Source organism: Setaria italica, chromosome V (genome assembly GCF_000263155.2).
Source record: "Setaria italica strain Yugu1 chromosome V, Setaria_italica_v2.0, whole genome shotgun sequence".
NCBI lineage: Eukaryota > Viridiplantae > Streptophyta > Magnoliopsida > Poales > Poaceae > Setaria > Setaria italica.
The window spans coordinates 3,421,087-3,474,528 of NC_028454.1; the positions used below are offsets into that span (position 1 = coordinate 3,421,087).

Genomic DNA, 53,442 nt, shown 5'->3' on the forward strand with positions numbered 1-53,442 from the left:
TAAATTGCGGAATGACTTGTTTTTAGGATGGAGGAAGTATATATGAAGACCCATCCATTCCCTTTGATAGCTAAGAAATGGTTGTTCAAGCTTTTTCCAGAATATAGAATATTATTAGAAAGAATGAACGGAAATGTGTAGTGTATTCCATAGAGTATACAGTAGAGAATTATTAGAACATTTAGGTCCACTTTAGATACTCTACAGAGTTATGGCCCAACAAGATGGGGCTTTACCCTACCCAAGACCAATATTTATGTACTGAATTCCTTGTTTATTATTGAGCCTGGGAGCAGCTAACGAGCATAGAGATGGAGAGTAGCGTGTACTATAATCTCCCATCAATACAAGTGGAGATTAGTAAATTACATAACAACTTTCATAACAAGGAATCTAAAGATGATTTCCAGATAGTCTCCGCCTCGCTTCAAAGTCCTATTTGACATATCACGTGGTTACCACCACAAACGCATGACAAGTTGGTCGCTCAGGGAAATGAAAACAACAGCTGAACAGCCGTGGAAGGAATCTTCGGTATGATGAGAACGTGTGGCGTGTAAATGTTCTCTTAGCATCTTCACTAGATCCAATTCGGTGCCTTGTACGTAGCAGTGTAGCTTGTTCATGGATGCATGGCTTCCTCCCTCAAGCTGGCCTATTCAAGTACACCGAAGCACCGTAAGCAATGTTGAAGCACCTGGCATTTTCCTCTTTTTCCAAGTTGATGAGTTCAGAAGTTCAGTCCGGCCTCAAAGATATTACCTTTGTTGTGCACATCTACGGTGGCATATAAATCTCAAACAACACAGTCTCAGCTACAAGCTCAAGATGAAGTTTCTTTGTGAGGGCTACAAGAAACTACATAACACAACAAGTTGTTGAACAGGACCAAATGTTGAGTCACTTGAAGATAAAGGCACAAGCTTCAAATGCAGCAATGAAAACCACTACAAGAAATGTGTTGATCTATGACGAAAATTCTATGACACATTTGTTTTCGTCATAGATTTATGACGTTTCTGACTGAAAACGTCATAAAGTTTCACATCCGAGCAAATTTAGTGACAAAGTTACGGAACATCATAAAAGTTACCACAGTAGCCAAAAACAAATCGTTATCGCTATTACACGGTGGTCTTGTGATGATATAAGGTCCGCGAAAATATCATAAACCAACTAGGATCCCACATATAAGCATTTGTTGAAAAATAAGGTGTGCAAAAATATCATAAACCGAGGGGGGTCCCAAGCAAGCATGAGTTGAGAAAATTAAAAGGTAAGAGTGTTCAGGTCCGCGTTCGAACATGTGACCTCTTGATTGTGAAGAGTCAGCACTACCACTGAGACATAATGTAGTTTATAGTTTTTGAACAAGGCAGCTTCTTTATATTACAATTCTAAAAAGTGTGGTCCACTTCCCAGTTGCAGGCCAGAGCAAAGGGTATATTTGTAATGACGTACACCGCAAGGGACTCACCGGCACGCTCTTATTGGTTGTGGCAAAGACTTGAGCCTAGAGGCGTCGGTGCGTAGATCTGCAACGGGCGGCGGGAATGGTGCATCCTAGCAGCAAAGGAAAGAGTAGGAGCTACGGTCAAGTCAGTCCCCTATTTTGTGCTGCTACTTTCCCCTTTCGTCAAAGGGAAGGGGATTTCTGGAATTGGGGATTTCGGTTGAAGGCAGTAGATTTTGATTTCGTCCTACCCTTCGGTTTGCATTTCGATTGGTGTTAGAAGTTGATAGGCTATAGTTTATAAAGTGCAAAACTAAACATTGATTTCCAAGTTACAATGACTTTTATGAAGCATCCAAGTATTCCATCATCTTCTTCCGTTGGTAGCTACTCCTCGAAGACATCTTCCTGCAACACTACCCATTGGCATCCTGAAAACAAGTGCAATCGTGGGTTGAGAGCTGTGGTGAAGTATTTTTGGACCTTTCTCAACCCTGGCCGCCGGTTTGCTTGCTGCCCAAAGGTAATGGCTACCTGCTTCACAAAGATTTTGGTTATGTGGTTTCATGTTACTGTCGTCAACGGCGATTTGTAAAGGGGCATTTAATTTGCAGGAAGAAAAAAAAAGCAATGCGGTTACATGATCTGGGTTGATCCAGAATGGGGTGATAGGGCCTTTGGTGTTCTGGTGAAGCTCATGAAGAAGAAGGTGCAAGCTGAAGAGGATGCAAAGAAGTGGGAGGAAGAATTAGGAAAAGCTAATTGCGAGCTTAGAGAGATTAGGAATGAGCTCATGATGGTGCGACAACAACTTCAGAAGGCTACTGCCGAGCTGAAGTCAATTGGGAATTATAGGCACAATGTCAAACTCGTGCATGTGTTGCTTGCTTTATTTGTTGTTGTCACGGGATTGATGCTTGGTGGCAAGGCTAATTAAGTAGATGGTTCAGAGGTGGGATGGTGCTCTTATATTTTGGTACTAATGGTACTTAGAGTGGAAGTACAGTAGGATTGCATTATGTTTCTGAACATTGTCCCAATGATGTATTCTACAAGTGTCACTTTGGTTATGTTGCTTTATGTTCTGAACATTATGCCGATGATGTACTGTCACTTTTGCCAATCTTATTCCATGATTTCATTTTGTTGTTTCAAGAGTGCGACATCAACAAATAAAAATGAAACCATGGATGAAACTCTAGGTCTTCTTGGTTGTCTTGCCCAAGCTTACCCACTAGCCTTGCTTGCTAAGACTTGGCAACGCAATCCTTGCTGTGCGGCAGTTGCTATCCACCACTGCGCTACTCAAATGTTTTTGACTAAAACTCCACACTCATAACATTTTAGTCCAGTCTAGTCATTTTTCCGACAATGGAATTTACGTCTAGCTTTGTCAAGAATCATAACCAATTGTATTCAGATTGAAAGGTGCCCATTGCCTAGCTTCCCAATGAAGCCGACGTAACTTCCCATGGAAGGCGAGGAACTCCTTATTTAATCGCCTTCTGAACCTCACTATTCCTTCTTTGCTATCACGCAGCTCCCGGTGCCTGTTCGTTGCCTCCACCAACATTTCCCCCAATGGACAGCACCGTTCCTCGTGTCCCTCGCATCCGAGCCGAAGCGACACAATGGCCATCCTTGATGCTCCCCCTCCCACCGTCCCCGCCAGCCACCATGACGGCGGGGAGATGCAGCGATTGCGGCGCGACGAAGGCGTTGCAGTGGAGGACTAGCCCGATGGGCCCCCGCACGCTCTATAGCACCTGCGGGGGTCGTCGATGGTCAGCCAGGGAGTAGTGTGGGAAGCTCCGACGTTGCTACCAGAATACCACGACCCCCGTCTCCCACTAGGTGCCATCACCACCTGGAGCTAGCGTGCAGTGGGTGGAGTGCCCTAGAGGCTGGGCTGGCTGGGCGTGGGTCCCATGGCCGGTCGTTTAGCCACTGATGTTAAGTGTGCCCACCGCATCGACTGTCCCAGTGAGCGAGGGGGTCCTGCTGGACCCGTTCCTGCTCAACGGGCCGGCGCCACCCATGATCATCGATGAACCGTACTGGATGGCTTATACACCTCACCAAGAATAGCAAGTTTCACTTTGGTTATGTTGCCTTATGTTTATCTTTGCTATGCTGTTAATTAGTAACATTATATTTCATTGGAACCCTAGCCATCTTTGCTATGCTATTATCTTTTGTTTGTAAGATCAATGGACTGTTTCCTTTGGATGGAAGATCAATCCACTATTTTCTTGCTCTATTTTATGTTTCATTTAATGTGAATGTATTTGGAATAGTGCATCGGTTTCATTTAATCAGGTTGTCGCACCGGTTCCAGTTCCTGCATGTTCTTCGAGGAGTCGGTTGCCATCCTTGAGAGGCGCCGGTTGCCTAGCTTCCCAAGGGAGCTAGCGCAACTTCCTATGGAAGGTGAGGAACTCCTTATTTAATAGCCATTTCCCCCACCATCGGTGTCGTTGCTAGCTCCACTACCATCCCATCCCCGACGTGTGCGCCTCACCCCAACAGCCCAGCCGACGCCATCAAGCGATCTGTCTCCCCCTCGGCCCCCGCCTGCTCTGGCCCCCCGTCGCGCCGCCTCTCCCCCCACCAGCTCCCCCTCACGCATCGAGCAATCCTTCGGCACCTCCTCCTCGTCGTCGCCCTACCCTGGCGGGTTGTCGCCACGCTACCACCGCGCTGCCGCCCGCAACTTAACGGTAGCGCTACGACGCTACGGCCACGTGGTAGGGTCGTCCCGCTACGGCGACGCTTCCGCGTCAGGACCCCGCTCCGACGCCGGTGACCTCGGGTGGCCATTGCGCTCGTCGTCGGGATTGTGCTCCAACGTTGCCGACCTCAACTCACATCGCTTATGGATGGTCGCCGCGGAGCCACTGGGTGCTCCCAGGCACGTTCCCAGCCTCCTCCGGCGGTGGTGGCAGCTTCCTCCACCCCCACGCCCTCACCGCCACCTCGAAAGTTTACCTTGACAGTAACCCTTCCAGCTGATGCGTTCAACTTCGACTCCAACTCCCAGAATGAGACGGACTCGTCTGAGGACCATCACCGCGGCTACCGCACTCCCTTCCCCCGAGGCGACACTCTGCGCGTCTTCCGCCACGCTGACAACACCTTCGTGTGCCCCATCTGCCCTGGCACAAGGCATCGATGGAGGATCTTGAATGAGGTCAAGGACCACATCCTTGGGATGGCAAAGTCCGCGCCCCTGCGGGGCGAGAACAAGGAGAAGTGGAGCCACCACTGCATCGTGGCTCGGAAGATCAATGCTGTTATCTTTGCTATGATATTAATTAGTAACTTTAGATCTCATTGGAACCCTAGCCATCTTTTCTATGCTATTATCTTTTGTTTCAAAGATGGAAAGATTGATCCCCTGTTTTCTAGTCCGAAGATCAATCCCCTTTTTTCCTACTCCATTTGCTCTGTGATGGGATATCGGCAAGAATCTGTTCATCTTCCATGGTGCTTTGGTTTTCCATGGTCATGATGCTGCGTCATAGCCTGCCATGCCATATCTTGTCATGTGATTATTTATTTTTATCCCACTGCACCGCAGCTGACTACAAGCAACGGCTATCCTATACTGTGTATTTAGAAACAAATGACTATCTTCCCGCATTGATTTTCTGAGTGGATGAAAACCAATATGTGATGAAAAGTTTAGTCCATCCTATTTACTTTTCTAATAACGGATCATACATCTGTACCTCACCAACAATTGCTATTTCTAATCATTGTGCCGGTGATGTATTGTCACTTTGGTTTTTTCTCTCGGAAGCAACGAAATCCTTGCTCACCTTGCCAAAATTCAAACTATTTTTCCAACAAAGGATCGAACATCATGGTCCGTCCCACTAACGGATCATATTTTTCGCAAAACTTGTAACGAATTCTAATTTGTACCTGAGGATTAACATGGCAACCGTCTACGTTCTAGCGCCGTGTAATGTTACATCCTCCACGTCCACGCAGCCGGTCTTCCTTTCTTCTCATGTAGGCATGGTTACTTGAAACCAATTTATGTTATTCCCTCATTTAATGCCCAATGGGTCGTTCTCCTACTCGCATGCCCCTAGAAACCAAGATGGATCGAATTTTATGTTTCATTTAATGAGAATGTAGTTGGAATAGTGCATCCTTTTTTGAGAGATTGAAATCAATATGGGACAATTATTAACAATGTGATCCTATTTGATTTTCTCTCAAAAGCAAGGAAATCCTTTCTGACCTTGCCAAAATTCAGACCAAGCATCTTTTTCCCAACAAAGGATCAAAAATATTAGTCCAGCCTATTCAATTTTATGATAACGGATCATAAGTCTACACATCGCCAAGAATCGAATTCTTTATTTTACCCGATTATTAACGTGGGAACCATCCACATTCTAGCAATGTGTAATGTCACATCGTCCATGTAGCCGGTTATTTTGGGAGGCTTGCCGGCGAAGGAGCGGTGGTTTTGTTATAAATGTGACACGCTTCAACTTCTTCTTCTTCTTCTTCTTCTTCATCCGACCTCAAGCGCAAGAAAACCCTTGGGCATCTCCTCTCAGCGCAAGAAAACTCTGTCGCATCTCCTCTCGGCTCAAGTACAGTACTCTCTCCCTAGTCTGTATCAATTTGTATGTGCATTTGACCTTGCCCCCTCTTTGATCAAACTAATTTCTATGCGCATTTCAGGATCGTGGACATGGTTGCTGCACCTCCGCAGTAGGAACTGACCGTCTCCTTGCCCGTGCTGCAACATCTTGGTCTCCAGGAGGGTGAGGTCGACCGGGTGGTGGCAGCTTGTGTTAGAGAGCAGCACCAGTACAATCCTTGGTACACCGCATCGGTCTGGATCAGCGCTGCGCTTGGCCACCACAACTTCAGGATGGCGGACAAAGACACCTCCCCCCTTGTCTTCGTCGTGCTTCCATCCACCCAGGATGTTGATCGCCTTCACGGTCACATCTAGTAGTTGTGGAACGAGGTCATCATCTTCCGCCGCATGAGCTGCTTCTACCTCTTCAGGACCCACTTCTAGGAGGGCCTGGGCGACCCTAAGGAAATTAATTAGATCATTTATCTTTGCTATGATGTTAATTAGTAACTTTAGGTTTCGTTGGAACCCTAGTCATCTTTGCTATGTTGTTATCTTTTGTTTGTAAGATCAATGGACTGTTTTCTTGGATGGAAGATCAATCCCCTATTTTCCTATTTTGTTTTATATTTCATTTAATGTGATTGTAGTTGGAATAGTGCATCGATTTTTTTAGAGGTTGAAAATCAATATGAGATGAACATTAACAAATAATGTAATCATATTTGGCTCTCTCTCAAAACAAAGGAAATCCTTACTCACCTTGCCAAAATTCAAACCATTTTTTCAACAAAGGATCGAACGTTTTGGTCCGGCCTAGTCACTTTTCCTATAATGGATCATATGTCTACGCAGTCGGTCTTCCTTGGTTCTCGTGTAGGCATGGTTACTTGAAACAAATTTCTGATCTTCCCTCATTTAATTCCCAAGGCAAGTGCAATCCTTTTAATGTGATTGTAGTTGGAATAGTGCATTGGATTTTGGAGAGGTTGAAAATCAATATGGGATGATTATTAACAAATACTCCCTCCATCTATCTTTATAAGGGATGGTATGACTTGGCACGATCTTCCAAATAACACTTTGGCCATTCATTTATCTTATATTATATTATTTATGGTTACAAACTTATAATCATTATATAGCATATTTGATTACGAATCCAACCATATAAAGTTTACATTATAAAAAAAATTAATAGTCAATTTATCGGTTAAAGATTGCAAAGTTTGAATCTTGATACGTGTGGGCGCCTTATAAATAAAAACGGAGGGATTAATGTGTTCCTATTTGGCTCTCTCTCAAAAGCTATGAAATCCTTACTCACCTTACCCAAATTCAAACCAAGCATCTTTTTGCCAACACTACAAGAAACTATTTAATCTGTAACGGATTTTTCATGACGTTTTTAGAGAACAAAAGCTATGAAATCCTTGCTCACCTTACCTAAATTCAAACCAAGCATCTTTTTACCAACACTACAAAAAACTATTTAATATGTAACGGATTTTTCATTCATGACGTTTTCAGAGAACAAAAGCTATGAAATCCTTGCTCACCTTACCCAAATTCAAACCAAGCATCTTTTTGCCAACACTATAAGAAACTCCTTGCTCACCTTACCCAAATTCAAACCAAGCATCTTTTTGCCAACACTATAAGAAACTATTTAATCTGATTTTTCATAATGAAAAATTCACTTACCCAAATTCAAACCAAGCATCTTTTTGCCAACACTATAAGAAACTCCTTGCTCACCTTACCCAAATTCAAACCAAGCATCTTTTTGCCAACACTATAAGAAACTATTTAATCTGATTTTTCATAATGAAAAATGAATTTTTCATGATGTTTTCATAGAACGTCACTAATCGTACATAATCTGTGATGATTACCAATTTTCTGTCATGGATATGCACACGGGAATTGCACAACACGGGCTTCGAACTTGGGTCTCAAGGACTAATTTGGTGAGCCTAACCACTGGGCTACGCATTCATTTGTGAAGTTATTTAGTATTTAACACTTTTATAAACGTATGCGCTCATGTTTTGCTACCGTGGCATGCTAGCCAAGCCACGTCACTAGTCCAGTCAGCTGCCACCTGTCCGGTACAGTCAGCATGGTACTACTAGTCAAGTCCTGACCACTGGGGTCCGTCTATCAGCAAGAGCAGCAGGAGTACCGTCAGCATGGTACTACTGGTCAAGTCCTGACCACTGGGGTCCGTCTGTCAGACGGAGCGGCAGCAGAATAAATTCTGCAAAAATAGTGTTGTGAGGGATAGTCGAACCCAGGTCAACGGGAACAATGTCTCGTGCCTTACCACTGAGCTGAGTGTTCAATTGCATATACGATTGGTATTATATAACCTCCCTCTCCCATATCCTTCCACACGACTGAGCAGGAGGAAGAATAATGGCATCCGCAAGAGGGAGATGTCGTGGAACTAGGGGAAGAGAAGGGGATGCTCCTATTCCTACCATCACTTAGCCATGTTCTTTTGACCCAACGGAGTATGAGGAACCCCTTGACGACTTCCCAGTATGATAGGGCTAACTACGTCCCTCCAAACTACCTTAGGCCTTATGACGACAGCCATAATGCATGGCCAATGTGTCACCATGGCGTGGCTTGCGTCGTGTAGCTATTTGATGGCTACGGTGATGGAACCTGGCATTTCTTTCGATGCCCGTATGGCTTGGTAAGTCATGTTATTACTTCCTTACTCTTGCTAAGATTTTTGTGCTACAAACTAACATCATGTTCAGTCCTATCTCGATGAAGGAAACTATCGCTATGCGAAGTGGGTCGATCCTCCACTTCCTGAGCCAATCCAAGAGTACATCCACTACCTCCAGTGCAAGATCTTTGACCTTGAGTGTAGGGTGGAGGATCTTCAATCCGAAGTTAATGCAAATCCTTGGGCGGTTAACATCACAGGTGACTTGATGTGTACCGATCCATGGTGCAAGTACCCCTACCACCACAATAAGGATCCCCCACTGTCACCGCCTTCCTCTAGTTCTACTAGAAAGTAGAGATGGCTCTATCCCTGGCTATTTCAATTAGCTAAGGCATGTCAGGTTTAGCAACGGCACATGTTTAGGATAGCATCCGTGGCACACATGCCACTGCAATATATAATTAATTGTTTAGTCTAGAGTCGTTGGTGTTCGTATGTTGTGCGCAAATTTCGTTTTTATATGTTGCAATTTCGTTGGAAATAGCTATGTTATGGCCGGGAATTAATTCAATTTCAATTATTTCCTCGAAGCGCTCTATCTCTCTCATATTTGGAAATTTCATATTGCAACCAATAATGACATATTCGAATATTTAGTGCTTCCAATCCAACTTCATATTTTTTTTAACTCAGAGAAAAAATTACATGAAATCAAAATAATAAAAAAAATTACTCAAACTTATAACCGTATCACACGGCTATAGCCGTTTCAAGCAGCTATAGATAGCAAGTGCCACTGGCAGAATGGTGGGGAGGGGTCGGTATGGTGGGGGGGGACTTACCACCGTTTCAAACGGCTATAGCCACTTCAACCAGCTATAGCCGTTTCAAACGATGGTAAGGGCCCCAGCCGCTGCCACATCACCACCACATAACCGACCGCCATTCCAACTGGTGGTAATTGTTCTTAATTTTTTTTTTAACCTACAGCCGTCTCCGGTGGGTATTTATTTCTACGAATTCATAAAAGAAAATAAAAAAAATAAAAAAAATTCCCGGCCACGAACTCGAGCCCAGCTCAGGAGCTCTGCTCGATCTACCTCCTATCCTCTTCTTCCTCCTCCCAAACATGTATCCAGAACATTCTGGTGGTTTCTAGACCTCGATTCGCTCCTCTCAGCTTGATCGAACCAAACAAGTGGGTTGCTAATGCGTTCTTATATTCAATCGATATCAACACACACGTATATTATAAATAATAATACAGCAGGCAGAGAAATATAAGGTTATGTTTGTTTGAGATTATAATCCACCGATATTATATAGATTGGATTATAGGTCATGGGTATTATGGTAAAAGTTCATTTTAAACCACTTTGGAATTATGGCTAGCTTATTTCAGATTACTTATGGTCCCAAAGTGGTCCTATCTTTGGATCATAATCCACCTAAAGCTTCGTGTAAATTCACCGAGTTATAGCTAGAACCCGCTTTTCCATCACTTCACTATATATCCTTCCTTCAACCATGTTTATAACGAATTTAGCATACAGGCAAGCAGGCGCGCCGATCAGTTGTCGTAGGTGCGGCACTCGTCGGTCTCCGGGTTCTCCTTGCAGTACTTCTCGAGCGGGTCGTTGTCCTCCTTGAGCTTGTCCCGGGCGTGGCTCGCCGCGGCGCTGAGCTCCTCCACCTCGTCCCACGCCGCCGCGCACTCGCCCGAGCCCTCCTCGCCCTCGCACGTCTGCTCCGCCTTCTTGATGCTCTCCGACACCTGGTCGGAGATCCCCGGCGGCGTGGCCGGCCCGCTCGACCTCACCGCGAAGCCGCGGCGCGCCGCGGCCGGGAACCAGACGCGCCCCGCGGCGGCCTTCCTCCTCATCGGGAGCACGTCGGCGGCGGCCGCGAAGGTCGCCGTGGTAGAAAGGCTCGCCACCGTCGACGCCATCTTTGCAGCTAGCTAGCTGTGTGTCTCGAAGTTTTTTCTGTGATCTGTTGTGGCTTTACTTGAAGAACTGTACGAGGCGTTGTTTTGGATGGATATGAGGTTTATTGTATATATAGCTTTGTTCGTCACAGGCTAAGCCATTTTACGTGCACTCGTTTCTTATCGGCTCTTGGCCACTCGTTGCGGTGCACGTCGCTGCGTTTAAGATACTTGAAGGACAAGTGTGACTTCGGAAGGAGATCTTTTGCTCTAGCAGACTCGCATTGTGCTTGCAAATTCGTGTAGAACACGATACTCGATGTGAGGTTCGTGTCGTGCCGCTTGTATGAAACGTGAATTCGAAAAACTTGTTTCAAAGCTGCATTTTAGTCAAAAGGCAGTAGGGCCTTTCTTATTGCCTACTATTGGGGCACTCGTACGTCGTGGTACGCGTCACTGCGGTAGAGATATTTGAAGGGCAAGTGTGACTTGGGAGGGAGATCTTTTGCGCTCATGCAGTAGTGCAGGTGTGCAAGCGTTTGTGCGGTTTTTGCGCTTGTAAAGTTCGTGTACAACACCATTTTCGACGTGAGGTTTGTGTTGTGCCGCCTGTAGGTGCGTGAATTCGACGAGTAAAATCTCGTTTTCAGCATGCACCAAATATCTAAGATATTGTGAGAGGTTAGGTGCAGCTTTTTGGACAACTTCTAGTGGAGCAAACAACATAACGTAGCTACATCTCCTTTTGAAACTTTTGAAAAAGTTGAAGTTGTTATCTCTGATGATGCTATTATACTCTCCATAAAGAATTGCAGAAATTTTACGACACTGAACGAAATCAGTTTCAATCGACATACCACAATATTTCTTGTCTGAAGGCCACCACGATAGATCACTTGTTGATGGTGCCATTTTGTTTTCCAGCAATTAAACCGCAACCGGTCGAAAAGGTCGGTGTACTCCAGCAGGAAATAGACGGTCATGGAGAAGTCAGCTGCTTGAAAACAGGTTCCCAATCAAAGGAATCAATTCCAATTTCCATCACATCTCATCCTAGCTGGATGTCTGTCCAACCATGTTCTTGTTGGTGCAAATTATAATTTTACAGGCAAGAGGCTCGCATTCCCTACCATCACAAGGTTGCGAGGCTCATCCGTACCAACAGAATTCCAATACTGGATTATGCCCCCACAATGACAATAGCTAATTCCGTTGGAAGCATGATGTTCCCACGAAATTCCTTCGGAACATTAGTTCTCGCAACTGTTACCGGTTGCAGTAATCCACTGGATACGCCCAATGTTCAACCAGTATCAATCAGTTCGTAAAGAAATCCTGCTCTATGGCTTATGAACGATGATTCATATGTGACAGAAACCATGAAAACTTAGTTGCAAACTTTATGGGTCCAATCAATGGTGCTGATTGCTGAAACCAGCCTTCAAAGGAAATGCACTACTCCTGGCCAACCACCGAAAGAATAATGTAATTCAGTATCCACGTCAAAACAATGCATGTCTGTCTATTTAGTGGGGTCTGTCTTTCCAGGGAGCACATCTTAAACATACTTGGATACAGAAACTTGAAGAAGTGCATGGCCAGCTTTATAACATTGCTCGACCCAAAGATTATTGGGGAGGAAAAAGTAGACATAAACCACCAGACTCATGGAACAGTGTCCCAATCAACGATCCAGCACTGTCCCAATAGAAGACGATAATGGCAGCAAAGAGAAAACAGGAAAAAAAACAGAGGTTTATTGGGCTGGAGTGGGAGGCGTCAGCTCTGGTGGGGCCTCTCGAGTGACACCGATCGTGGAATCATATTCTTCGTCCTGGTGAGCAAACTTCTTGGGCAGCACCTTCTCGAACTCAACCTTCTCAAGTGGCTTGGCATTCTCAGCAGCATGCTCCTTGGACAGACTAAAATAGTTGGCAGCCGATTCAGCAATAAAAGCTATTTCATCATCAGTGAGCTTCCTCAGAAATTTGGCAGGGTTTCCTCCCCATACCTAAATCCAACAGAGATTAGTCAAGAAAATATTTCAAGAAATAAGATACCAAACAAGACCCATGTAGCATATCCTTGTTCCAATTCCACCCATGGACACTAGAACTTAATATGCCACATGGATATTAGACACCAAAGGACACGTATAATAAAGTGGCCTGTGCAATCTAGCATAATCAATTGGGTTCCGTCATTGCATGTAAACCCTGCTTTGGGTATGTCTTGGTGGAACCAGTTGGATGAAATAAAAGAAAAAAAACAAAGGTGCTAGAGATGGCTTAAATAAGAACCAAAACTAAAGGACAGTTGAGGAAACGGTGTGCCACCTCTCCAGAAGGGATCCTTGTATTCTGTCTTACGAGGGCTCCGGCAGCAACCATTCCATGCTTTTCCACAATGACACCATCCAATAGGGTTGCCCCCATACCAACAAAAGCTTCATCCTCAATGGTGCATCCTTGTAAGACAGCGCTATGACCTGCCAAATGGGGTTTTCCAAATGATAATTTTTGTGTATTATTTCAGGATCAAGAGCTTTGAAGAGCTGAGACATACAGAGAGTTGTGCCAAATAGTATCTTATTGTGTTTGCTGTGCTAGATTCTGATGTAAGATCGTGACTCATCATTCATCAATAAAGTGTGGTGATATGGGACAAAAATGATTAAAGAAAAAATACATGTTGCTTGAGATAAGAACCAAAAGGTATATTTACCTACTGTGACATTTTCACCGATAATTGTTGGAAAGACTTTCCCACTTAGATTAGACTTCGCCACATGCACAAGAGAATTGTCTTGTATATTGGTCCCAGATCCAATCTGAATGTTGTTTGCATCCCCTGACATTGAGTTCACAAACTAGTTCAGGACCCAAAGAAACAACTTAGAAGAACAAAATGTAGCATGATAGACAGAGAAATTTTAAAAATTGTAAAAAGAAACAACTAAATAATACTAAGGATTGTCTATTTGTAGATCAAAACTCTGCAAACTAACTATCCCATAGTCTTAAATACCAAGCTATCCTTGCAAAGGGAGAAGGCTGACCTAGGCAAACATTCTAGCATCATGAAACCCATTAGATGAAATGAGCCACTAGTCCAAGGTTATTCCAGAAAACCCTGTTGGCAATGGCCAAGGTAAGCTCCCTGAGCTCACTCTCTAACACACGCACACTCTAGAGCTAGAGGTAGAAGAAGATGATAGGAGCACAGCACACACACACCCAAACTCTTTGGTGCTGCTGAACTGGGTAGAGCTGCAGCTGCTCTTCCTACTTTATAGACCCAAAGGTCAATGTAGAGTACACAAAACCATGAGTGAAACTACCAACTATCTATCTACTCTAGTACTACAAAGTGACTGGGCATACTGCCCTTCTACTGATGGTACTGATGCTGAGTACAGCAGGCAGGCATGGCCCAAATCGTGGAGCTTCAACTGCTCCATTGACTTTAGCAAAAGGAAGAGATAAGCAATGAGCTGAGCAATTAACTAACAAACCCGAGCTTAACACCTCCCTCCCTCCCTCTCATTTCCTATTTTCTGTAGAATAAGGAAAGTCCATCGCCCAAATCCCCTCCTACCCACAGTATCTCAGCAACCACCTTTCTCCAACCAAACATGCAAACCAGATGAAAAAGGTCAAATGAACACGGTGTATCAAGTTACAAACATTGAGAAGCACGAAAGCACACATGTCATGGAAAAACAGACTTATGAACCCACCTATTGTGGAGCCAAGATCCATGATAAGGGCAAGATTTAACCCAACCAAGCAGGCCCTAAAGGATATTTTATTTATCCACAAGTTGATTGTGTTTTGATATGTGCTCTTTTTGCACAAAAACAAACAGGGTGCATGTGCATCCCACAACTACAAACATATGTCAATCACTGAACCAATCCCTATATAAGTTGCAAGATTAAGAATGGTATACATAATCAAAACAGTTGCATTAGAAGCAAATCCCACTCAATAGAACACCAAATTGAAATTTCAACCCAACATTAACACTACATATTCATATGTCAGTTATGTAAAATAATGAAAAAAAATTATCACCAAAGTTATCCAGAAATATACCTTGACACAATTAAGTCACATAAGGAAAGACCTTCGAAGAGAGACAAACAGAAAGCAAATGACTATTCTTTTTTCCTTTTACATTTCAAGTATTGAATGATATGCATGAGCATATGAGCTTATAATATGGTTATAGAGACAACTTAGAAGTAACCACCACTTAGCTCTTCTTTTCTTTTTGTGTGTAAGATGATACAAATAATGCTCACTGGGATAGGAAGCACAAACCTCTTAGAACGCACCCGTACCAAATGGAAGCTCCTGGTCCAACTTGAACATCACCAATAAGTGATGCACTTGGAGCAACAAATGCATCTCTATGAACATGAGGGGTTTTGTCAAAGATGTTCATGAGTGTGCGATGCCTTGAAACTGAAATTGTCCAAAGAGCAATGATGTTAGCATTTGGTTATAAAAATGTTGCACAAACAACAGTTGTATAAGAATCATAATGCTGTTGAAATGAAATAAATCGTGGGTAATCTTACGGAGACAGCATCATGCATAGAAATACCGGATTGAACAAAAGAAAATATATAAGATTTCATCTGAACGCGGTAAACTAGGGGCCATGGACATTAGAAATTATCAGCAATCATGGTCCAAGAGAGAGAGAAAAAAGATGACAGAACTCGAAGGTGCCACATGACGGACGACCATTTTAGTTCACACAATCCAGATGATGACAGTCTAAAACCAGAAGGATAAATAATATCGTGCAGCTTACATGCATTCTTCAAACTTTCTCCAACATGAAATATAGCATAGAACAATTGTTAAATGCTTCCAAGCTGGAGTATAAATATATGTATGACTACTGCAAGATATATCTATTGTTTACACATTAAAAATAAATCACGAGATTTATCTTCCCACAAACAATTATTGTTGCATGCTAGCATGGCAGCTAACCCTATCATGTTCAGAACATTCAAAATGAATGAAAATTTTTAATATGCGCTTCTTTTTTTCTCATATCATTGCAATAAGAAGGAAAAAGGTTCAAATATAACACACCCTTACACTCTTAATGAATTACAGTATGCACCACCAGATAAAAAAGAACCCTCGGTAGCTACTCATAGCACTAAAATCAACTCACAGTTGTGACAACCCTTGACCCCTGCCATACACCAAGGCTAGAACCAAGTACACTTCTTATTTAAACCACAGATACTATGCATTCAGCACACCTAATGTACCTTTTAGCAATATGATTCTTAGCCACCTCAATGCGCTAACATAAACTGCAAATCTATGCTGTGTAAAACGCCATCACAGGAGCAGCTCATCTCTAGGAGAATGTAAGTATGCCATACATGAACACATAATTAACTATAGAAGTTACGATTTCTGTTCCATACATGTTGACCTAGACTTGGAAGTCGTTCTGATCCCATTAAGTCCTAATTTCAATGGCTTAAGCATTTTCAGTTTCCTCACCAAATGGTTCTCCCCTAATATGCTTCATTAATGATACAGTAATTACTTATTAGGTCCAAACTGCCCAATCAGTATACCTCCTATTCATTGGTTGACTGGTCAGATTATCATCCCACCGGTCTTCATAGGAAAGGTTAAAAAATACGTGTAAAGAAGGCGGTAAAATGCATCAGTTCTATGCCTGGCTTTCCTATGAAGAAAACAAGGCAGCAATGCCCCTTGGTTACTGGAATGTGGCTGCACGGTGCTCCTCACGGTTCATGTCAGGTCCTCGGCTCAAATCATGGGTTCTACAACACTTTTAGGTACAAACTACAAAGATGTTCCAAGGGTCCAGCTAGATGGCAGATTCTGCTGAAAGACATCTGGTTCCATAATATGTTCTCCTGTGCAAAGCAACTCACGTGTACATACAAGATTAGCTAAAGAAAATGTAGGAAAAAAACAAAAAGAACCCAACGGAGTTCTATTGCACTTGAATCATTCCCAAAAGTATCAGTTTAAAGATGAATAGGCTTAAGAATCCATATTTCTGGTCCCAACTATTACTCATTATATAAAACAATGACATACTCTAACAAAGTAAATCTTCATTGACATAAAAAAATGATCTAAATAGCAACACTCCTGGTCAATATAAACAGTGTACTCAGCAAAAGAAAATCAGCAAGTACAGTAGTTGCAAAGAAGAAATACAGTAGGGTGGCACCCTACAACGGTACCATACATGTCCAACTCAACACCATCATTAAAGTCATTAACACAACAATTTGACATCTCAGGAACTTCAAGTTCTACAGAATTTGCACCTTCTTGTAAAACCCAATACTGCAGAAAGCATGATCCACAATCCACAGGTAATAGTTGGCCTCCTTAATCGGCCAATCTTACCAATTCGTGAATTATAACACAATCAATTACAGAGAAACATCAATGAAACTATGCACACATTAAACAACACTAGATTTCACGAAAATGCATTGAGCTCACAAAAAGGTAGGTCCATTTCGAGTCGAATCAGGGCACAATAACCTAATAACCCAAAACCCTGGGCAGCTCGACCTAGCCGGGCGCAATAGTGCGACATTTCCCTAACCGCTCCTAACCCTATCCAACAATCCCGATTCGCTGACTCCTCTCGGGCCGCTCAGGACAGACGAAACCCGCTCCACTCGCGGAGTGCTTGGGCGAATCGACGGACACCGGAGGGTGATTCGGGGGGAGAAGGGGTGGGGCGGAGGGGCAGCGGCGCTTACTCTGCTCGTGGAAGAAGTAGTTGCCCTGCAGGCGGCAGCCGAGGCGGTCGAGGGCCTGGCCGGTCTCCCGGATCCAGAACCCCACCGCGTACATCGCCTTTCCCAGGCCTGCCATCTCCCCCGGCGGCGGCCAAAATCGCTAGCGGCGGGCGCGGCGGAGGCGGAGCGGTGCGGAAGCGCTCGTGGCCTTGGAGATCTCGAGGAGGAGGATCGGAGTAGGGGCGAGCCGAGGTGAGGGGAACGGGAGGGGGCGGAGAACAGAGGCTGGGGCCTGCTCCGCTGGGGTTTCCTCGGTGCTCGGAATTGACCGTTTTACCCCTGGGAAGAGAGTGAAATGCGAAAGGTGTGTGATGTCGAAATGAAGATGGAATCTAACGGGTTGACAAAGGAAAATAGGCCTAATAGCCCAGCAGCGACGGGCCATGGTCCATGGGCCTATACTTCCAAAATGCCAGATCAAAGTCATCAAACCCCCAGAGTACAGGCCCAAGACCATTAAGAAACGTTATGGGCCTCAAGCGGCCGGCCCATCGCCCCATGTCTTCCCCTCCAACTCCGTCGATCTCACCGTCGCACTTCCTTGATCTCCTCCTCCACTCTACCACTCCACTCCACCGCCACCGCCCAACCTCCAATGGCGTCGCCTCGCCGCCGCTTCCTCCCGCTCCGCTTCCTCCTCATCATCATCCCCGTCTCCCTCTTCCTCGTCCTCCTCCTCCTCCAACGCTCCACTCATCCCACCGCCGCGCTCCTCCGCCCCGCCGGCTCCGAACCCAGCCCCGACCCCCGCCGCTTCTCCCTCCTCATCAAGCTTCTCGCCTACGACCGCCCCGCCGCGCTCCGCCGCTGCCTCCACTCCCTCGCCGCCGCCGACTACGACGGGGACCGCGTCGCGCTCCACGTTCTCCTTGACCACCGCCCGCCCAACTCCTCGCTGTCCTCCCTCGCCGCCTCGCACGAGATCCTCGACTTCGTCGACGCGTTCCCGTGGCCGCACGGCGAGAAGCGCGTGCACTACCGCGCCGCCAACGTTGGGCTCCAGGCGCAGTGGATCGAGGCGTGGTGGCCCGGCTCGGACGACGAGTTCGCCTTCGTCGTCGAGGACGACCTCCAGGTCTCGCCGCTCTACTACAGATTCCTCAAGCGGGTCGTCATGAAGTACTACTACGACCGTGAGAACTACAGCCCCTACGTGTTTGGTGCGTCGCTGCAGCGACCTCGGTTCGTTGCAGGTGAGAGCTTATTTATCACTGAGTTGCGAATGCTTGTTTACTCTCTTGCCTTAGTTTGGAAGAAAGGATCCGGGAAAGCAGGCTGTTATTCACAAATGGGACCTGGCGTGGTAGATGATGTGTTTTCTGTAGTTCGGGGAGATGAAGCTGCTATATACACCGCGGTTTTTTTTTCCCTGCCCCATTTGTGCAGATGTGTCCCGTTCTTTGAGATTAGTTAGAAGACTGACTCTGTTTTGTGTTTTCATGCCTGATTACGAGGATTTTGTGCTTATAATGGATTTCTGCGCTTATGATTTATAAAGTTAATTGTCATCTTGTACAAGAGCTCCTGACACTGGAACTTTAACCACTGATGTGAAAAGAAACTAAGTAGGTTTTTGTCCAAGAGCTTCTGTCCCTAGAATTATGAACACTATCTGAAGCAACTAAGTAGGCTAAGTTAGAAATGATGATACCTTGCTATTGTGTTCTAATCTCTGGCATCATCTTGTGTATCGGTAGAAAGTTGGAGTCTAGCAACTTAAAGTTTTCTGCCAGCAGGAATAATGCCTCCACAAGTTCACCTTGAAGCATGCATTCATAGTTCGGAGGGCATTGATCTCATAGTCTCTCTCTGCCTGTAAAGTTGTTTGATTTTTTTGGTCTTTTAGTTGCCTGCAGCCATGTCATATTTGGTTAGTGGGGTGTGATCGTGGCCTATTTTGCTGACTTTTTTTTCAGGATAATGTGCTTTGTTTCTGATCTTCAAGATCCAGTAAGCTTTATTGACATGGTCTAGGACAAACAGAGGTGCTCATGGAAAATACTGGCTGCCTGGAACCTAGGAGTGACCATCTGGTTTCTTTAGTTAGATTGATTCTGAAAAATGCGACTGAGATACCCAAGCTGAAGATAAAAACTGAACTAATTAACCGATATAAATTGGTTTCTCACCTAATCCATTGACACTACCTTACACTAGGGTAACACAAACATACTGAAATTTTTACTTTGATTCAAGAAAACAGCAAAAGCACCTTCTCAGTGGCAAAACTGCCAAATTGAAATTAGCAAAATCACTTTCATGAAACCAATTTTAGATTTCACTAAGTACACAGCACCTTGGCAAGATGACGAATCCAAGAGGCATGAGCGGTGTTGAGATGCTGAGCTCATGCCCCTCTTTGTTTCTTCTGCATCCCTACCGGCTTGAGAACTCGGCGTTTGGTATTCTTAGTGGGCAGTGGCCGATGGGCCATTGGTTGGCTGCAGGTTATTAGGGATTGGAGGGGGATTAGGCACTGCTTTGGACAAGGACCAAAGGTTGTGGTGCAGCCAGGGCGAGGGACAACATCGGGCAGTGTGAGGTGAGGCTGTGATAGGTGAGTTAGGCGTGGCAGGTCTGTGAGAGAGGGGTTTCTGCAGTAGGGGTATTAGGGTGTTCATAGCCTTGCTCCATATGTGTTAATCGGACTGTTGGGCCAGTGGGTTGCTAGGATGGCCAGGTATGTTTAGAAATCTGAACTGATCAGTTTCTTTGACCTGTTTGGTTTCCAGCTGGTAAAATCCAAACCTAACGCCGAAAACTGAACAAAACACATTTTGAAACCACACCAAGCACCAAAGAAACAAACAAACCAAGAAATTTAGGTAGTTTCTCATCATTTTCTAGTGTTGAGGTAGCCTGTGCCTACTATAAGCTGTAATTTCGTGTTTTTACAGCGTAAGCTTCGTTTTGTTTCAAAGCTATGGGATTGCTGGAGAATGGTACAAGGAGGTGCTAAATTAATGTTTGTTTTGTGAACTGTCATAATGCAATATAATATAAATGCATATAATTCGATACTACAATTACATTAGTGTTGTTCTGTAATGATATGTTCCTTGCTAGATGAGGAAAGGCCGTAGCTACTGGTGGTATTTGTACAGGTTCATTAACCCCCAGTTGAATGCTCCTCATGTTGGAAAATTGTTTAAGCCAATTGTCCAGAGAAAATGAAAGAATGGCATTTGGGAAGTCTGTAAGAACTAAGAACCTAAAAAACTTTGCTTTATACTATATCAAACATGAATATGTTGCCAAGTATCTAAAATAAAGTGTATAAGAATGTACCTAGTGTCAAATCTGATCCGATGTTAACACCTAGCAGCGTATTTTTTAACATTCTAACTTGGACAGTAATCACAATGCTTTAGCTGCAGCATTTATCCATCACTCTAACATGTTAGCACCTATATTACTGTAGAGTTACTTTGTTCAGGTTTCAGCTTGTTCATTAGTTGTCACTACAGTTTTCTTCTTCTATTTGTACAAGATAAGAATGAAGACATCAGTAGCAAGTAGCCCTGGCTCCAACCTCCAAGTAGAAGCTTATTTACTTTATTATACAGGCAGTAGTCATCATGCACCAGCCACCAACCCAAACTGTTACTTGTTGATTATGTACTCCACTATTTGAGTTATTGGTAGTGTGAGTAGGTGGTGGTTTCTTAGGTGCCATATGTTTGGTCTAGGTAATAGCAATGTTTTCAGTTCCACTCAACTCCTCTGGATACCTTAGTTTGGATAATGGCAATTCAGTTTGTACTCTGCATTATAACATAATGTGTGAGTGGTCCAAATACTGAACCCCTGGGCTGATCATTGTACAATATAAGTTATTAATGTACAGGCCCAGGCTTTGACTAAAATGTAGGCCCACACCTGGAGACTGATATGTTATTCAGATTGTGCTCCCGGTTCAGAGCTGACTAACCCTGTTAAAATGGGGTTGGGCCGTTTCTAGTCTAGTCCAACATTCAATTTGATGATATCAGTCCATGATAACCTGCAATTTTATTGTATGCTGATATGGTGTACAAACTACCAAAATATACAAAAGGTTCTATTGCAAAAATTACGTGTATGTTATCAGTGTTGTTCAAGTATCTTTCTGGTATCTAATTAGGGAATCGCAACCGTGAATTTTGTTTGGTCATGTTTGCTTTATCTCTTTATTTTGTAAGCTAGACAATTAGAGGTTTGGTGTTGTGGTCGTGCAATGCCATATCATGAGGGCACAGATTTTGTTAGGTACAATACAACATAACAAAACAGTCACACTTGAACTTACAGGTGAATTTGTGGCGGCTATTCTTTTGTAGTAATTTGTATGCTTATTGTTTTTATAATCACATTACTAATAACTCTATAAATTTTCCTCTAGATGTGTCTTATGAAAGTTGGTTCTTTTGCATTCTTTGACCTGTAGGACTCTATTGATTTTTTGACTCCAAAGAAAACATTGTATGATACTTATATACACATTCCTTACTCCTTATATGATTACAGAAAGTGCTGGCAGTTTGGCAATAACTCTATGTTAACCAGTTTGGTCTTGAACTAAACCAGGTAAACATGGAAACAAGATACAGCTGGACAGTGAGACTCGGCTCTTCTTGTATCAGATGGTAGGCACATGGGGGCAACTTCTCTTTCCAAAACCATGGAAAGAATTTCGACTATGGTACGATGAACACAAAGCCAAAGGGCTCAAGCCTATTCTCCAAGGCATGGTAAACTTTCTTTTCCTTAATATCTATGTGCTTCTTTAGTTACTGTGGTAACAGAACGATTTATGTAACTCATGTCAAGTTTTTAGTGTGCCAAAGTATGAGATATTATCTTTAGCATGTTTCTCCCTAAGATAGTATATGAAGTTTATATTCTGTCAAATTTGTTAGCTTGACTGATGCTGTTATTCACCCCCAACCTTTGCAGAAAACTACAGGATGGTATAAAAAGATGGGCGAGAGAATATGGACTCCTTGGTTCATTAAATTTGTGCACTCACGTGGATACTTCAATATCTACACAAACTTCCTGAAGGAAAGGGCCCTCAGTGTATCTCATAGGGATGCAGGAGTGAACTATGGGAAAAGTGTTGGGCCGGATTCTACTTTGTTGGATGGGAAGAATCTTGATTTCAATTTATGGGAATTACAGCCTCTAAAGAAGCTAAAGTGGTATGATTTTTGCTTCGATGAAGTTCGACCAGGAAGAGTTGTTAGAAAATTTAGTGAACTTGTTTCTGTGCTCAAATCGGTGCAACTAAAAAGTACTGTTGTACTTGTAAGTTTGTACTCAATAGAAGAGAGATTTGCAAGAAACTTGATTTGCCATCTTGACAAGGCAGACATGCAGAACTACATTTTCCTTGGTGACAAATCAGAGTTTCTGGATGATATTGCTCATAGAGGATATCCTGTCATTGATGGTATTGGATTTCTTCAGAGCATCAAAATGAGTAGTTTTATGGGCTCTGATTATTTTGCTAAGGAAACATTGGTTAAATCATATGTGATAAAAGCTTGCTTGGACCTGGGCTACAATCTATGGCTACAAAATGGAAATATGATTTCACTTGGCGGTAAGTTGATTGAGCCATCAGATCAGTCAGTTGACTTCTTTAGCGCAGATGTAGGATTGATGTTTATAAGGAGCTCAGTAGAGTCGAAAAAAGCATGGAATGAGCATACTATATCAAGAGTTAAAGCGATGTGTACGTCTAGTGATTTTTCTGCTTCCCTCGACCAGAAGAATTTTGTTCCTATACTGACTGAAGTGTTGGCAAACGGTGCTGGTGCTAAGCTAGGAAAACTGGGTGAGGAGATGAGAGTTATCGAATTAGGGCCTAACACCTCAAACAAATCAACATCAGAAGGTCAAAGTAATGTGCTTTTCTGGTCTCACAGTATGGCTTCAGATTCAGTTCAAAAGCAACTTGAAAAGATGGATTTGTGGTTGATTGACTCAGATTCATCTTGTAGCGCTGTTGTTTGTCACCAGAAGCATTAGTAGCCTTTGTTGTTCTGCAAATTACTTTTTTGCCCCCAGAAAAGCATCGATTGTCATCAAAGGGGTCCAAGGAAACAGGCTGACTTGCTCCTACGTTCGAAACATGTGATGACATTTATGTTAGGATGCACCAGGATCAACCATTCTATGGTCTTTGTAAATTATGTGACCTTGAAGCTGTGCAATCAAATGTGTCTGTTGTTGATTACAGTTGGTTATGCCACCAAAGATGATCATTTTGGAGTTCTGCTTCTGCCATGAATTATGTGCTGAACAAGCTATGATTTTAAGGTCCTGAATACCTGGATCTTTTATTGGGTTGGTGAGGGAAAAGTATTTAGTTGGCTAAGCTGATAATTCAACTCACGGTGTTAGTTTTGGATATGATATTGATGCTATGGACCTCATTGATAGCAATGCCCCAACTAGAGTCCCTGCAGACACTAAATCATGGGAGGCTGAAACTGGTATGATTCTTTTTGTCCAAAGTACGAAGTACTCATTAGTCTGTACTCTAATTCTGTAGCGATTCAATATTGTCTGTACTCATTAGTCCAAGCCTCCAAGGCACAAAGGGATCATGAACAGCTGCAACAAGAAAAGTTGTCAGATATGCACATAGCTAACTAAAATGTGTGGTTTTTTCTTTTGGTCCGTGTGACTAGCGTTTCCCTGTATGCTTCAGAATTGAGATGCAGGCTTAACATCATCCTCTTTTTTTTTGTCTCTGTCCAGAGCAATGATATTGCAACCAGATCCGGGGCACGCGATCCCTCTCCTACACCTCTCTAATGGAACAGATGTAGAAAGTGTGTATCTGAAGAAAAATCGGAAGATGCGGTTGGTGGCTTGGTGCGTGCACATTTTCACTGGTAGAAGCAACGTCTGCAGGTTAAAGAAAAGAAAGAAAACCCAGCTGGAAAGTGGCTCGGCGATTTTGGCAGACTGATCATAGAAACCCAGAGACAATTATATGCAATAGCAAGTGTGCGCTTGAGGAGATTTCCCAACCAGAGTTGACGCTGGACGTTTCTTAGCATCACGATTTGCGCCCACTTTGAGCACAAGCAAGCTTGTAGTTGCGACAGAAACGGACGCCCCCGAAAATGACATGCAGATTGTCCTGGATGAGCCGTTGCACCTTTCGCATAATCGCATATGACGTAAAAATAGTATCGTATCAGGTTGGGATGCGGGCATTCTGAGCGTGGCGTGTGCTCTATGCCTCTACGGCTTGAAGCTGACATATCATGATGGAGCAACAGTTTGCAGCTCGATCATGTCAAGTGACCAATCCTTGGCCTGCTGCCTCGCTTCTTGCATAAGCTCGTGTTAGTTAGGTACTTAGGTGGCATCTCAAGTCTCAACCCACACACAATTGGCGAGCAGGCAACTAGGGACATGTGCTTCTTCAGCTCGATGCGTTCGGATCACGGATCTCCACTTGGAGCATCGGTGAGATATTACAAGATCACCTAGCAGGACCATCACAGAACCAACCAGCGATGCTTTTCCGATGCTCCTTTGATCTTTATGATGTTATTTTTAAACGGTTCTGGGTTCTCCATTAACACGGGTCCCTTTTTGCGACAGCTGGTGAGGACATTGTTTTAACTCTTCCAACGAGAAAAAAGGAGCTGTCGGCGTCATCTTATGGAAAGGACAAGGCAGCTAATTAGGTCTACCAAACGATGCGATCAGGGAGCGAGAGATCCCCATCAGCGAGTTGTTAATCGCCTCTCCACCACCTTATTTTTAGATTAGATTAGGATGGAGATATTGTGCGCTTGTCCTGTCCCGGGCTCCCGGCACAGCCGCGCAGGGGAGAGCAACGGCGGCGAGTGACCACCTTTGGATGGGGACACGACACAAACGCTGGTACAGGTGTGCAAGCGAGCTGCCCATGTGCCTGCGACTGACCGCCTCGGCAGCATCCATCCGACTCCCGATCGATCTGTAGCGGCACATGTGGTACGGGTGGCTGGCAACAGGGATCGGAGCGCATCTCGCCGGGGCGCCGGGCCACACGCGGGGAGGTGGCCACTGGCCAGCGGCGAGCAACAGCCGCATCTTCTCCGCCTCTCTCCCAGGAAAGGGAAAATAACCGCCGCCGCACGGCGCCAACAACAAGCAGCCGCGGCCGCTGCCCGTTCGCGCAGAGGTTTTCCTGCGGTCCGCGCACATGTGACCTGCCGCCGCTCGTCACGGGAAACCATCTCGTTTCTCCTCTCACGGGAGACGATGGGGATAGCCGGATAGGCCATTCCGTTCGTGGTGGCAAATATCTGCGGCCCACCAAGGAAGGCTGCTGCAGGCTAGCCTTTCGGATCAGAGGAGGTGCGCGATGGACTCAACAGCACGCAAAGGCATCGCAGCGCATCCACAGCTCGGGGTCGGGGCGGACCGGGCGGCCGTCTTGGCTGGCTTGTTGCCCTGCGGTTGGAACCAGCGTTGCTCGACAGTGCCAGCAGGGATAGAGTGATCTGGATCCGCCGCTGGAATCCTGGTCTCTCTCTCATCTCATGCACACAGCAACACACTCTAGTACCATGAATGGGATTGTGAGGCCTACTACAATGATTGAATTACGGAGCACGCACCGCGTTCAGAACAACCCAGCCAGCGCCCAGCGTCCCTTTCCGACCAGCCTGGCTTTTGCTATCTGTTCATCAGCAGCTCTGTCACTGCACTTGAACAAGCTCAAGCTACAGTCAAAGAATTACCATACAATGTTAAATGTTTTTTTGCTTTTCCTGTCGAGTAAGTAACTAGCGGTAACAAAAGGAGACGATGCAGCTGGAAGGAAGGACGATGGGATCGAGATCCTGTTTCTGTCTGCGTGGCCTTCTGATGCACATGTTGGTTAGTACTACTACGTGGTAGGACAGAGTGTGTGCCCGTAGGCCGTAGCCATGTGCGAGGTGGTGTGCGGACTACGGGAGGAGAGTGACCGTGTCAGCAGTGCGTCGCCGGCGCCCGGCGGATATATATAAATAAATAAATAAACCCGCTGCTCGAGCCGAAAGGTCAAACCCGCTGCTTGACTACGATGATTAAGCCAAATGGACGCTCCTCGCCTGCTGCTCCGTATCCATCGCCACGGCCTGCCACTTCCCTGTCATATGACCCATCTGCCCCCCGCATCATTTTTCGCCATAAAGTCTATTGTCTATGGTCTATCCTGTACGTTTCACTCGGCCAAATAGCCTGGATCTTGGCCGCACAGCATGCCCCGTGCAACTCGTCTGCTAAAAATGTGAAGAGTCAAAGTTTCTGTTTACGACTTTTCCCTTGTAGAGTAATAGAATATTTCCATATTTGTCATGTTGATAGAAATGAGACGAACGAGATTCGACCACCCATCTCCCCCCTAACGAGCTCCCTTTTGCACCAAGTCACAACATGCTATTTGCCAGTTTTCTGTGCTGAGCAACACTAATGTGAGCTTTTCGAAAAGAAAAAAAACACTAATGTGGCACCATTGAACATCCCTTCATTGCATGCTAACAGCTACGATTTCCTCCGTTTCTCACCTCTCTGCCTCTGGTCATTGTCTCCCAGTCTTCTTATTCCTATCGCAATGATTCTTCTTTTGTATACGCCAATATGGTACCTGAGATCTTGGGGCATGTTTAGTTACCCCCAAATTCCCAACTTTGGCATTATGCAAAAAGAAGATTTCCCATCACATCAAACTTGCGGTACATGCATGAAGTACTAAATGTAGACGAAATCAAAAACTAATTGCACAGTTTTGTTGTACTTTGCGAGACGAATCTTTTGAGTCTAATTAGTCAATGTTTGGACAATAATTCACAAATACAAACGAAATGCTACAGTTGCGCATTTATAGCAAAATTCTAACTTTGGCACTCCCAAATTGGGAACCGAACAAGGCCTTGGTAGAACAAAACATCTCGTGTAACTCCCTCTCTATGCTAAAATATGTATACCAATTTTTCTGAACTATTTTTCCTACTATCGTAATACACAATTCTAGATGTTTATTTCTATTTAGGGCCGTTTGGTTTGAGTTGCTTATTATAAGCAACTTAAAGTTGCTTATTTGGAGTGGCTTATTTTTAGTCTAGTTGTTTGGATACCTTTACTTATGAGCATTGAATGAGGTGGACATTGTCATATTTGCCCCTTGTTGCTACCCCTCCTCGCGTGTACGAGGCCAGACAAAAGTCGGGACCTCCACGCGTGGCTTCAGCAGCTCATCGACGTCGTGTACGAGGCCAGAGACGTCCTCGACGACTTCGATGACTCGGCCCCGCAGCCCGAATCCCCCGTCGCCAGGTTCGGCAATCGGATCTTGCAGGAGCGGCGGGCGGAAGCCGGCGGCCGGGGCGGGGCAGGAGCGGCGGGCCGACGCGGGAGCGGGGGATCCGGCAACGGGGGAGGGGAGAAAGAGGAGTAGAGTGCATTGAATGAGGGTAGGAGGTGTAAAGTGCACCTTTTAGTCCCCATAAGCAACTCTTGTGTTGCTTATTTGCTAAAATTAAGCAACCCCGTAAGCAAGAATGATTGATTTCATAAGCAACTTATTTGCTTATTTTAAGTTGCTTATGCATAAGCATGTTAAACCAAACAGGCCCTTACATGTGAAGATCAGGTTTTTCATGTCCCATCTCATTTTCTAGCCCTTTTTTCCATCATGTGTGATCAGACCAATTGAACCCCCTCCCTGCCCCTTTCTTTTTTGCCAAAACCATGTGTTTGTGACTATCTTCCATACCGCCATAACAACAAGCGATTTTGCTTGCACTATGGAAAACACGTAGGGTGCTACCATGATCACCATTACGTTGCAAATGCATACGGATACGTGGTAAATTGGCACACCACCACTCACCAAATCCTCCCATCACCACCACTACTTGCAAAATCCTCTTTTACATCACGTGCTTAGGCCCCAATCCAAATGTTACCATTCATCACCGTTCTATCATGACTAACACGCCACACTCGAATGCTCATTTTCACAACTAGCCTTGGTATCTTTGAATTCTTAGTCTTCTTATATATAAACAAGTATCGTAAGTGCCTATTTCCCGTAGGAGAACAATAAGTGCTAAATTGCAGCTCAAAAAGTTGTTTTTGGAGTTTTTAGTCTAGTTTATATGGAGGTAAACCTGTAAAAGTTTATTTATATATTTGGTTTGAGCAAAAATGAAGTATATGAAAGCAACAAGAGCTTTTTGGCATGCCACAACTTGGGCAGTTAAGTAGTTGCTTAGTTAATGGTTAACCTAAGTTAAAACGTAAGCTAAGATATGTAACTTAGTGCATTAATAGAAAAATCAACACTATTCCGGTAGTGACAAAAATATAATTGAATCATGAAATACTAATAAGGTAACAAATACTCACTAGATTTCAACACGCCTTAAAAATAACAATGACTAGTACTCTTCATTACAAATTTTTATGAAACATAGCAAAAGCATACTTCTACACGGAACTACATTTTGAGATAGTTATTTTCAATATACAAACTTAATATAAAAAGTAATTTATATCTAAATTTGAAATTGTTAACAAAAGACAATAAAAAACCCAAGACTCAAGTATCATTCTCATGCCACGTGTAACAAATCTATGATTCTGAATTTCCAATGTACTCGCAAAACGAAACAGGGCAATCCCTCGCAAAAAAATAAAAATAAAAATCGGAAGCTAACAAACGCCGAGACCGCGAGACGCGCCCGGGGCAGTTACGTCACTTCGCAACCTCCGTTCCGTCCCGCGGGGCAACCACGTCATTTTCACCGTCCCGCAAGCGGACACCCGAAAAATTTCAAAATCCAAGCGCCCAACGGGCCGTTTTCGAACCCGACGCGGCCGGCCGCCCGATGGGAGCGATCGGACGGCCCTGGGCGGCCGAGGCGCGGCGTTGGAGGGAACGCGGCTGGGCCGTCCGATCCGCCGCCCTAGCCCCCGCGCCCACTATAAAATCCAACCCCTTTCTAGGGCACTCGCCCTCTCGCCCATTCCATTTACCATACCCCTCTCGCCCCTCTCCCTCTCAACCGACGGCCCACTCGCTTCTGTGAGGTAATGCTGCGAAATCCTTGTCCCGTTTCCTGTTCCTAGCGCCGGATTTTTGTGAGATTTTTGGTTTTGTTATATGTTTCCGTGGGGGATTTTCGCTTGGTAGTAGCAGATTTGGGGATTTTGTAGGTTCCCATTTGCGGTGAGGGTTTGTTTGAATATGGGGGCTAGGTTTGGGTGGATTTAGCGGTTCGCGTCGCTGCTGGCGAGGCTAGTTCTGCGAAGATCTGCAGCGCCCTGAATTTTTTTGTGGCGTTTGGTTTTCAAATCATGTATCACCGGGCTGGCGAATTCAAAAGTTCTCGGTTCGTATTTGAGATTTGGGGGCTTGGGTTTGCTCATAGGGTCGCTGAGGTTTCTCTTGGAAATTTCAAATAGATCTCAAGCTGCTCTTCACTTGCGGCGAGATGCTGCCGCCAGCGGTTTAAGTTTTCTGCGACCCTTAACTTTTTTTGGGCAACTTTTCCCCTGTTTCCGTTGCATTTTGTGGCCGGATCTGTTTGATTTCGAGCTCGAGCTAGTGATTCGTCCACAGATCTGGTCCTGAACTCGCATGTCGGAGTAATGTCCCATCGTTTTCTCGCGACTAACCTCCCTCTGCTCCCTTCCCACCTGCAGCTACCTACCTTGAGATCCAGCCATGAGGGAGATCCTCCACATCCAGGGCGGCCAGTGCGGCAACCAGATTGGCTCCAAGTTCTGGGAGGTGGTGTGCGACGAGCACGGCATCGACCCCACCGGCCGCTACGTTGGCACCTCCGACCTCCAGCTCGAGCGCGTCAACGTCTACTACAATGAGGCCTCATGCGGCCGCTTCGTCCCGCGCGCCGTGCTCATGGACCTCGAGCCTGGTACCATGGACAGCGTCCGCACCGGGCCGTACGGCCAGATCTTCCGCCCTGACAACTTCGTCTTCGGCCAGTCTGGCGCGGGGAACAACTGGGCCAAGGGCCACTACACTGAGGGCGCTGAGCTTATCGACTCTGTGCTTGATGTCGTGAGGAAGGAGGCTGAGAACTGCGACTGCCTGCAAGGTTGATTTCTATTTGGCATCCTGAAATGCTCACTGTTATTACCTTTTGACCTGAAAGCTCGCTGTTAATTATGCTTGCGTGATTGTTGTGATGCGTGTTAGATCTGATAGGAGCACTTTTAGATTTGGTGCTATTAGTTTTTTGGGAGGCGTGATCATTTGATTATTTAGCCTTTAAGTTTGCTTGCTTTCCATTTCTAGCAGTATTACTTTTTTGTTGGCTAGTGTGTGTTTGCATCTGATGAGCTTTAGTATTGTATAATGTTGATTCCAAATGTATTGCAAGATCTATTTTTACTGTTGTTCGTCATTGATATATGCTAGTACTGTTAAGTGCAGCCAAATGAGCATCTTTCTGAATATTGTTTTTTCCTGGTTTTAACTGCAAAATTAAGTTCACTGACAAGGATTAGCATGTTGTTTGTCTAGTGTTTTTTATATACATATTGCTTGATGTGGTTTGACCGATGTTTGTGGTTTGATTCCTTTCATATTTTATTAAAAACTGTTTAAATGTTTAGATTAGATATGGGATATGTGGTTGGTGTCTGCAATAGATATTTCTCTTGCTTATATTGGACCACACAATCCTTTTCTTTGTGATAAGTAAAATGTGATTGTCTGCATCTGGTTTGTGCACAAGGTTCTTACTATGCAACTTTCAAGATAGTCCTTAGTCTAAACAGTTTAATTTTATTTGCATCTAGATTGTAGTTTATTTGCATCTAGATTGTGTACGCTGCAACTCATGGATTTATTTGCCTTTCTGTGATCAGGCTTCCAAGTTTGCCATTCCCTTGGAGGAGGCACTGGATCTGGAATGGGCACCCTTCTGATCTCAAAGATCAGGGAGGAGTACCCTGATCGGATGATGCTCACATTTTCTGTCTTCCCTTCGCCGAAGGTCTCAGATACTGTTGTTGAGCCATACAATGCAACACTATCTGTCCATCAGTTGGTGGAGAATGCTGATGAGTGCATGGTCCTTGACAATGAGGCTCTTTATGACATTTGCTTCCGTACTCTGAAGCTAACCACTCCTAGCTGTAAGTTGATTTATACTCAGTTTAATTATCCTGTTTGAACTGTGATAGCCTTATCTGATAGATTTATGCTCCTGATGTAGTTGTACTCGGTAACTCAATTCAGTTCTTGTATTTTGTACTGGTACATCAGTTGATGTTATTGTGGTATGTGCGTGGTTAGTAGGTAGATAAATATGGCTGCCCAAGCAAGCAAATATTGATGTTTATGGTGTATCGGTTTCAGTTAGTATGTTTTGCATTTGTCCTATGCATGAGCCAAGCCAACTCATTACTTCACCATCTTGCTGTCGATGAGCTGGTTGAATCCATTGCAGCCAATGTACATATGATGCATGTTACTTGTTTGTCTCATTATAGGTAGTACCTTGGGATGGCAGCTGCACAGTTAGATATCTAGCTATTAGGTTGTTATCTAACTAAATAATTAATGCTGGGTTATCAGATAATAAGTCTTTACACCTGTTTGCTGTTTATAGACATTTGCCATTTCTTGTTGTAATTATAATGTGCACTTGCTGAAAAAACTCTGGTCTTTTTTTAACATAGCAGTGAACTGTTTGCTGTTTAGACATTAGTTGTTTATTATATTGAAATTCTTGATACTTATCTGACTTGCTTTTGTTTCTGAACAGTTGGAGACTTGAACCACTTGATCAGTGCTACAATGAGTGGTGTCACTTGCTGTCTCCGCTTCCCAGGACAGCTGAACTCTGACCTTCGCAAGCTTGCTGTCAACTTGATCCCCTTCCCTCGTCTCCACTTCTTCATGGTCGGCTTTGCGCCACTCACCTCGCGTGGCTCGCAGCAGTACCGTGCCCTCACCGTCCCTGAGCTGACCCAGCAGATGTGGGATGCCAAGAACATGATGTGCGCTGCTGACCCGCGCCACGGCCGCTACCTCACGGCCTCTGCCATGTTCCGTGGCAAGATGAGCACCAAGGAGGTGGACGAGCAGATGATCAATGTCCAGAACAAGAACTCTTCCTACTTCGTGGAGTGGATCCCCAACAACGTCAAGTCCAGCGTCTGTGACATCCCGCCACGTGGCCTCTCCATGGCCTCCACCTTCATCGGAAACTCCACCTCCATCCAGGAGATGTTCCGCCGTGTGAGTGAGCAGTTCACTGCTATGTTCAGGAGGAAGGCTTTCTTGCATTGGTACACTGGTGAGGGCATGGACGAGATGGAGTTCACTGAGGCAGAGAGCAACATGAACGACCTGGTGTCCGAGTACCAGCAGTACCAGGATGCCACTGCTGATGAGGAGGGTGAGTACGAGGATGAGGAGGCGATCCAGGACGAGTAAGGTGGTCTGGACCCCTGTCGCCTGTTGTACCCTCGGGATCCTGGTTTGCTTTAAGCTGGAGCTTGCGTATGTTTGGTTATTGTTATTCGCGTATGTTATGCTGAGTATGTAGTACGTACCTCCGTGGTAGCATGCTGCATGCTACCGCTTATCCTCTGTTATCACCAGAAAGACATGTTCGCCTGCACTGCTTGATATATGGGAGGAGTATTGGATTATTGTATCTGCTTGCTTGTTAGTGTGATGGTTCTTTCCATTCCTGTGCCTGTGCGAATTTGCCAAAATTAGTAGATCAGCACCGCTCGGCACCGATTTTGCTGTGTGAAACGAAACAAGTACTGCATCGCGTCCTGTTTGCCATCAAATGTATCAGCTCGCAACAAATGCATGTAACGAAATAGTAAACCAGTAGGTAGGTGTGGCCGTGGGACTGGGTTTTAAGTGTAACCTTGCCTGTAGCGGCGAAAGAGCTCGTGGTCTTGGCTGAGGCGCTGAGCGGAATGCGTAGCAGCCCATGGCGTCGACGGCGAGGATGATGTCGGCGCGGTGCCACTCCCTTCGGAGATTCTGGAGCAGGGCACAGGAGTAGCAGAACTTGGCCCTGAAAATGTACCGTCAGGCATGCGTGGCTGCAGCAGGTGGCACCAATTTCTGTGAGCAAGTCATCACATCAAAACTGGCATAAAACCTATTTACACAGCAGATGCAGTATTTAGCAGTGCAACAATCTATTTAGGGGGTGTTTGGATCTTTAGGACCTCCTAAAATTTATGTCACATCGAATATTCGGAGGTTAATTAGGAGGACTAAATATGAGCTAATTATAAAACTAATTACACAGATGGAGGCTAATTCACGAGACGAATCTATTAAGCCTAATTAATCCATCATTAGCACATGTTTACTGTAGCATCACATTATCAAATCATGAACTAATTAGGCTTAATAGATTCGTCTCGTGAATTAGTCTCCATCTGTGCAATTAGTTTTGTAATTAGTCTATATTTAATACTCCTAATTAGTATCTAAACATTCGATGTGACAGAAATTTTAGGAGGGACTAAAGAAACAAACACCCCCTTACACAGCAGCACCCCACAATTGTTCCTTCCCATCACAGCATTCGTGGGGGTACACGGATGCCGGCGTCCGTCAGGCACACCGACATGACAGAAGACAAAGACCTATGTACAGACTGTTCAATCTTGCAAAGTATATATACAGGGTGGCCTGCTCTCTAGTCAGGCACCATTTGATTACAGTTACAGGTCGCTGCCGAAGTGCCGACCGTATCACTCTGATCCAGGCGCGCGCTGGTCAGGTTGGCGAGGTTGCCATTTTGAGGTAGGTTCAACAACGTCACAGCTTTCAGGTGCTTGGGTCTGTTCGCTTCAGCTTATTCAGCCGGCTTATCAGCCACCAAACAGTGTTTTCCTCTCATAACAAATCAGCCGTTTCAGCTTGATGTTCTTCACGCCTGCATCCGTGATCAACCCACCACAGGTCTCCAGGGACTGAATATTACTGAAAACTGAAACAACAGTGTGATGTTTAAGATGCGTTGAGATTCTTATTTACAAATGGAAAGAGATTCGCTGATGTAAATAGACGCAATGCTCCTGTAAGATGGTTGCAAAGAAATGGAACGGATCCCCTAGCTAGATAGTTTGCACCAAGAAACCAACTAAACTATATTTTTCAGTGCCAACATAGTAAGTAGTCCACATGCAAAATCTTTTGAATATGTGCACTTACATCTGGAGCAGTTTGTGCTAGCATCGATCATGGAAGCTCCAAACAGGTCAAGGTGCATCAGTCCAGTGAGACCTGCATTAACCAAATGATAAGGCTAATGCCATGATATATGCTTAGATGATCAAGTCTATAACAATGCAAAAAAATTGCTTACTGTCACTAGGAAACCCATAGTACAATACAATTTATATGCAAAACAATCATCATCTTCAGAAAATGAAATGAGCTGATCAGAGAAATGATAACATCATGCAAAATTAACATAACTGTCAAACAATTTTCTGTCAATGAAATTCCTTGTAGGTGGTAAGATGCTTTTGTTTAAATAAAAACGATCATACTATATCCAACTAATATGAGGAGCATAATTGTAAGAGCTGCTAAACCAGTATTTGTGAATTATCGATTGTCAAGATTAAGAGACTTCAGTGAACTCAAGCCAGAAATTTTCCTCAGACCAATGTAAAAGAGATATTGATGCTCTGCAAATTACATAGACCTGCAGAAATAGAACAACTTAAGAATTGTTTCTGAAACAAATGCAAACGACAAATTTAATAATTTAAAAATCATCCTAGTGTGTAACAACTTAAAGCAAGAAATGATGAAGTGTAAGAGTAAGAAGCATCTATTGAGAACACATATCAATTTTGTAAAAGGCTGCAGCACCAACAGTGTAAATTAATAACCCAATATGGAATATAAACGGCTCTATGGGTAGCTATTAAAAGGAAGAGAAAAAAAAAACAACTGCGATACTGCTAGCATAAACAAACCTGAGAGATGTCGAAGTCCATTGCTCCCAACTTCAGTGTCTGAAAGCTCTAGGCTTTTTAGCTACACGAGGCCTACAACACATCAAGATGCAAATATAGATCAACTGATACTTAGCAACTACAAAAAAACACTTAAACTGTTAAATGTAGTAGCAAACAGTGAAAAAAAGAACATATATTGGATTTCAGCAGACGAGCAAGGAAATAAACAAAAAAATAATTAAAAAGCATGGCATATGCCATTTCACAAATGGTATGCTATGACTTAGGTCTTACAGCATGAGTCCATCCATTCAGTGTGTGTTTTTTTGTCTTAAACTTTTTCTTAATAAAACACCAGGTAAAACATATAATAATTAATAATTGACAGCACAATGTAGAATTTATCAAGGCATTGAAACTTCACCTTTCAGGTGAAATAGACCCTCATCACCAATCTTGCATGAGTCCAGGTTCAAGGGCTAAGTTGATCAAATCTGAAAGGTACAAAGGGCATCAGAAAAAAAAAGCACTTTCCTTATTATGTGTCAATTGATACACAGTGACATTATAATTCTGATGTACTTCTGGAAGGATCAATGTAAGAATTGTGTGCTTCCATGATTCCACTAAATGTTGTACTTATAGGCTTATTGCGTGCACAAAATGTCATGCCAAAGAGTGCAACACCTTCCTTGAAGATGCTATCCAGGTTTGTATCTGCTTTCATTTTATCAGCATTACTTGCACATGAAAGACACAGTGAACACTGATTTATTAGAAAATCGTCTGGTTATTTTTCTTAAATGATATGATACTGATCAGTGCAACATGATTGTTACTTAGATATAAATCCTAAGGTGAATTATTTTAAAGATAAAGAATAAAACAATTTTTACCTTTTAAATGAATTAAACAGGCACCTGTAATGTGGTTGAGCCCTAAATTTAGAGCCTTCCATTTGACAAGACCTGCAAGGCAGCACCAGGCAATAAGCTAAACAAAACTCGTAGCCTTATAGGATACGGAATGGTGCTGCATTTGCATACACAGCCAGCTTGCAGCAAAACGACATTAGGTGAAGTGCGATATATATTGATAACCTACAATTTCAATAATTAATAGCCAAGAAAATTGCTCGCTCAAGATCCTGTCGAAGATGATGATGACCGGGCTGCAAGGTCAGATCGCGTCGCTGGTCGATCCGGACCAGACTGGATTCATCAAAGGCCGATCGATCTCCGAGAACTTCATCTACGCCATGGAGCTGATTCAATGTTGTCACCGGCGAAACCTCCCGGACACTCTAAGTTGGATTTTGCCAAGGCTTTTGATTCCGTTGACTGGAATTGCATGCTCTCGATCATGGAAACAAGAGGCTTCCCTCAGCGGTGGAACAACTGGGTCTCCAACTTGCTACACACCTCAAAGCTGGCGGTGCTTGTGAATGGTATGCCGGGGCCATGGTTCACCTATGGGCGCGGCCTGCGACAAGGGGACCCCTTGTCCCCTTATCTCTTCCTGCTGGTAGCCGACGTCCTCCAACAGATGGTGAAGCAAGATCAAAGGATCCAACACCCAGTTGACACTGATCTGCCGTGCCCAGTTCTACAATACGCCAACGACACGCTAATACTGCTCAAAGCTGAAGCGACCGGGTTGCTGGCACTAAAAGAGGTACTTGATCAATTCTCCTGCAGCACTGGACTTCATATCAACTACCACAAAAGCACCATAGTGCCTATGGGGGTAACTGATGAAACAGCTGCACATCTGCAACAAATTCTAGGCTGCCAACTGGGAGGTTTTCCCCAAACTTATCTTGGATTACCGCTGTCCAATGAAAAACTGCGGTTAACCGCTTTCAGTCCCCTGATCGCCAAGGTAGACAAGAGGCTAAGTGGATGGAGTGCATCCCTGCTCAACTCCACCGGCCGGACTGTTCTGATCAACAGTGTAGTCGACAGTAAACTCACCTACGCAATGTCGGCGCTCTTTTTACCCCCGGGTGTCATTGATGCTCTTGACCGTCGGAGACGCTGCTTCCTTTGGACTGGTGAGGACAATGTCAGCGGTTCTCAATGCCTTGTGGCCTGGGAAACGGCGTGTCAGCCAAAGGAACAAGGGGGGCTCGGCCTCAAAAACCTCTCCCTGCGAAACAGAAGCCTCCTCCTCAAACATATTCACAGGCTGCACCATCCTGCTGACTCCTTTTGGGCCTTATGGGCGCGTGATCGCGTCAACATCAGCAACCTGCAAGGTGATGTCGTGGGAGCTCACTGGTGCGACATGTCTGCATTACTGCCGATCTATCGGGCCCTCACCTGCTCTGCGGTATCAGACGGGGCATCCACAAGTTTTTGGCTCGATCGCTGGCTGCCCAATGGAAGGTTGTGTGAATTGTTTCCCCTCCTCCTCTCTCATGCCACCAACACCCAGCTGTCTGTCAAGCAAGTGATGGACGACAGTCTGCATGTGCACCTTGTCCCGCGCTTGTCCCACCAGGCGGCTGAGGAGCTCTCTGAACTATCGTCACTACTGGAACATGTTATACTCAGGGACGGAGCAGACCTACGAATTTCCCCCTTGACCAGCGACACTTCATTACTTCAAGCCTCCGATCGGGTGATGTTTACAGCAAACTTGTGCAAGCCGCCGGATCACCTGCCCCGCACTTTGTCAAATTCGTCTGGAAGAATCGAGCGCCGCCGCGGGTACAGTTCTTCCTCTGGTTGTTAGTGCAGGAACGAATTCACTAACTTACAGAAGAAGAAGATCCTGGCGGACGCATCGTGTGAGCTTTGCGGCTCGGAGGAAACCTGCGATCATATCATCTTCCAGTGCCCCTTCGCGGCCAGCATCTAGAGCTCCTTGGGAGTGAACACTACTGACTCCTCTGTCACCAGCTTGTGGACTGTTCCACGTCCGACAATGGCGCCGGCGAAGCATTACAGCACATTTTTGATCCTTCTGTGTTGGATTCTGTGGAAGCACAGAAACGACGTGGTCTTCCAACGTGCTCCGGCCTCACGCCAACGCTTGTGGATGTCATGCCGAGAGGAAGCTCGGCTCTGGAGGGAACGCTTTAGGCCCAGCGAACGAACAATTGCAGACGCCTAGTGCTCCATCTTTAGCTCAATGTAATCTGCTTAGGAATGTAATCAGTCCCTACCCCTCTCTTGTTTTTTCTGTTGAATTAAACCATGTATGATGTTTTGGCCTCCAAAAAGCCAGCTGAAAATCAATGAATCAGGTGGGGGTGCCCCCCCCCCCCCGTGACCGTCAAAAAAAAAAAGCCAAGAAAAACGATGAACCACTTCCCTAGAACAGATAATTGAGTTCACCAAAAGTTCACTAATCCGCGTCATATTTACCTTCCAAGTTCTCACAGCCTTCGTCACATATGCCACACCGACTTCAATTCAACAAGACCACCGAAGCCAAGCATGACTCTTAGTCTCTTAGTAAATTTTGGTATCCAAGTGGCTGACTTGAATCTGTTTATGCAACAGTCTAAATGGATACTACTGTAAAGCCCATCGTCAGACTACCATGGTTAGCCTTCATAAATGAGTACACCCTTTGTCAAAACAAATGCCTCCAGTCAACAAGTTCCTTTAGAAACTAACTACAGAAATAGAAATCTTGTTACTGTCATACTGTATATATACTGTGTACTTATGTAGCAGTAACCTGTCCCTATTGTAACTGAAAAGCACTCTCAGGTTATGTAATTTGACAATTGGGAACTTTCGTGTTGTCTATTGACACAAGCACTTATAATCTGATCCTTATTCATACTCTTATCATAAAATATGTAATAACAACGGTATAGTATTGGTAGCACTGATACTATTCCCATGGGCAGAGGGAACACCTACAAGGATTTATCAAGACTAAATATAAGACATTTTCGCAGAAATAACAATGATGGTACAGTATGCCCAGCAGCCCAGGAAAAGATACAAACCTGATATAACCTCCAAACAAGCTGCAGTGACTGAACGGCCCTCCAGGTTTAGACGAGCTAGCTTGTGTAGACCTGACTCAAATGAGCCAACAATATACAACACGAGCTAACTTCAAATGAAGTTTCATGTTACTGAACAAGTAAAAGCAATGAGTTAATCAAACAAAAATATAAGTTCACCTACACAAGGGCATGTAACTGTAGAGAGTCAAACCCACCAAAGTAAAACAAGAACCAAACAGTGTAGTGAATAAAAAATAAGAAAGTTAGAGAGTCACATAGAGTGATTACAACAACTCAACTACATGAAGTCTGACAAATACGATTATATGAACCTACAGATACCACAAAAGTATGAAATTTTCGACAAGAATCTGACTTAATAAGTCTACAAATTAAAGAATCAGAACTTAGAATCTCTGCAAGTCTGCAACCAGTGACACTGACACCTGTCCGGACATAAACATGCCACAGCCTGACTAGAGGACGGCGAGGCAGAAGATGAGGACCCATTTCTGTGCTGGCCTCGATCCGAGTATTTGGCGGGTGCAGGAAGATGAGCCTGACTGCCAGTCATCAGATGCCGCATTATATTACTGCTTGTATGGATCAGCAGAGACTGAACCATTCTACATGTGCTCAAACTCAAAGGAATGGGGAGGTTGGTCTCTGTTGTAATAATTTAACCTCATTCCCCCTGCATGCTGTTGGCGTGAGTGATCAACACCATCACCAGTCTCCATTAGGGATCACCAGCAGCACCACTACCTCGTAAACTGGCCATCTCATCTTGTAGCAGCAACTAGCTGATGACGGCCCCTACAGCATCTGATGTATCTTTCATTATCTATGAGTTTGCTGGTTGCAGATGTAAGAATATTATTGGAGCAATGACCATGCAAGAGGTCCCGTTTGACATTGTGGTAGCTTTTAGAAAAAAATCTTATTAATTTCTACATTTGGGACGCAGTGTTAATTGAAGCATCTTTGTGTTAGTAAGATGTAACAACAAAAACTCCACTAGAAAAATGGCAGATAGTTCTATACTAACATGATTCCACAGCACGGTGCAAAGTGCAAACAGTACTGTACCAAGTTAACAGCAACCTTATGTGCCTTTTTTTTATAAGACAAGGAAGAAAAATTACATGGTTATCTACATTTGTCGACGTTATTGCCCAAAGGTTTCGTCTGGTAACAAGGAATGGATGGCAAAAGTACCGCCATATTGCGTCGCATCGCGTCCCTATTTTAACCCCGTGCATGAAGCCTGGAATCCTCGATCACGTGCCCTTGACTAATGTGTTAATAGGTTATTTAACTAACAAGCCTTTGATCATCAAAATGTATAGCTGACTCCGTGGCCCAATGAAAAGGCGCTGGTCTACGGAAACAGAGATTCTGGGTTTGATCCCCAGCGGAGTCGGGTTTCTATTTTCCAAATTTTTTTTCATCAGAAAATGAATAAGTCAACAATCATAGGAAGTTACAAGACAACTTTTTTTTTACTAAACGTTGAAAGCACCCTGTAGATTAAGATTTAAGGAACCTCATCCACCAGGAAAATAAATGTATTCTTTGCACTCTATTGCTTTGCAGCTTCATAAAAATTGATTCCTTAAAGTCCTAAGTTCTATTACCACTGAAAATCATGAAAGAAGAATTGCCTGTCCAACTAGATTCCTAAGAGAAGTTCCCAGTTCATGAGACAACTGAAATTTGAGGATTAGTGTCTATGGTTGCTGGGTAACGACAAGCTCTAACAAAATGTTCCAGTGTATGTTTGTCAAAATAAGGCAGATAAAGAAAAAATGACAATCCCCAGCTCAGCAACTTGTACAAAATTCAGGCAGTAGTAAAAGCAAGCACACGAAACTTCTATTTTCAGAAGATACCTGCGAATCAACAGAGCGGTCAGAAAACAATCTATAAAGAGACGAACAACCGGCCTTTGACAGTCTTATCATCTCACTGGCTGTAAGAAGATGAACCACAGAGCATACGTTCACTGCACATTTACTGTGAATTGTGAATAACCATCATAATGTACACTATCATCTTTGCTATGATCACATATTCATCATTTTGTAATGAAGATGAACTCTGGCCTTTTTCACGAAGCGTGCAGCCAATCATTCTTTTACTAAAACATTCAGCAATAATCAGTAGAAAAAAGTGCCAACAAATGGCTCAAATAAGTAAAAATAAACATGATGAAATTGAAGGCTAGCGCAAGGCCTATTTACTGATAGTCACTCATGCTCGGTGAAGATCTCCATAATCGGTGAAAATTTGTTCCGAACTGTATTTTCAGTTGATATTAGATTGCTAATCAGTCCTTTGATGTTGGCAATCCCACAAAGCTAGAAACCTACAGATTCGTTATGCTGCCAGCAAGGTTAATTGTCCACATTTGTCAAACCGTGTCATCTATCTCGCCAAAAGTGCAGAGCTTGTTCTGTCTCTGGTACTGGCTTGACTTCTTACTTTTCGAAAACAAGGTTGCAGCTTGCAGTAACATAAGATAAGGCCTCCGCGCGCTAAATAGAATAATATAAACTTTGATCCATTGCTTTGATTAATCAGTCACATAGAGCGATTACAACAACTCAGCTACATGAAGTCTGACAAATACGATTATATGAACCTACAGATACCAAAAAAGTATGAAATTTTGACTTATTTATTACAAATTAAAGAATCAGAACTTGGAATCTCTGCAAGTCTGCAACCAGTGACACTGACACCTGTCCGGACATAAACATGCCAGAGGACGGCGAGGCAGAAGATGAGGACCCATTTCTGTGCTGGCCTCCGAGCATCTGACAGGTGGAGGATGATGAGTTTGACTGCCAGTCATCAGATGCCGCATCATAGTACTGCTTGTATCGATCGGCATAGTACTGCCATTCCGCATATGCTGCAAAGGAATGAGGAGGTCCGTCTCGGTTGTAATAATTCAACCTCATTCCTGCTGCATGCTGTTGGCGTGAGTGATCGACACCGTCACCAAGTTTCTGTTTGGGATCACCATCAGCATCGCCACCACCTCCTAAACTGGCCATCTTATCTCGTAGCAGCAACTGCTGATGCCGGGCTCCTGCAGCTTCTGATGAAGGGCAACAGCTCCTCATACGGAGCCTCCATCTGTAGTAAACTGCAATCCACGGTGAATGAATAACCAAGGGCAGAAGTATAAAATCAACTTGTGAATTAATATAATTGCAGTGTTGACGATCTGAATTTATCGAGTTTCCTGAAAAAGACTAGTAGTGGTGCATTTGTGATGTTACAAATAAAACGATCATCACTTTGTGACTCCATGTTTTGTGATGTTAATACGCAAGGAGTAGTAACAAAATTATTCAATCAATTTCTAGTTGAAAAATGGTACCTTTGAATTTGGCATGAGTGGAAAAATTGCAAATTTTAACAAGAAAGAAGAGGAGAAGGCCAATTTTGCAGAGATGGAAAGAGTTAGGAGTACTTGAATTTGATTGTTGAATATACGCAGCAGTACAATAATCGGATTGAGCACGCGGGCTCCCCTTGTGTCTTATTGCTGAAAAGTGAGAAGTCAACCCAGTATCGGAGACAGAACAGTAAATGGATCAAAGCAGTAACATATTTTTACGAACAACATCAAAGCAGTAACATAAGATAAGATCACAGCTAAATACATTATAAACTTTGATCCATTGCTTTGATTGATATGTCAGATGGAGCGATTACAACAACTCGATCACATGAAGTCGACAACTATGAACCTAAAGATACCACAAAAGTATGAAATTTTCGACAAGAATCTGACTTAATAACTCTACAAATTAAAGAATCAGACCTTTGAATCCCTGCAGTCTTGAACCGAGTGAGTAGTAGAACCTGTCCAGACATAAGCATGCCACAGCCTTACTAGAGGACGGCGAGGTAGAAGAACTCGAGGGTCGGATCAACTAGCGGCTCCTCCGCAGCCACAGCAGCAGCTTCCGCACCGACTCCCTGCGCAGCACCAGACGCGGCGGCCTCTTCGCGACTGCGCGCGCCCTCGCCCACGATCAAGCCACAACGGGGGCGGCAGCAGGACGTGGAGCCTCCCCGACGGCGCAGGGCGAGGCCGCGCTCCACGACCGCGGACGACCACCCGCGCGCCGCGTCAGACTCCTCCCCTCGATCCATGCCCCCGTCGCGGCCCCTCTTCTTCCTTGCGTCGCCGTCCCTCTTCTTCGCCGAGTCGCCGTCCCTCTTCTTCATCGAGTCACTGTCCCTCTTCTTTGATGCGTCGCGGTCGCGCCGGCGCGCGAGCTCCTCCTCTACGGGGTCATCCGCCACCACGGTGGTGATGGCGCCGTCGATCGTGAAGGTGAAGGCGAAGGCGCTCGCGCCCAGGAGCGCGGTCCCGTCAGCGGCTATCCTCGGCGGCGGCGGCGGAAGCAGCGACGGGATTGAGATGGGATGGAATCGCGATTGCAGTGGACAAGGCGGTGGCGGCGGGATTGGTCGCATAAGAAACTAGAGGCCAGACCTCAGCTAATTGCCGAGAGACCGAACAACTACGCTCAATCAGTGAGAGCAGTTGGGGGCATGCGCTCGTTCGCCGCGAGTGCGGGGTTCTCCGGCCACGCATGGATCGGGAGCTCCCCAACCGAGCTGTACCCAGGCGCGATTCTTCGCGAGCGGCATGGGATGACCGCTGCCCGAGGACGAGCTGGAGGCGGCGCCCCGGGGGTCCGTGGGCGCGCGCCGCAGCGCGTCGCCCTCCGCATTGGACGCCGACGCCACGGAGGCCAGCGACAGCACCGCCGCCGCAACCACCAGCGCCGTAGCCGCCGCCCATGCCTCCTCAGTGCTCTGGATTGTATTGCGACGAAGTTGCCCGGAGCTCAGAGCGGGGCGACGAGCTCGGAGCGGAGGAATTGCAGTGAGGAAAAAGATGACGGCGAGAGATTGAAGATGATGCGGATCCCACGCGTCAGTGGCAGGAGAGAGGGGATGAGATGGCTAACATAACGAGGGCAGGGGAGCGTGCGAATTTCTCTAGTTCCATAATATTTTTTAATCTTAAGGTACTACACTTACTTGTTTTCTAGTACAAGTCGCTACCGGTTTTCCTATGAATTTTTACTACCGACCAACCGTTATAGACCGTTATAGAGGCTCTTTCCTCCGATTCTGGATTGGGTTCATCTCTACAGTATCGGAGGATGCGTCTTGATTATATTTGCTGTAATATTTGTAAACGGCTTAGAGTGATCTAAAGATAAGAATTTTTGGACTATTGGAGATGGGTTTACTTTACTCGTTTAGGAGGAATTACACTTGTTTTCTAGATTTGTTGTGGAATTTGTTAGTAGATAGGGGGATATCATCTTATCTATTCTTTTGGAAAAAATAGATTTCTTTATTTTATTAATTTTGGATCCAGAAGAAGTTCCGAAACTGTAGCTAGAGCAGCTATCTCTATAGCTGCCAGTAAAATGCACATACGAAGTCAATTTCTTCAATTAGAGATAAAGAACCCTAAAAAGGAGTATTTAAGATAAAAACCTCAGGTTTTTCTTTCTGGAAAGACAATATTTCTTTCATCCTTTTGCATTAATGAAATCTAGTCTTAGTCAAATATTTGTTTCTTCTATCTAAAATAAAAGAATGTAGACACATGGATCCATACATCTTGATCGGAAAGGAATCAATAGAAGAATCGGACGATATCTTTTTCAAAACAAATAAAAAGAAAGAGAAAGAGAAAATAAAAATCATGATCAAATAAGCCCTCTCGGGGCTTGCTTAAGAATAAGAAAGAGGAATCTTATGGAAATATCATGGAATAAGGTTTCATCCTATTCATGGGGATTCAGTAAAAATCCCATTCAAAAAATTGCATGGTCATTTTTCATAGTCGGTCCACGCTGGCACGAGGAGGTGGCACGCCATGTCAGCAAAAGTAGCAATTTTGTTGCTTCATTTGTTCGAGGATGGCAAATATGTAGGAGCAACCGTAAGGATAGTTTTTAAAGAAGTGTCAACCGTAAGGATGGCAAATAGTTAAATATCCCCGATTGCAGTGGATGCGAGTATCCGATCGGCTAAAATTTTCGGGATGGCGGGAGACAGCGAGGATGCCAGGATGGGGAGGGAGATGGCCGGATGGGATCCAAATCCAACCATATGCCGGATGATTCGAATCTGAATCATCCTGCACTCGGGCGTGGCAGCTGGAAACTTGTGGCGGCGAGCGGTGCAGGGGCGCGGCGGGAGGGTCTACTGGTCTAGTAGGACTAGGAGTAGGAGTAGTACAGTTGGAAGATTGCTGTCTTTTCCTTTTCCTTTTCCTTTTCTTGTTTTTATTTTTATTATTCCGGCGAGCCCTGGGCCCCTGGCACTCGATGTGATGCGGTTTCGTTATAATGTGGCCCCTCCAAATACTTCCATTGCGTATTCTGCATTTCTGCCTTTCGTGAGAGCTTGAGGAGGCGTATTTCTGACTAAGGATTTCGATTTCCAAATTCCTTTTTTTATTATCCAAATACTTCCATTGCTTTGAAAATATAAGTGTTTTACTTTTATCACTCGCCAAATCTATTGAACATTATCCACATTTAAAGAACAAAATAAAACATCTATGATATCAAATAAGTTTTAGTCCTGTTACAACCACAAGATCAAATAGTTTATATCACTCGAAATGGTGATTTCCTTGTTAATCAAATTGCTTGGATTTTCTGGTTATAATGTGGCCCCTCCATCCAAAATTGAAGTTTATTTTAGTTTATCCTAAGTCAATTTTTTCTAACTTTAATCCATTTTGTAGAAAAAAAAATCAACATCTATAATATTAAATTAATTTTAATGAATATGTCCGGGTAGTACATTTATTTGGTATTCTAGAAGTTATTTTTTTCATAATTTTTGTCAAATTTAGACAAGATTGATTTAGAATAAAGTTGAAGTGAACTATAATTTTGAACAGAGTGAGTGTTAATTTATAACGGATGCTATGTGGCAACAGCTATCTAGGATACACAGCCAATCAACCCATTTAAATCTTATTAGCTAGATGGCCATCGATCAAGACCCAAATGCTGGCGATACGACCTAATCTGAGCACGATATAAATGTCCAAATTTGTCCTCTGTAGTTCTGCTATATATCACCATAGTAGACACATCAGTCGCAATCTTGCAAATCGTGTCCGTCCCAAGAAATTACTGCAAGGCCAAACTATGAGAATCTCCATTCTCCTTAATGTTGCCTCCAATATTAGCAATGCACGTGGCATTTGAGGGACTGCATCAAATTCAATCAAGTGGTGAGTGGTGATAGAATGTCTGTCGAGTCAGGCATGAACTACCATTTCATCATTGATGCATTGGAGATTGGACAATAATGGACAAGTATGACTCAGCATTGATTGAGCAAGTTTTGATAGATAGACGCATTCTTATCTCCTTTAACCCTGCTATAGCCCACGTGCTCGCAGGCCGGCCCCGGCACCTTTATGCTGGCGGGTACCAATCGTGCCCACCAGTATGCTAAGTTCCTTATGCGAGTACAAATCAATTCTGACGTAGTGCTAGATAGTTTAAGAGTCTATTGGCACAGTGCAAGGAAAATAGCCCTAGACCATAATGATTTCGGTGATTAATGATAACATAGTTATTGGGTCTAATGTGTTTGTAAGATTTACCTTTATAGGTGTTTTATAAGTTCCAAGGATGAAATACAAAACCATCAATTAATAAGAAAAAGAAAGACTTAGAAAAATTCTACGGCATTCAAATGATAGTAATGAAACCGGGACAAAGATACGTGAAGAATTGAAGCGAATCCTGCTGAAATTGAGCATCGACTCAATCCACCGATTCATTCGGTGGTGACAAAGAAATGTCACCGAATCAGTTTGTGACCATTGACAGCAGCAGGGCCAAGGCAGCGTGCATTGTTACCATCGATTCATTCGGTGGGCACAGTGAGCCTCCACCAAATCTGTCGGTGAGGATTGGCTTGGCTCAGGATTGGCTCAGATTCGGCTCGGGTGGATTTCAAGAAGTTTTATACCCTTACCGATTGGTACGAAGGGTATAGGAAGCAGTACAACTAATCAGTCAATGAAGCAAGAAGGCAGCGGCTCAGAAGAACCATCAATTCATACGGTGAGGTTGAAGAAGAGTCACCGAATCAGTCGGTGACAAAGGGCCCAGGCTTCAGCGGCTCAACGGCTACCTTGAGGGAGACCACCGACTCATTCGGTAGTGCACAGCAGGGGGCATCGAATCAGTCGGTGACCACGGTTTCTGTGACCGTTGGAGCAACAACTAGTTTTTGGGGTTAGCTCTATTTATACCCCAATGGCCGGCTATTTGAAGGGTGTTAGAGCTTGGAGAAGCTATATGCTTGATTCTCACATACACACAAGTTCTCTATCCACCAAAGTGCTAAAGAGAAGATTAAGGCAATTAGCATACGGCTTAGGTCTTAATTAGTGCTAGTTTAGGCTTATTAGCGTATTGCTTTAGGGATTAGCCTAGAGTTAGGCGAGATTTGCACACCTCCTTTGTATCGGTGCTTGTGCACACCAAGAGTTGTAAATCCAGGACTTGTAAGTCCTGCGAGACCCTCCAACCGCGTTTGTGGAGTGGCCGCTGGTGCTTGTGATAGGGAGGAGCGAGAGGCCCTAGGTGTTTTGCCGTAGCTTTACCAAGTGAAGAGCGGCAACGAGCATCCGGGAGAGGCTAGACGAAGACCTACTTGCATGTAGGGAAGGTCTGTCGGCTATCCTACGGAGTTACTTGACCGGAGAGTTTATGCCCTTGCGCGGGCATTCTCTTTGAGAGGGGCTCCAACAATGAGAACTAGTGGAAAACTTTGCTTTCTGATACCTTGGTAAAAATTGCCATGTCATCACGCTGGGAGATTGCATTCTCTACCTCATTTACTTCCGCATTTCTTATTGCACTTACAATTCCGCGTTTATCTTTCCTAGAATTGCCATGTGTAGTTTATAGGATTGGAACCTAGAGTGCAAAACTCTTTTGCGGTAGAGATAGCAATACATAGAAAAACCTAGTGCACATCTGAATAGAAATTGGAATATATTTTTATATGTGCTTGGAGCCTTAGATTTTAGAACACCCAATTCACTCCCATGTCACGGTTCCTTCACATAGTTGTAATACAACGTCAGGTTATTCGGAGAGTGTCTTCTCCAACCACCACAACTAAGAATGGCGAGGGCCTGGTGTCCTCATATACCCACCTTCACCACCGTCCATGCCAGCATGATGTCAGTGCAAGTCCTACAATAGATCAGTTGCGTCGAAGTACCATCCTTTCCTAGTTTAGTGTGTTAAAAGATCTGGGCATTCTTGAAAATGATGGGAAACTTCATAAGGATGCAGTTTAAGGCTACGCTGACTGCTAAAGGAATTGTTGACACCGGACCTCCTCCTCAACACAATGATGGGTTCGAAAGGTTGCGCCTTTTGGGGCCTGCTGGCAGCCTCTTTGTTAAGTGTCGTTTCTTTTCTTTTTCCTTTTTATTTTTATTTAGTTACGGCTTTGACACTTGTTTGCAGGAAAAATGCGGTCCGAGATCGAGCGCCACTTTTGCTTATTAACGGTCGACCGTAAATTTGCAATGTCGTCAGGTCCTCATTTTAAGCCCGTATACGAAGTAATAGATTATTTTGACAACAACATACACGACATGCACACTTCAGTGTGATTGGGAGCTACAGCCCCTCGTCCACGTTAATGGTTCGCGCGGACTCAATTATTCCAACACACAAAGCCTTCCGTGGCATCCATCTCGTTGATCACTAGCGCGGCATCAGTCATGAGGTCGTCAGGGCAGCGTGTAGTCTGTGGGAGTCAAACAAATTCAGGTGATGAGCACAGAGTTTTGTAGGATTCGGTTCAGGCCTAGCTAGATTCTTAAAATACGTGCACGTATGTACCTCCGCACTTGTAGCCGACGGGGCGATCGGCCATGTTGCAGCGCTTTGGGATGGTAATGGCGACCTCCGGCTTGATCCCGGCGGCACTGGCGGTGCGGGACAGCATGACGGCGCAGAGGCAGCTGGGGCTCTGCCCGATGGTGTGCACGGCCGAGCAGCAGCTGCTCGTCGGCGTCGACTGCGGGTCGTCGGCCGCCGAGATGCACGGCGCCAGCCGCAGCGCCACTCTGTCAGCGGAGGCCCTCCCGCACTCCCCGGCGGCGGCGGCGCCCTCCAGCGCTACCCCGGCGACCACAAGGACCAGACCGAGCACAACGAGCGGCCTCATAGTGCAACTCAGTTTGATTACACTTTGTGCTGCTGCTGCTGCTGCTGCCGCCTCCAACATGGCTGGTGCTTCTTATATAGATCTCGTGACACTGAGGCAGTGGTAGTTCTGTGACCGCTCAAAAGACTAAATGGAGCTGGCACTCACTGGTTGCATCATGACATTACTGCTGGAGGTGGTGTCTCCACTTCGAATAGTGAATGGTCACTTGATTAGGTAGTTGCAAACCGGCCGGCTAGTGGGCTGTACGTGGTGGCCTTATATTGATCTGGTGTGTGAATGCGGCATCAGGCCATCAACCGGCACCGAACTATGATGGAATTGGCAATGGGATCAGCACGCTTGTATGTCGGCACATAGTTAAATCATTGGCTCAACACATTTGTGAACGAGCCTGTTATACTAGTTTGGTGGGTGATGCACTAAAATGACACCCCTCTCCAATGGTTAAGCTAATGCACTACTTTAAAACTTGGTCCCATCAACTGATTGGTCCCCTGGCCAACCACTGTACAACTATACTTGCCTATACTTGCCTGCTTGTTTCTTTTCCTTGTGAGTGTGAGCAAGAAAGGGGATATACACGGGTGATTGACCGCCAATTGATCTGCATTGATTCAGTCATCCATTCAGCTTTGAAATCGGAGACAAGGAAAACAACTTCATAGAAGCGCCGCGGAACAAGCTGAGGTATATAGGGAATAGTAGAACATATTGATTATCCTATTGGATTGGTTCTGCTCAGTCGAGATATGATGACTCGATGGGCATTGAGAGTTTCGATTCAATGTGGGAATGACTAAGACAAGTTAGGTGAAACAGATATGCATGCACCATAGAGGTTTATCCACCATAGGTTTGTACACAAGAATAGTAGTCACTGTGAGGGATGCACATAAATCAGATCTGCACTGGTATAAGTGATAGGTTTTGGAAACAGCATAATGAACGCAACACACAGAAGAAATAGAATGAAATGGTTAACCAAGAATTATAGAATGAAAATGCTGAGTAATAAACAAGGATTGGTTTGCTATTTATGATGACGAAGAGCTGGTACAAGCCTCCTTCAGGAAATGACCCTGCGATGAATGCAATCTACATTCTTCCAAGATGGTATATGATAGAAAGAAAGTGGTGCGATGAGTTAGTATCATTTACTAGTCATTCTAAAATCATTCCAATTCATTTCACATTTCATTACCTAGAGCCTGAGAGGGGTCACTGCTGAGAGGATTCATACTATACCTATTACTATGGATGCTTCATCTAACACATACCAAATCGAGCAGCCGGGTATCATAGGAGATAGGGAAAAAAGCACTTCACAAATCACTCACTGGGTCGGAGGATGCTTATAAGAAATCAGTAGCTGGGGTTGGTAGTCCTGGAACAGCTTTTCCTGCATGCCTAAAAGAAAGAGTTGGCTTTGGACAAGACAAGCAAGGGCGAAAGCTTCACTGGCTGTCCCAACTGCTTTACCTGCTGTCCTTACTATTCATTCTTCGCCAAGAGAGCTATCACTTCACAACTCAAGTTCGAGAGCAGTCGTTTTTCCAGCTGCAGCATCTCACTAAGCAACATAGCTAACTATTCATTACACTAGTACTGCTCGATCAACTAGTCCCGGGATTGCATTCTCTATTGAACTAACTACTGCTTTCCGCGGGAAAACACAACATAGTGCATCTTCAGATGTGCGAAAAAGCTCATATAAGAGATAGTAAAGTAAAAAGTTTACCTCTCCAATGATTTGTCTAATAGTACATTGCTTAAAGTATCTTGGGTCCCACAACACCTTTCTCTATCAATAAAGTGTGCAGCCAACTTTCTCTCTATGAGTTTGAAGAAGAGATAGTGCACTTTACCTTCTCTCTTCCATGTAAGCAAAGTGATGAGTGGCTTCCTATGAGCTAGCTTATCGGTATTGTTTGGAGGAGGTTTTTGTATCTCTCTTCCATGTAAGCAAAGTGATGAGTGGCTTCCTATGAGGTAGCTTATCGGTATTGTTTGGAGGAGGTTTTAGGATCTGTTTGGTACGTCTCTAGCTCCCAAAAACAGTTCTAAGTTTGGTCAGCTGAAAAAAAACAGCTTTTTTTACACTCACTTGCTGGTAGCTTTTGCTAGTTTTTTTTAATAATGAATAGAGTAGGTCAAATGTTCATTTTTTTTCTCTTTTCTTCTAATTTCCTTTCCTCTTCTTTTCTTTTCGTTTTCTCTTTCCATTGGGCACTTGTAATCGTTGCGCGCCAGGATGGCCGCCAGCCCTCAATCTCCAACATCCCCTCCGGTCCCCCAAATTTTCCATTATTGAAAACTTTTAATTTCCGCAACTTTCCATTTTAGAATATCATAACTTATAGACATAACTTTGATGCATAACTTCGTACTAACAGTTTCTTATAAGATAATTTTTAGCACAATTTTAATGGTATATGGACCTTATGCGTACAACTTGTACATACAATTGGTAAGGGACAACTTTGAATGTTCATTTATACAAAATATAATTTATACATACGATTTATACACATATCTATTTTTCTAACAACAACATATTTGATAAATTATAACAAAACTTTTGTGATATACACAACTGATACGCATAATGTTGCTACAACTTTTATAAGAATGCTATTAAACAACCTACACATGTAACTTATTCTGATAAATGATATTTATTTAATTACAAATGACGTGAAAAATAGGAAAGAATTGAAGCCCGCATCCACCTAGGTGCACGCAGCGCCACGGGCGCTGGCCCGGTGGCCCCCGGCCGGCAGCTCAAGTCGCACACTGGTAATATCAGCTTCGCGCTTTCCGTCACATTTCTTCATCTTCTTCTTCCTTATTTCCCCCCTTTCCTTCGCATCCCTTCTGTACTTATCTGGTCCTTTCCATACCTTTATGGGCGCTCCCTACTTCACCAGTGCCGCCGCACCTGCACCCACGCCAGTGCCATGCCATCCACCGCCGCGCCTCCATGTTGTCATGCCTCTGCTCCACACTAACCGCCGTTGATCTGCACACATTTCTAGCTCGCGTTGGCACATTGGTAGCCTGTTGTCCCTCCGTCGCGTCTCCGTGCTGCTGCGCTAACACCTCTGCCTCTGCACCTCCGCCTACTGCCCTGATACCCTCCACACAATCCATGTACAAGTATGGAAAGCAACTGTTGGAATGAGAGGCCAGAAGAAGCCACTTTTTTGTCTTTTGTGCAGCTTGCGTGGTGAAGCTGTTTTGTATTTCTCCATTTGGGAGGGTCCCATTTGGGAGGGCCTCGGCGAAAATAGCTTGAGAAGCCAGCCGAGAAGCAGTCCCAAATGGGGGCTTAGTCTTGCCGCAACTTGGGTCCACTATGTAGTTTTTCATCTGTCTTCTTCTCTTCCATGCAGGCTGGCATTTCTGCTCGAAAGAAGGGGCCGATGGTAGGAGCTGTGATGGGCTGATTGTACCCACCATAGTTTGCGTCAGAGTTTGGATTTAAAAATAAGGTAGGATTGACGAAGAGGATTGGAAGATGACAGCATCAGCTTGATGGTTGCAGAGAAGAGATAAATGCTAGGCAAGAAGGCTTTTAAGGCCTTTTTTTAGGAGTCAACGCGGGGCTAAGAAAGTCCACCTGAAATTCATCTCTTCAAAGCGATATTATAAGATCAGGCAACCATCCTCATCAACGAGTACGGTCATCAGGATACATTGATAGAAAGGGTATAGGGA

At 44.4% G+C, this 53,442-nt stretch overlaps 5 protein-coding genes across 5 annotated transcripts; 2 read left to right on the forward strand and 3 right to left on the reverse strand.

Moving 5' to 3' along the window:
• Positions 1-10,018: 10,018 nt before the first annotated feature.
• On the reverse strand, positions 10,019-10,782 carry LOC101765155 (calvin cycle protein CP12-2, chloroplastic). The gene has a single exon (XM_004967602.4). It carries the CDS (start codon positions 10,691-10,693, stop codon positions 10,316-10,318), a length of 378 nt encoding a protein of 125 aa, XP_004967659.1. The 5' UTR covers positions 10,694-10,782; the 3' UTR covers positions 10,019-10,315.
• Positions 10,783-12,134: 1,352 nt separating this feature from the next.
• On the reverse strand, positions 12,135-17,752 carry LOC101765559 (gamma carbonic anhydrase 1, mitochondrial). Its single transcript, XM_004967603.4, has 5 exons — positions 17,469-17,752; positions 14,998-15,141; positions 13,397-13,522; positions 13,009-13,160; positions 12,135-12,683 (listed from the first exon to the last, which is right to left on the reverse strand). The coding sequence occupies exons 1-5, from the start codon at positions 17,581-17,583 to the stop codon at positions 12,429-12,431; spliced, it is 792 nt and encodes a 263-aa protein (XP_004967660.1). The 5' UTR covers positions 17,584-17,752; the 3' UTR covers positions 12,135-12,428.
• Positions 17,753-17,953: 201 nt separating this feature from the next.
• On the forward strand, positions 17,954-24,647 carry LOC101765971. The gene is made up of 4 exons (XM_012845867.2): positions 17,954-18,700; positions 22,074-22,237; positions 22,443-23,986; positions 24,255-24,647. Exons 1-3 carry the CDS (start codon positions 18,103-18,105, stop codon positions 23,517-23,519), a joined length of 1,839 nt encoding a protein of 612 aa, XP_012701321.1. The 5' UTR covers positions 17,954-18,102; the 3' UTR covers positions 23,520-23,986; positions 24,255-24,647.
• Positions 24,648-29,422: 4,775 nt separating this feature from the next.
• LOC101766513 (tubulin beta-5 chain) lies at positions 29,423-33,186 on the forward strand. The gene is made up of 4 exons (XM_004967605.3): positions 29,423-29,579; positions 30,195-30,610; positions 31,386-31,655; positions 32,288-33,186. Exons 2-4 carry the CDS (start codon positions 30,217-30,219, stop codon positions 32,959-32,961), a joined length of 1,338 nt encoding a protein of 445 aa, XP_004967662.1. The 5' UTR covers positions 29,423-29,579; positions 30,195-30,216; the 3' UTR covers positions 32,962-33,186.
• A 15,900-nt stretch (positions 33,187-49,086) lies between these two features.
• LOC101767333 (non-specific lipid-transfer protein 4) lies at positions 49,087-49,802 on the reverse strand. The gene is made up of 2 exons (XM_004967607.3): positions 49,395-49,802; positions 49,087-49,299 (listed from the first exon to the last, which is right to left on the reverse strand). Exons 1-2 carry the CDS (start codon positions 49,780-49,782, stop codon positions 49,283-49,285), a joined length of 405 nt encoding a protein of 134 aa, XP_004967664.2. The 5' UTR covers positions 49,783-49,802; the 3' UTR covers positions 49,087-49,282.
• Positions 49,803-53,442: the final 3,640 nt, after the last annotated feature.

Bases quoted from the DNA above. Each gene is read 5' to 3' on its own strand.
- LOC101765155 (XM_004967602.4), bottom strand. From the start codon at position 10,693: ATGGCGTCGACGGTGGCGAGCCTTTCTACCACGGCGACCTTCGCGGCC.
- LOC101765559 (XM_004967603.4), bottom strand. From the start codon at position 17,583: ATGGCAGGCCTGGGAAAGGCGATGTACGCGGTGGGGTTCTGGATCCGG. The intron at 13,161-13,396 runs GTAAATATACCT...CCCATTTGGCAG, and splicing joins CGGTGAAAATGTCACAGTAG to GTCATAGCGCTGTCTTACAA. The intron at 12,684-13,008 runs GTGGCACACCGT...TGTTGGATTTAG, and splicing joins CAAGGATCCCTTCTGGAGAG to GTATGGGGAGGAAACCCTGC.
- LOC101765971 (XM_012845867.2), top strand. From the start codon at position 18,103: ATGGCGTCGCCTCGCCGCCGCTTCCTCCCGCTCCGCTTCCTCCTCATC. The intron at 18,701-22,073 runs GTGAGAGCTTAT...GAACTAAACCAG, and splicing joins GCGACCTCGGTTCGTTGCAG to GTAAACATGGAAACAAGATA. The intron at 22,238-22,442 runs GTAAACTTTCTT...CAACCTTTGCAG, and splicing joins AGCCTATTCTCCAAGGCATG to AAAACTACAGGATGGTATAA.
- LOC101766513 (XM_004967605.3), top strand. From the start codon at position 30,217: ATGAGGGAGATCCTCCACATCCAGGGCGGCCAGTGCGGCAACCAGATT. The intron at 30,611-31,385 runs GTTGATTTCTAT...TTCTGTGATCAG, and splicing joins GAACTGCGACTGCCTGCAAG to GCTTCCAAGTTTGCCATTCC. The intron at 31,656-32,287 runs GTAAGTTGATTT...GTTTCTGAACAG, and splicing joins GAAGCTAACCACTCCTAGCT to TTGGAGACTTGAACCACTTG.
- LOC101767333 (XM_004967607.3), bottom strand. From the start codon at position 49,782: ATGTTGGAGGCGGCAGCAGCAGCAGCAGCAGCACAAAGTGTAATCAAA.